The 72,089-nt window shown below is 40.3% G+C and overlaps 1 long non-coding RNA gene across 1 annotated transcript; it reads right to left on the bottom strand.

Moving 5' to 3' along the window:
• Positions 1-24,500: 24,500 nt before the first annotated feature.
• Positions 24,501-35,991, bottom strand: LOC139078168 (uncharacterized). Its single transcript, XR_011530981.1, has 3 exons — positions 35,580-35,991; positions 29,198-29,223; positions 24,501-25,001 (listed from the first exon to the last, which is right to left on the bottom strand). It is a non-coding gene; the product is annotated as an uncharacterized lncRNA (long non-coding RNA).
• Positions 35,992-72,089: the final 36,098 nt, after the last annotated feature.

The following is a 72,089-nucleotide window of genomic DNA, read 5'->3' as shown; positions in this document are numbered from 1 at the left end:
GGGTAAGAAACAGGAAGACCAGTTAGGAAGCTGTTGCAGTAGTCTAGGGACCAGATGGTGGCTACAGGCCTGTAAGCGTGGAGGTGGGGAGGAGTTGTGGAGATGGAGGGTGGTAGAATGAGCTCTGGGCTTGTTCCCTGGAGACCCAGAGTATCCTCCTGCACTGCTATGCACTAATCTTGGGTAAGACTCTCAATTTCTCTGGCATCTGCACTCTCCCTGCTCTAGGATTCTATGGAACCATGAAAAAAAATGATCTACATGTAGCTTTCAAACCACTTGACAAGGGATGCAGTGTTAATTAGTGGCAGACTGAGAACCAGAAGCCAGGTCTCTAGTGGGTGCTTCATCTCGCCACTGACAGAGGATGGTGTGAGAATGTCTATTTTAGCAGTCAAGTTTCTTTTCTTCCCAGAAGAAATCTCATAGAGGAAAACCAATATGTGTAACTAATCAAAGCAAGTTGCTTTGGTTGAAGGAGGGTAGAGTCTTGAGCCCTCTTGGCTCCCAAGACTACAAGGAGCAGGGCAAAATCTACTAGGATAGAGGAAGTGACAGCCCTGGTGATGGTACTTCGAACCTTCACTTGTTGTGCTCTGACCTGTCTTAATCGAGGAATTCTGGGATCCCTGACACCGGTTTTTCTTCAACTGCCTTGGGAACATTTTTCAGGGAGCAGAATATGATGGACATGTGGAGAAATTTTTGTGGGGTAGCAGAAGCTGTCTAGGTGTTGGTCATATTAGGGTGAGTGCTGTTGTACTCCAATTTAAAAACTTTTTATGGTTCTTAATTGCCAATAGGCTCAAGTTCCAACTTGTTAGTATAGATAAAGGAACTTCATAATCTCTCCACATTTAACCCCTCCATCCCTGGAGGGCATACTGTGCTCCTGGCATATTCTTTAAGAAGCCATGCCCCTCAACACTCCTACTCCTTCTAGAAAATATGGCTCTAAAACTTTCCTTAAGGAATATGTACCCCTGTCAAGCATTCCTAGCATTTTGTAGATAATTGTGTTATGGTCCATATCATAGTGTTTATCTTCCCACTAGCTTTCTCTCCATGTGGAAAATGGAGTTGAATCAGTAACAAAAAGAAAGGAAGAAAGAGGGAAGGAGGGAGAGAAGGAAGGAAGGAGGGAGGGAGGGAAGAAAGGAAGGAAAGGAGGGAAGGGAACCCTGTTTACAAGTAAGAACAAATTTAACAACCATCACTAACAATTTACAACTCTACCCCAAAATACATGGAGACTTATAATCTTCTTCCATTAAGTCTATAGAAGTTTAAAACACTACAAAGGATATGAAACATTAAAAAAAAGCCCTCAAAGTGTATGCACATGCATGCACATTCTCCAAGTACACACATGCCCATAACCACTGCTACCATTAAATATTACTCATTCAAAAACTACCCCAGGGGGCATGTGGGATTTATCACCCATCCCCTTTAAGTAATTTCCTTTTCTTCATATTTTTTTCTGGCTGTACATAACCTTGGTTCATGATCTATGTGTAAAATAGAATTGACCTTTTTAATTTTTTTTGCCAAGATACATAAAAATAACCTTTCTCGTCCCAAATGCATGTCAAGGCATCTCAAACCAACTACAAATAGTTTTCAATAATATTTAGCTGGCAACATTTGTACCCAGATCATTGGCATTCTCTAATTAGCACTTTTTCTGCTTATGTAAATCACCCTCACAGCCTTTGACTAAAGTTGGCACCAACCGTCTGATGAGAGCTGGACGGGCCTGCTTGGAGGAGGGATCCTGGAGAAGAGCTGATTGTGCCCTCAGCTCCCAAGCCCCATCGCTCATCTCAGCAAAGCAGAGCATGATTTACAAGGATCAAGGAAAATACTGTGCATAAATCGACACAGAGGTTAAAGGCATAGTTTCATAGATTGGTATTCCAGCTCCAGACAAGTTCATAAACTCTTTTTGAGCCCAGTTTTACCATGTGTAAAACTGGGGAAATAATAACTCCTCCCAAGGTACTAATGAAGATTAAATGAGCTAATGTACCTATGATCAGTTTTCAACAAAGGGCATAATCTCTACTGCTGAGAAAACCACGAGCAGCAGTGACACTCAGTGCATGAGCCAGAATTGTCTGGACAGTGCTGTGTTCCTTATCTGTGAAAAGACAGATAATTAAGGTGGAGAAAATGTTGCTATCTATAGATAAGCAACTTTCCACATAGATAAAGGCACAAAGAAGAGTAAAAATGTTTCTCATGAAGCCACTGCAAGCTAATGGTTATATAGTATCCATTGAGTCTTTTATGTACTTATTTGTCGTCACAAGTGCATCAATGCAAGTGGCCTAAAAGTGGCCACAATAGAGAGGCAGGCTGTCACACATGAGCTGTCTGTTCATTCAAGTCCCCAGTTCACACCTCTATGCTAATCAGGTCTGTTTCAAGCCCATTTTTTGCTCATTTGCTTGAATCTGTGCATTCACTTGAGCTGCTTTCCATTTTAGCATGCTCTCTTTCTCCCTCCACTTACCAGATTCCTTCCTGTTCTTCATGAGTCCACCTCCCACTCCAGCTCTCACAGGGAACCTCCAATTATTGCCCTGTGTGTTGATAGTCCCCTTCTCTGAACTGCTGCCCAGTTTGGCATTTGATCAGAGTTTGAATGATATAGGTATGAACCTTTCAGAGACCCACTGAGCTGAAAGGGGCATGACTGAGCATTGAGTCCAACCCCCTCAGTTCATAGATAAAGAAACTGTGCTCCAGAGAGTGAGGGCATCTCGCCAAAGATCACTCAGAGAGTGAATGGCCAGGTTAGGACTAGGATCCTGGCTTCTCGACTCCTAGTTTTAAATTCTTCCCACTTCGCCACTCAGATATTATGTTGTTGCCTGTGTTTCATAATTTTTGCTGATCTCTCATCTTGGTTGTAAAATCCTGTTTCTAATATTTTGATCCTGTACCTTTCATTGGAGAGTATGGCGAAATATAGCTGCTTCTTGTTTATTTGCATATAAATGTGCATCATATTCACCTTAATTATAGGAGTTAAATAAGACCAGTTTCTGGTCTTCCTCATTTTGTTGGTATTTAGGGGAAAATGTAGGGAATAGGCTGTCAAACTGCATTGTTTCCAAAATGGCAAATTTATTTCTCTTTCTCTTTTTCACATAATATTTTTCAAATGTATTCCCACTTTTACAAACTGTATACTATAATCAAAGTATGCATGAAGAATATACCTATATCTATAACCCTCATGCATATACACAAATACATGGAGCTCCATTAAGCATATGGATGTTTAAAATAATCTGTACCTCAAATGTCAATTGAGAGACATTCTAATAAAAACTAGCCTAGACTCTTCAGAAATGTCAACGTCATAATGAAAAGACTCCACGGTTTCAGACTAAAAGAGTATGAAAGGAGGTGACAGTGAAATGCAATGATCCTGGACTGGGTCCTGGAGCAGGAAAAATAAAGTATCTATAAAAAATGCTATTTGGACAGTTGACAAAACTTGATTATGAGCTGTGGTTTTAGATAATAGTATTGTATTAATGTTAAACTTCTTGATTTTATTAATTGTACTGTGGTTACGTAAGGGAATAAGAGAATGTCCTTTTTCTTAGGAGATATGTGATGAAGTATTTTAAGGTAAAGGGACATCATGTCTATAACCTACTCTTGAATAGTTTAGATAGATAAATGGATAGATAGATGATAGGATGTAAGAGAGAATAAATGACAATGCATCTGGCCAAATAAAGGGGTTTTAAAAGTTAAAATTCCTACTAATCTAAATTCAATTATGTTTTGCTATTTTGCTCGTCCTACGGTCTCAATATGGTTTCCAGCAGCTCTTGAAGCTCTACATGCTTCATCATTCACGTCCAGCGCAAAAGAGAAAGCATTTTGTTCCTGAATTCCACATCCCCCTCCCCTGTCCAAAAAAGTCTTGTGACTTGCTCTGATTGGTCTGTCCTAGCCTCAGGACTACCTCTGAACCAGTCACTGTGGCCAGGGTAGGGAAAGGACTGACTGCATTAGCTTTAGTTGTATGCTCTAATCCTGGAGCTCTGCATGAATAGGTGGGGTCTGCAGAACCCCCTGGATCCCCAAACCAGATTGATTGGCATGGGGGGGCATAAATTCTGCTCCAAATATGGCCACCTAGGTGCCTTTACCTCTCTTCTCTGCCCTATCTTACCATGGCAAAAACTGTTTAGATTTTTCTCAGAGCTTATTAACCAGTTGCAGTTAATGGCTCCAGGCCAATTGGTTACTTTTATCCTCAAGAAATTCCAGTTCTTTGAAAATGAGCTTCAGCTCTGACCATGATGCCAAACATCTTGCCTCCATCCATTTACGCCAGGTGATTGAATGGCAAGGGTAAGGGGGGATGGGAGAATGCAAAAGCTGGAGCTCTTGCCCTTGTCTGCACTATTGAGTCATCACCATAATGTGCCAAATTACTCAAATAAGTCTGGTCATGTTCACAGCAGTAAGGAGGATACTCTGTATGACTCGCATGAGGACATGAAATGCCAGCGGGATCCATATAATCAACGTCCTGGCTTGTGCCAAGAAGGGTGGGTGGAGTCGTGTGCCACATGCAAGGGATTCCTAAATGTTTACCCTAATTTGCTGCCTAGTTATATTTGACTTCTGTGGGTTGGCACAGCAACCATTCTATTTAATTCTGGCTCTTCTAATTGTTGGAGGAACAGTCAGGGGCTTTTAAACTAATGTTTAAAAAAACAGTTGTTTGGGGTCATTGTTCCTTCTCCTTTAGAGTAATTGTTGAACATAGTGTTGTGGTTAATAACACAGGTTCCAAAGAAAGATGGGTTTAGATTTCAGTTCTGGGTCATACTTCTCAGCTGTGCCTGACTTCTCCCTGCCTCTGCTTCCTTCATTTCCATAATGGGGATAATTAATAGCACCTGTTTCAGGGTGTTGTAGGGAAGATTAAATGTTAATATGTGTTGAGTACTTAGCATGATTCCTGGCACATAGTAAGCACTCAATAAGTGTGATTGGCTTAGAAGCGCCATAATTCGTTACTTTGAGTTGTGTAGTGTGGCTCCTCCTGGATGGCCCAGTTTCTCAAATGCTGTTATGGACAAATGACCTTCTCTACTCAACAGTCACCAGAAGCCACGACTCATGAAGTCCATTCTATGTTATTAACTGATGAAGCCTTTTGACCTTGGCAGTTACATTTCGGGCTCTGATCAGAAATTTTATCGAAAGTCTATGACTATATGCTGTTGTATACCCAAACTATACATACCTGCAAAAAATGATTTTACTTCTGTGCTCTGTAAAACTGTGCACTCCTAGGCTGGTGCCTCTCAAACTTTAAGGTGGATGTAATTCACCAGGGGATCTTGTTAAAATGCAGATTCTGATGCACTAGATCTGGGTGGAGCTCGAGACTCTGTATTTCTAACAAGCTACCATGGCATGCAAACTTTGTTCCATGGACTACACTTTGAATAGTGAGATTTTGGCTGCTAGGCTGAATCTGATGCAAAACCCTACCCCATTGTCCTAAGGGAGGCCAGAGGCACTGGCGCAGTGGTACTAGACCAATGCCTGTTTTAGAGGTAACTTTATGTGTGTGTGTTGGAGTTGGGGAAAGGATATGGAAAATCTAGGACAGGGATCATTTCAATCCCAGCTGCATATCAGAATCATTTGATGAGTTTTAAAAAAGGTACTCTAGAATCCACAGTAACTGAACCGAATAAAAAATTTGAGGGAAGATAGTTCAAGCAGTGTTAAAAACACCCCAGGTGATTGTTATGTGCAGATAATACTACTGCTCTAAAACAGTGGTTCTCCAAGTTTAGCATGCCTCAGAATCACCCAGAGACCTTGTTAAAATAAAGAATGCTGGATCCCACCCCAAAATTTCTGATTTAGCAGATTGGCAGAGGGGCCTGAGAATTTGCATTTCTAGCAAGTACCCAGGTGAAACTGATGCTGCTGGTCTGTGGACCATACTTTAAGAATCACTGCTTTAGTATATAGAAAGTTCTTCTCTCATTCATGCATCCATTCATTCAGCAGATGTTTTCAAACCTCTTACTATGTAACGTGTAGCATTCTAGATGCTGGGAATACAACAGTGAATAAGACATGATCCTTAGTAGCTTAAAAAGGGAATATACAGCTAGTAAGCAGGTAGCACTGGACACATTCAGAAATACATAGGAGAACCACTGATCCCAGGAAATGATGTCCAAGTGGATACCTTAATGATGAGTCAGAATTAACCACAGGGTAAGTCCATGCTGGGGGAGAGGGGTGGGACAGGAAAGACTTTGTCAGGCAGAAGAGCGTGCATGTATGTCGAGGGCAGTCCAGGGTGCATCTTGGCTTACCAGTGGAGAATTGGGTGCTGAGAAAGGAAGGGGGAAGGGTAAGAAGTGTTTGAGAGACAAGACTGGAGAGAGAACCAGAAGCCAGATCATGAAGAACTTTGTGTGCCATTCAGACTTTATTGCAGGGTCAGCAGGGTGCCAATGAAAGGTTTTAAGTAGGAGAGTGACACAATCAGCATTGTTTCTTGAAAATATTAATTTGGTTGCAGGGTGGAGGATGGAATGGAGTGGAGGTAAGGAGACTGGTTATGTGGAAGAAAGGCAAGGCTACTGTCATTTTAAGATGTTTACTTGCAAATCATCTTAGTGGCCTTTTCCTAGACAACCAGATGTCACCCTGGTCATCTCAGTGTACAAAGTCTGGGATGGGCATAGGAAAGTAGAGTGAGAAGAACGCAGCCTTCTGTAATGGTCCTGAAAAGCATCTATCTACACAAGGGCTTTGTGTCTGGGCCAGAGTCAGAAGTGAACAGAAAAGAGAAAATTTATTTTCAATTTAGTACTTATCTGGAACTTATTTGAGGAGTTTTTAACCTCTTCAACACATATTTGGCAACAAGCTCTTAGTTCACTTCTACAATCTCACGATCATCTGAGCTTGAAAATAATTGGTTGAGGTGGAAGTGCATTGCAGTTGCTTAGGAATGCAACCAAGTGAATATGGAAGGCGTCATCTGGATAGTTGGGCAGTGGCCCATCTTAATGCCAGCCTCACCCCGTGGTCAGAATTAGTGTTCTTTCTGAGCCTCTTCCAGATATAATCAAAGGGACATGGGGCTAAAAGTGGGTAGTGGAGATCAACTTGTCTTTCTTCCTCATTCCTCCTTCTACAAAGAAATAAGAGTAGTGTACACTTCTCCCTAAGCGTGGAAAACTGCGATGGCACCTGGTCTTTCTGACGTTTGTGTGGATTCACAAACTCCCAAAGCACCATATTATTTTGAATTTAGAAATTTCTGAACAGATGGAGGATTCAGAACTCTTACAGCTAAATGCTAAGGAAATATTTATTGATGTCAAGATACTTTAAATTATGGTTTTCTCTCTCCTAAAATATTTACCAGCTGTCAAATTAGCCACTCAAGGAAGTCCTTCAGCATTTCTAATGCTTGCTCTACTCCTAGTAGCAATGGACTGCAAATAGAATTTCAAGCTGCTCTGGAGACAAAGATATTTTGGTTTTTTCAGCAATTGGAAGGACAGGTGCATTCATTGGTTTACTTATTTATACTACACATGCTTAATCTATACATTAGCTTATTTAGGATTCACAGCAATGCTGTGGGGTAGGTTTTCATCATTCCAATTTTGCAGAAGAGAAAATGACATTTGTAGAAGGTAAGTATGATGTTCAAGATGACATGGCTGGTATGCCAGAGTACGGGGGCTAACATCAAACCTTCTTAGTGAATTTAAGGTGGAGGGGTCACTCTACTTGGAGAAAACTACAACTCAGTTCACCGGTCACCCCAGGCCCTTTCAATCGAGAGAGAAGCAAAACCTGGACTCTGGTGAGGAGCTGTAGCTTGCCACAAGCTCGGATCTGTTAAGGCAGGGCTTTCTTGTGCTTCACATCTCACCCTTGATCTTCGTTTTAGTCAATGGAATGGCACCTTACAAGGCTACACCCCAGTTGGGGGTTTTCCCTGAAATGGACCGGTAATGCCTCCTGTGCTTTAACTCACCCTGGAGCAGAGCTTAGCAAAGGGGAAAGGATCATTGTTCCTTTTTAAATTTTGAATTTGAGTACAGCTAACGTGAAAGTTATCTTCCTCTGTCTTCTCACCTTGGAGACATGCACCTTTCTTGCCTGGATTCCTCCTTCTCATTATGCCTGTCGATTTAAAACTATAGTGTTTTGTTCATCTCAGCACTGAGCAGTAGGTGTTTGAATAACCGCCCGCTTTGTAGTTTCTTGTGTATTTTTTCCCACTGCGCCCAACCCGATGTCACTGGGCAAGCACATACGATGCGTGGTTGGATAACTTTTGAGGCCAAAACTTGAATGAGTGGAAATACAGTTATCTTGACTTCTGTCAGATTCCCAAAGTCATTTTTAGCTCCGTGCTACTCAAAATTTGGCCCATGGACCAGAAGCATGAGCGTCATCTGGGAGTTTATGAGAAGCACAGAAATGCAGACTCTCAGGCTCTGCCACTCCATAGTCAGAATATGCATTTTAACAAGGTCCCCACATAACTTAGGTGCACAAAGTTTGAGAAGTTCAGAGAACTGTTAGGGAAGTGGGTCTCTCTTCCTCCCCAGGATGTACAGGCAACAAGGAGCGTTGGCGAGAACCTCTAAAGACGCAGTTCCTTTCCGAGCTTATTTCCTGTTTGATAACTCACCAAATCTTTATAACTGGAATGTGAAGTGAGGGTTCAGCCAAGGAACTGGGTGAGAGTTAATGGATCAATCTGCTCTCCCCCGTCAGTGCTTTTACTGCTGACTTCTGGAATGTGTTTGATGAAAAGAGAGCGACTTCTTCAGACAGAAGATACTGATGTAGCCTGCAGAGGTTAGGACCTACAGGAACAATACACCAATGTTATCAGGACTTCGCTCGCCTCCAACTCCATTCCAAAACTGACAACAGGAGGGAAAGCATTTTTTAAAGCCCTTGCTGTCAGTTGTCATTATTATAAATAGCCGTATGCCCTGCTTCTCTGCCCGAGGGGATGTAGGCATCATTGTTCGGTTCTTGTTTGGATTAAAAGTTTCTTTTCAATAGCATGTTAGAAGTGGATCTGAAAAATGGAATTAGTAGCAAAGTAACATTGCTTCCATTTATCTTTCCAAGAACTTGGATATGTTGAAAGTCAGAATCAGAGATGGAAGTTCCTGCTTTTTTCTTATCACCAGGTTTGATTGTCCTTTGTCCATGGATGATTAAGGAGTTAGCTGTATTTAATACTCTGTGTTCACTCCAAAATTTCAGGAAAATAAAAGTAAGGGGGGGAGTCAAAAGAATCCTAAATCACTGATGCCTCCATTAGCCCAACCACTGGTGACCTCTGACACCAGCTGGTTTTCCAAATAAACATTTTTCATCTTTCTCACTATGGTTAAGCAAAATTATTAATACAAATCAATTAACCTGAGTCCAGGTTTCAGAATGTGGCAATAAGGGGCAAGACTGACCCATGGTTTGTAGGTATATGAGGGTAAAATAAAATCTGCTGGCTCCATCTGAAAGGGGAATTTTCAGAGAAAAGAAGGTCTGGCATTTGTAGTGGCAGATGCAAGGAAGGTTTTAAGTTTAATAGCACGGCCTTTTGGTTATAGAGATACACCCATGGCCCATTTACAACTAGTATCTACTTTTCAAGTTATATTTCTGGGACCGGAAAAGTGTTTGGGTCAATTGACCTGTCTCTACCAGATTCCTCTTCTTTGTTAGGCTTGCAAGCATTACAAGGTGACTGGAGTCAGTCAGTTAGCAAACCCACCTGGGGATTAGAAAGATACCTTTTACTTCATTAGCACCAAGAAACTGAGCCAGCCAACAGCTAAGGTCAGTGAGTTTGTGCACCTGGCTTGGAAGGGTGAGCTGATCAGAATTAAGCAAAACTGAAGTGTAAATGACTGTCCTGAAGCGGCGAGACATCTAGTGTGAAATTGGCATGTCGAGGCCCAAAGCAAAAACCACCTGAAAGACTCTGGCTCACCAAGGGACCCTGCTGACTCTGAGAAGGAATTTCAAACTTTCCCACTAGCTAAGCCCATTAATGTCAAGAGCTTTATTAGATTAACTAGCCTCTGGTAGCGTTTTCAAGGCTCGGGTTCCACAGCCCTCACGGTCAACAAAAGTTCCCGTTGTGAAAATAGTCTGTTTTTGTGTTTCTTCAACTCAAAAGGTAAATGTGCTTCTCAGAAGGGTGAGGCTGTTGCGAAGGAATTGATGGACAGGACCCTGGGGTTGGGTCTTCCGTTGTGTGACTCTTCCTGAGTATGCTTGGAAACACGGGTATGCCTTGATTCAATGAAAGGGTTCCCCTAGAAGCACACGCGATCACACTCAACCTGGATTCAAAGAGTCCTGCGCCATGTCAAGGGAAAATGTTCTATCATAAATCTCCAGAAATGGAAAAGGTCAGAGTCACTCTTGGTAGTTAGGCTGCTGAAATACAGTGGCTCTGCTTTTCGTTTAACCTTTTAAGGAAAGGGCTCCACTCCCACAAGTCTCAACAAGCAGCCTTTTATTAGGCACATCCTCAACACTCTGGCCCCTCTTCTTAACCCCTTTCCACACCTGCAGCCCTGGTAGAACTTGTTTTTGGTTTGTTTCTTGAATTCCTTAACCTTGGGTGGATTAATGTTCCCTTCCCCGTACACTCTATGCAGTCTTAACTACTTAAAGTTCCTGGAGCTGTATCACTTTGCAGAGTAAAAGTAAGCTGTATACCGGCTATAAAGAAAAAGCATCATTTTAAAACATCCAGAAAAATCTTCAGACATGTACCAACAGTTTAAAAAAAATCTTGGCCAAGCAGGTTAGCAATACGTATGTTAATTTTGGTTATTGTATAGAAGTGCTCTGTCCAATACAATAGCCGTTAGCTCTGTGAGCACTTCAGGGCTAGTCTGAACTGAGAGCTGCGGTAAGTGTGAAAGACACACACTGGATTTTGAAGCTTTAATATGAAGAAAGTAATGTAAAGTGTCTCAGTAATTTGCATGTTATTACATGTTGAAATAATATTTTGGATATTTTGGGTTAAATAAAAGGTACGCTTAAATTTGATTTCTCTTGTTCTTTTTGCTTTTTATAAAGTGGCTGTTTGAGAATTTAAAATGACAAATGTGGCTCATGTTGTCTTTCTGTTGGACAGTGCTGGGGTAGCAGATGAAGTTTTCCACGTCCAGGTAGAGAAAAAGGAGAAGTGTGATAGCTTTGATTTGGGTATCACATGATTTGGCATATAATTTTGCCCTACCTGGGATTAGTATATGTTTTTTATTGTTTCTTGATTCATCTTCTAGTTATATTGGGAGCTTCTAGAAGACAAATAAAATGTTTTAAACTTATTCTGTTATGCATATTATATTTAAAAAAGTGCTGGACACATGATAGAGATTTAGTGGAGTACAACTCAGTGGTAGGAAATTTTCTAGATGGATAGACTTCTTTTTGGGCCAGTCTAAGGGTCAGAATGCAGATTTGGTACAGCTAGTAAATCTCCTGACTGAATATGACCGGCTATCTTTGAGACCAGTTCTGGCCAATGAGTTGTGAGTAAAGTCACATGTGTCATTTCTGAGCTGAGTACACGCATACCTCATTTTATTGTGCTTCACTTTATTGTGCTTTGCAGATATTGTGTTTTTTACAAATTGAAGGTTTATGGCAACCCTACATTGAGCAAGTCTGTCAGTGCCATTTTTCCAACAAAATTCACTCACTTCATGTCTTTCTGTCACATTTTGGTAATGCTGGCAATATTTCAGACTTTTTCATTGTTGTTATATTTGTTATGGTGATCTGTGATCAGTGATCCTTGATGTTACTATTGTAGTTGTTTTGGGCCACCACAAATCATGCTCATATAAGGTGGCAAACTTAACTGATAAATGTTGTGTGTGTTCTGACTACTCCACTAACAGGCCATTCCCCCATTTCTCTCTCTCTCCCCTCAGGCCTCCCTATCCCCTGAGACTCAACAATATTGAAATTAGGCCACTTAGTGACCCTATAATGACCTCTAAGTGTTCAAGTGAAAGGAAGAGTCGCACGTCTCTCACTTTAAATCAAAAGCTAGAAATGATTCAGCTTAGTGAGGAAGGCATGTCAAAAACTGATATAGGCTGAAAGCTAGTCCTCTTGCACCAAACAGTTAGCCAAATTGTGGATGCAAAGGAAAAGTTCTTGAAGGAAATTGAAAGTGCCACTGCAGTGAACACACTAATGGTAAGAAAGCAAAAAAGTCTTATTGCTGATATGGAGAAAGTTTTAGTGGTCTGGACAGAAGATCAAACCAGCCACAATATTCCCGTAAGGTGAAGCTTGATCCAGAGCAAGGACTAAATTCTCTTCAATTCTAGGAAGGCTGAGAGAGGTGAGGAAGCTGCAGAAGAAAAGTGTGAAGCTAGCAGAGGTTGGTTCATGAGGTTTAAGGAGAGAGGCTATCTCCATAACACAAAAGTGCAAGGGGAAGCAGCAAGTGCTGATGGAGAAGCTGCAGCAAGTTCTCCAGAAGATCCAGCTAAGATCATGAATGAAGGTGGCCACACTAACAACAGATTTTCAATCTAGATGCAACAGCCTTAAATTGGAAGAAGATGCCGTCTAGGACTTCCATTGCTAGAGAGGAGACTGCCTGATTTCAAAGTTTCAAAGGACCGGCAAACTCTCTTGTTAGGCGCTAGTGCAGCTGGTGACTTTAGGTTGAAGCCAGTGCTCATTTACCGTTCTGAACGTCCTCGGGCCCTTAAAAATTATGCTGTATCTACTCTGCCTCTGCTCTATGAAAGGAAAAACAAAGCCTGGATGACAGCACATCTGTTTACCACATGGTTTGCTGAGTATTTTAGGCCTACTGTTGAGACCTACTGCTCAGAAAAAGAGATTCCTTTCAAAATATTACTGCTTATTGACAATGCACCTGATCACCCAAGAACTCTAATGGAGATGTACAAGATTAATGTTGTTTGCATGCCTGCTAACACAGCATCCATTCTGCAGCCCACAGATCAAGGTGTAATTTTGAACTTTCAAGTCTTATTATTTAAGAAATACATTTTGTGAGGCTGTAGCTGCCATAGATAGTGACTTCTGTTGGATCTGGGAAAAGTCAATTGAAAACCTTCTGGAAAGGATTCACCATTCTACATGCCATTAAGAACAATTATAGGTCATAGGAAGAGGTCAAAATATCAACATTAACGGAATTTGGAAGAAGTTGATTCCCACCATCGTGGATGACTTTGAGGGGTTCAAGACTTCATCAGAGGGGCCGGCCTGGTGGCACAGTGGTTAAGTTTGCAGGTTCTGCTTTGGTGGCCTGGGATTCGCTGGTTTGGATCCCAGGTGTCGATCTATGCGCTGCCTGTCAAGCCATGCTGTGGCAGGGGTCCCAGATATAAAGCAGAGGAAGATGGGCACGGATGTTAGCTGAGGCCCACTCTTCCTCAGCAAAAAGAGGAGGATTGGCGGCAGATGTTAGCTCAGGGCTGGTCTTCCTCAAAAAAATAAAAAAATAATAAATAAATAGACAAAGCCTTAAAAAAAAAAAAAGACTTCACTGCAGGAAATCATTGCAGATTAGGTGGAAATAGCAAGAGAACTAGAATTAGAAGTGGAGCCTGGAGATGTGACTGAATTGCTGCAATCTCGTGATAAAACTTTAACGGATGAGGAGCTGCTTCTTATGAGCCAAGAAAGTGATTTCTTGAGAGGGAATCTACTGGTGAAGATGCTGTAAGATTGTTGAAGTGACAAGAAAGGATTTAGAATATGACATAAACTTAGTTGATAAAACAGCAGCAGGGTTTGAAAGGATTGACTTCAGTTTCGAAGGAATGTCTGCTGTGGTAAAATGCTATCAAACAGCATTGCGTGCTACGGAGAAATTGTTCACGAAACGAGGAGTCAGTGGATGCAGCAAACTTCATTGTTGTCTTATTATTTTAAGAAATTGCCACAGCTGCCCCAGCCTTCAGCAACCGCCACCCTGATCAGTCAGCAGTCATCACCATCAAGGCAAGACTCTCCACCAGCAAAAAGATTACAACTCGCTGAAGGCTCAGATGATTGGCATTTTTTAGCAATAAAGTGCTTTTTAATTAGGTATGTACATTTTTTTAGACATAGTGCTATTGGACACTTAATACACTATAGTATAGTAGAAACATTACCTTTATATGCACTGGAAAACCAAAAAATTCGTGTGACTTGCTTTATTGCAGTATTCACTTTATTGCAGTGATCTGGAACTAAACCTACAATATCTCCGAGGTGTGCCTGTAATTAATTTCCAGAGCAGTCTTTTATTCTCTACCGTAGTGATTAATTATCTTCCTTACAGAGACTGTTCCTGTTAGCTTTGTTCCCAGCTGACCTGCAATAGACGTGTAGACTGAGCAGTGAATAATCCGTTGGTTTTTTCAGCCAGAAGTTCAGGGGTTCTTTGTCATGGCAGCATAACATGCTGCTGACTCGCCTCTGACTTGCTGCGCATGTTTGCCCCTGGTGACAGATAGAGCATGGCTATTTGACTATAGGTTGGTTCTCATGATGTGGCTCTAGCTTTGTAAACTTTATATTTTACTAATGTTTATTCTTGGTAACACCACCCCCCCCCCCAAAAAAAGAGGATAATACTATTTTCATCTCTTGAATCAGTGGTGATCTTTGGTTACAATGTCTGCAGTCAGAGTGTCTGTTATTAGAACGTTAATTGAATCTTCAATAACAGTAATGAGTTAAGAATGCCAATCAAACTGCTCCAGGTAGCTTCCCCTTTGAGCAGAGGAGGCAACTGAACATGAAGCAGCACATTTTAAAGGACGCTGTGTAGTTCTCTCTGACTGGCACCGATGGATGTTTGTTGGATCGTGTGATTCCTTCAATCACTGCTTTTGAGAACTGATTGTGCTCCCTGCCTTACCCCGCTGAGCTGACTTAACAAGGATGTAGCACTGCCGCTGGGGTGTCCTGAGTGAAGATGTGTGAATGAGGGGCGCCTGAGGAGGGCAGAAGTGAGGAGGAAGACAGCAATCCCAGTAAGGTGTCCTCAGGCAACCAGTGAAAAGCTTTAAGCTAACTTGGTCACTTGGCAGGACTAGACACGTCCTGAGCTTGAGGATGACACCCCTCACTCAGAGACTCCATTCTGCAGTTCCCAAACATGGTCCTGTGATTGTTTTACTTCTAAATAAAATACTTATTGTCTCTAGGTATTTCAGTTCCTGTGTCTCATCTGAACCTGTTGACGAGTCTCCATTCAGGGCCCTAATCAATAAAGCAGAAGATGAATGAATCATTTTCCTCTGATGAGGCAGCGTGGCTAATGGGCTGTATGTTTAGTCTTGGAAGGTCCTGGGATGCCTCCCACGAGAGGCATCACCTAAATCCTTTTGTCCTGGAGACTCAGTGAATGGTCACTGTGTCACCCAACAGAAATGCAAACCCTTCTTTGGACTTAAGCACACACCCAGCTTATATATTAAGGGTTGAATTTCAGACTCTGTAGGTCTTTCCTGGCTGAAACACTGGAGAGAGGGAAGGAAAGAATAGGGAAATCTTTGGTTATTCTGGAAACAGTCTCTTTGAGGTCAGTTGTTAACAGGTCAGGAGCTTAGTTGCTCTCCTCCCTAGTGAGTGTCCTGCTCATCTTAGGTTGGCTTCCCTAGAAGCAGAGTCCAAAACAAAAATTCAGCTAGATTTGATTTATTGAGGGAGTGCTCTGAAGAGGAAGAAAGCAAGGGAAGCAGGGTGAACAGTCATAGGAGATGAGCAAAGATATGAGCCAGCTGTCATCCAGCTTCAGCCTGATCCATGGGGAGCACAGGCTTATGAATTACACCGTGGAAGTGGTCCCACCTTGATGTAAGGAAAACTTTCTTTTGTATTCTTGTCTCAGTCAGTCATTAGCTGTGGGCTACCCTAGGTAGGAGGCAGAATCTCCCAGGCAAGGTGGCTCCTTGGGCTTCATTATGACTCTCTGGAGAAGGTGGGGCGAGGGTAGAGGGTGAGCGATTACCAGCCAACACTCACAGCAGCTGGGAGATGCATGCACCTGCTCAGTAAAAGGGGCCAGGGCAGGGCACCCACAACACCCGCTACCCTGCTCCAGTTATTCCTCTACTCGTGCTCATTTTTTTTCAGGGCCTTATGGCCCATGCCTCTATGTCCCTTGCTTTAAATTCACAGTCCATTAATCTAAAAATCATGCACCAGCTGCTGTGCCTCTAAAATGAGAGAGTAGACTCCCTGCTCTCTGAAGCCCCTTCCAGCTTCGTGAAGCTATTGTGTTCTGATAGGTCAAATGCTGGCAAAAGTTTATCCTTTCCTGATAACAAATGGCCTTTTGTAGAGAGGATGTCAACTCAAATGAGTGATTCTCAAGGTGGAGGTTTCAGGGCATCCGACCGGTCAGGTCAGGGGAGAGCTAGGGTTTGAAACCTGGTCAGTGCTGCTCAGTCACACCTTATGAATTGCCACCTAAGCTGATTTTCTAGGGGCTCGCCTTGCCAGGCACCTGTGTACCATCTGTTCTCTTCTTGGTGCTGCTGTACTGAGTCCAGAAATGAAGGAAACCTGGTATCATTACGGAAGGTTGTGATGAGAAGAGGGGATGTCAGGGGATGAAGCCAGTTCTGTTCTGCTGCCCTTGGCATGTGTAGTAGCAAGAACCATATCTGCTTCCATCAGCCTGCATCAGCACCCTCTGCTTATTTTTTCTGCTTCCTTTTTTTTTAAAAAAGATTTTATTTTTCCTTTTTCTCCCCAAAGCCCCCCAGCATATAGTTGTGTATTTTTAGTTGTGGGTCCTTCCAGTTGTGGCATGTGGGATGCCGCCCCAGCATGGCTTGACAAGCAGTGCCATGTCCACGCCCAGGATCCGAACCGGTGAAACCCTGGGCCGCTGAAGCGGAGTGCATGAACTCAACCATTCAGCCACAGGGCCGGCCCCTCTGCTTCCTTTGATTTATTACTGTTGTCTTTCCATTTCTTTCCTTTACCTCCTTTCTCTTCTTCCGGAAGTCTGGCTTAGACAGGAGGTATACAGCACACTTCTTCATCAGGACAAAATGTACTGTAGTTACTGGGGGATTGGGTTCTGGAATCAGCTAGCCAGATTTAAACCCAGAGCCTGCCATTTATTAGCTATGTGATCTTGAGCAAGTTACTTAACTTCTGTGTGTCTTCAGTTTCCTGAAAGTTTCCGTAAGACTTGAAGAGACGTAATGGATACATGTTGTCCAAAACAAAAATGATATAATAATCAACACTAAGATAAATCCTAGTGAAGTTATTAAAACACAAATGTAAGAAAAGACTTTCATAGGTGTCTAGACAGAAAAAGCAATTACTAACTGGGGAGATGTCAGATTGTTCTAAAAAATCTACACAGAAAATACTCAATGCCAGAAGACAGTAGAACAAAATCCAAAGGATTCTGAGAAAAAATGTGAGCTGAGAATTATAGGTCCAGCCAACTTGTCCTTCAAGTATAAAGTCAACACATGAACATTTTCAAATAAGCAGTAATTCATATACTAACCCAAGAGCCCTTCTTGAAAAAAAAGACCAAACCAACTATTGGATTATTTGGTCCAGTGAATAAATCAATGAACCAATAAAAAAAAATTCAGAAATGGAGCAGCCATGATAAAAGGTTGGTGGTGATGTGCATTTGTGCTATTTAAATTATAGAAATAAAACCAAACAACTATTGAAATTACTGCTATGGAACAGAATGTAAGTGTCATAAAACTCAAATATAAAATATATATATAATAAAATTAGGAATGCTAGTTTCCACATTTTTCACAAAAGACAGTCAATAGATATTCTCTAACAATGTTTTTCACATTATTTCTTTAAAGAGAGAAAGTTTAGGAACTGATCCATTTTGTGAAGAAACATTCTTTTCTGAAGTTAAGTTGTTTCTTAGCTTTCTTTTTCTTCATTTTTAAATTCAAGAAGAATTATAGTTAAAGCTTTTGTTTCAAAATGCCATCATAACATGATCCCACTTTCCTGTCTATCAATTGATTTATCAATCTGTTGTCCATTCTTCCTCCCTCCCTCCCTGCCTCCCTCCCTCCTATCCACGCTTCTATTCATCCATCCATCTCTCCTTTTGTCTGTATGTATAGAAGGATGTCTGTGATGAAGATCTTCAAATGTTAATAACCATTGTTTCCAGGTGAAATGATTTTAAATAATTTAAAATTTTATTTGTAATCTTTTTTTAATTACTTGAATGATTTACTATGGATGTGGATCATTTTTACAAAAACTATAAAGATAACTTTCAAGGAGAATGATGAAGAAATCTATGTGCTAATATTATTAAGAAAAATTAGCATGATACAACCCTATTTGTATGAAACAATGGATATAAATATATATAGATGACTAGACGTTTTCTGGAAGGATTCACCAATAACAGAAACAGTGGTTGCTTAAGAAGAGGGCCCAGGGCAGTGGGACTGTGCTGAGAGGGAGACTTCTTTTCTTTCCCCAAACTTCTGTAACATATTTACATTGTAATAATGATGGAAAAGAAATATTACTATTAAAAACCAAACTGCTAAAGGCCATCTTTGGGCTGGCGTAGGAAGACTATTGACAAGTCTGTTAGTTTAGTTCCTTGCATAGTCCTCAAACCTTCACGATCAGTAGATTCTGCCCATCGCTAGTCCAGAGGATAACAAGAAAGCCAAGAGCCAAGCAGCAGCACTGTTTCCAGGACATTCCCTTTCTTTGTCTGCTTTGTAAAATCTCTTTAGTCTCAAAATGGCTTTGCCTCTCATTTCTTAAAATATGCCAGGCCAGTAGGATGTAGGAAAGGCATAAGATTAAAGAAGATCTGGAAATAGGGACCTGACAGAACAGATGCAATGATAAATAGCAGTGGACACTTTGATACTAGGGAGCAGTGGGGACTGTGATGGACCAGAGGCAAAGACTGTCTAGAGAGGGCAATCTCACTTGGCTGTGACCACTTGTTGCCATGTGGCACCGTGTGGCAAGATCCTCTGGAGAAGCTAGAAATGTAGATTTATAAGTGAAATTTCCCAGTTTTAAAATGTTGTTTCAACAAACTTAAATTTTAAAAAAGGTACTGTGAGGACCATCCAACACATCCATGCAGGCTGAATTTGGGCTGTGGGCTGCCATTTTTTGTCTTCTCCTAAAGCTTATGAAAGGTGTGTATTTGAGCTTCAGTGGGAATTGTTGCAGGGCACACCAGCTCATCATAGATCTGCCTAGTGGCTGGGCGGGCATTAAATTATGTGACCCCAGAGAAGGATGTTTCCACCCTTTTCCTCCTCCTAGCACATCAGAAACCTTTCCTCAAGAAATGCAGGGCAAGTCAGTGTCCAGAGGAGGTGACATCAGTTCTTAGCTGTGGGTCAGGATCACAGAATTTCTCAGGCTCCTTGGGTGGAAGCAGGGCTGAGCTTCAATTGCAGGAAACAAGCCCCAACGATGTCTAGCTTGGGGATCCAATAAAAAGAAACTCAGTCCATTCTTTTCTGGGGATTTGACATAGCCCGAGGGCAGATGAGGCAGTCTGAGCTGAATTCGGCTTTGAAATCTGGGCTTTCAGACTCAAAGCAGAAGAGGAATGATGAGATAGGTTGAGAGATGGAGATGGAAAAGCAATGACCCCTTTGAACTACACAAAATAAAAAGGCCCATTTCTCCTTGAGAACTTGCGAGTAAATCAGGCACTAATATCCTAACTGCAACCTTAGGTTGAACCAGTTAACTCAAAAGCAGCCATCAGAGAGAGAGTGGAGTGCAGGTACAACGAACGCCAAACCATCTCCTGAATGTCCATTGGTTTTGTGACTTCACGGTTCTGTTTTCTCCCTGATGCTATGCCACAAGCATGAATTGACAAGAACTTGGGCCATGGTTTCTTTCCTTCCTTTTCCAAATGCTCCCCCTTTGCTACATGCTAGGCCAGCCCTACACTGGGGAATCAGTTCCTCATCCTCTCCTTTTTAAGTCTCTTCAGAGAGAGAAGAATCCTAGCGTTAAAAATGTGATGGCATAGCTTTGAATATAGTGGCATTTTAGCTTCTCCTGGCCTGCTTGTAGCACCTAAGATGTAGCTTCTGCAGCTACTTTGAATTATTGTCTTAGACATAGCAAGCAAGGCATCAGCATGCGAGGCAACATGGTTTTGCCAAGATCTTATAAGCTTAGTACAAGATAAAGCCCAGGACGCCTTCTGCTTAAGGATGTTCTGTAAGATGGCCCAAAATGCCAGCAGCAACTTGATTAATAATCCCATCTGTTTCACTCCTTGAATTTGTTTCCAGGGAAAATGTGCCTTTGAGATCACTAGGTGCTGACTAGGGTATAACCTGGCCCGAGGTGTTTCCCTGGAGTGAAATATGCAGCACTTCTCAACTCCCAATTCCATTTAATTTATTGTTTGTTTTTGCTCAAGAAGAGGCTGTTTTTACAGCTGAACAGATTTGGAAGCTGGTTTTGGGTGTTTCATTTCCTTACATGAAGAGTTATAATGCAGGGGATAGTAACCAGCTGTTTCCACCTTCACTACAGAAGAAGCAAACGGGAGTGAGCCTCTCCTGCAGCAAAAGGGATTTAGGTTAGTTGTAAGAAGGAACTTCCCGAGAGAGTTACCAAGGGAGGCTGGGACTCTTCCCTGGAGGGCGCTTAAGAGTTCTGTTGTTCCTCTCTGGGGTGCGTTATATGAGACCAAGATTAATAGCGTTAGACTCAGCTACACAACTTATCCCTGTTCCTTTCAGTGCTGTATCTCTATAAATGATAACCATCGACCGGGGCTGTGCCTTTGTAGATAGGCGAGTGATTGGGAGTAAGAATATTTCTGAGGTTTTTCTTTGAGTCTAGGAAGAAGTTTTGTTCCTTTATACCTGATTTTCAGGTAAATGCTGCAGCAGTGATGGGCTGGAGTCAGCTTGCACGGCTCCTGAGAGAGTCAGTTGTTGAATGTTTCGATTTTTTTCAGCAAGTCAATTGTTAAACACAGCTGTTATTAAACTTTAAATTATGCAAATTTATACTTGAATACATTGTGTTAAAAACAAAGGTACAAAATACATATAACTCACCCCTTCCCAATTATTTTACTACATTTTACTTTTGTATATACTTTGAAGGTTATTTCCATCTATTGTGTCTGGATGGTGGAAGTAGAATCTAACGGCGCAGTCCTGCACATCTCTTCCCAGCTCCGCATCCACTGACGTTGCATTAGTAGTTTGAAATCTACCATGGTGGGAGTATTTACACCTTTGAAATTGGCAGATTCTATCAGTTTTTTCCCAGAGCCAAGTGTTAAACAATTACCAGCACACCTACAGGGAAGAAAGAAAAAGAGAGAGGCAGACAGAGGAGAGAGTAAGGGAAGGAAGCAGAGAAAGAAAGGAGGAAAGAAAAGAATAAAAGAAAATTATTGCCCTGGAGACTTTGATACTTTCTCAATATTTTATCACTTCTCAACATTGTTTCAAATCTGTTTAGAGGTAAATGTATTACAAATAAAGCCATTTTTGAAAAAGAAAATACTCAGAATTTCTTAAGTTCAGAAATACCCTTTATTTTACCTTGAACTAAATTAGCATAAGTAAAATCTGGGCTTGGCGGTAAAACTTACACATCAGACCCTCCTCTACGTCCCCATTCACCATCTAGGCCAGTACTGCCCAATAGAAATTTAATGTGGGCCACATATGCAGTTAAATTTTATGGTAAATAAATTAAAAATAAAGTCAAAGAAACACAAGAAATTAATTTTAGTAATATATTTTATTTAACTCAATTTATCAACAAATTATTTCAACATAATCAATATAAAAATATTAGTGGTTTTACATTTTTTTGGTAGTATGTCTGAAATCTGGTGGTAGTTTACACTTACCGCATATCTCAATCACACTAGCCACATTTCCAGTGCTCAGTTGCACATGTGGCTAGTGGCTGCCATGTTGGATAGTGCAGATCTGTATTTTCAAGATTGCCAAGTCTGGGCAGTGGCTATTGCCAGTGTAGATTCTCTCACTTTTAGTGAAGGTGGACAGTGTACATAGAGGTTTATCTTATGTTAGTGCTACATGGACCTTGGAGTTCCCACTCTCAATTTGTACATGTGTGAATGACTGAATTTCAGGAAGATTGTTGACTTGTCCTAGTTTACACATCAGTCTGCTCAGTGCTTTCCACTGGATCTCAGACCTTGGTTTCTGAATTGTGCAGTGCTTATAGACCTGATGCATGAATCAGACTCCTGGTTGTATCCCCGAGGTTCTAACATCTACCAGCTGAATGACTTTGGGCCAGTTACTCAACCTGTCCGTGCCTCAGTTCCCTCATTTATAAAATGAGAAAAATAATAGTTTCTACCTCACTGGGTCTTCATCTGTATATGTTCATTTAAAATACATTTTAGAGGGGGCTGGCTTGGTGATGGAGTGGTTGAGTTACGTGCTCATCTTTGGCTACCGGGGTTTGCCGCTTTGGATCTAGGCACGGACGTACATACCACTTGTCAAGCCATGCTGTGGTGGGCATCCCATGTATAAAGTGGAGGAAGATGGGCATAGATGTTAGCTCAGGGCCAATATTCCTCAGCAAAAAAGAGGAGGATTGGCAGTGGATGTTAGCTCAGGACTAATCTCCACCCCACCTCAAAATAAAATAAAATACATTATAGAATAGTTAGAATAAAGCTTGTTGCCTAATAAGTGTACAATGTTTGTTCATATTTTTATAATATAAAAATAACATTTAGTGGTTTGAATAAAGAGAATACTATTGGACAGTTCTTAATCTGGAAAGGCTAAATTGCTTTATAATTACATGTATAATCATTTGTATGAAATGTAAGTTATATATTAGATTGTTATTTCTTGAATATTTAGATAATAATTTTGTTTTTTGTTTAAGAGAGCAGTATTATCTTCTGCTTCTGAGTGTCGTTATTCTAATTAAAGTGGTAACTTTGTCTATTTTTAATGAGACTTAATGCTGATGCATAATGATGCCAGTTTATTCAATTTTCTTTTTGTAGTTTGAAATTCCAAAAGATTTCAGAAGTAGGCTGCCGCCGATACTGTCCATTCCACCTCCCAGGTTCCCTTGAGACACACTTACAAAAACAGAGAATTTCCACTCTACATTGAACACTTTATAGGGGAATTTGAAAAGGAAATTGATTGCAAATCGAAACGTACGTATACAACCTCATAACATCTGTTCACCTTCACCAAAAGTTTCTAGCATTTGGTAACTGACTTGTGTTTCTCAGTAGATTTTTCATGCTGCTTTGTCGTGTCCATGTGGGCCATTCTTTATTTGATCAACACAAGCTTTGTCATGCTTTAAAGGGGCAGCAGTTAATGCAGCTATGCTGGAATTACTTCCAAAGTGGGGATGGCATTTCCATTATCCAGAAAGGTGTTATAATTAGAACAAATGCCACTAGGATAAAAATTATGATGAGGCTAATACTTGAAGATGATATCAGTATTTTAATATCAATGTAATTTTTCTCCTAATGTATATTTCATGCTTGACCAGGGAATTATGGAAAACCTTATTTAATTCAATTGAAAAAAAATTTGAGTCCCCACAGTACATTCAGCACTGTTCATGTTACAATTAGGGGATACTTTAAAAAATGTGTATAATATAGTCTTTCCGTTAAGTACCTTTAAATGTCATTAGGTAAGGCTAGACCTGCAAGAATTGGGTAACAACATAAAGTAATGAGTGATTATCTCCTCAAACGAGTGTGTAGAAAATTAATTCTAGTGGGGCCTGAGGATGGGAAGTTAGAGAATACAGAGATCAGTTATATTTTATAAAGGGATTATACCTTGAAAGAAAAGTATGTTCATCTCTCATGTTGGTAATAATTAATTATAGCCAATTTGGCGAAAAATAATGCCATTTGAGAGTTGAGACCTTGGAGTTAAGGTCTATCAAAGCTTGTCTACTGTCTCCAACCCCCTCTGTCTAAACCAATGTGAGTGGATCCACGAAGCTCACTACGTAGTCAAAGTCCAGCTTGGCTTCCCCATTGTTGAATGACGTTTAGGGAATGTTGGATTTATCAATTGCAATGAAGTTAGAGTCATCAATTTGCTTCTTCCTTTAGTAACTGAGACTTTAAACATTGAATTAATCTCAGAAGCTGGTCAATTAAAAAATATGAGGACTTTAGATCTATAGGACAAATGAAAGATGTTGAAAGACAGGTGATTATATTTTATAGGGCGATAATGAAAAAGTAGATCTCACGTCAAATTCATTCATAGTTAATCAAATCTTATAATTGGCTTTTGTTCTTATTACATATGGTGGGTGTATCTTATCATATTTTTGTGTTTCCTTAGAGATCTGTTGTGAAATTTCTACCACAAGATAAACAAAAGCACCAAACAGAAGTGTCAAAGTTCTGTTTATTATTAAATAAGAAGCTTATAAGCAGTTCTTTTCAGAGAAAACAAAATCAGTTGCCTTTTGTTGCATTGACCTTAGTACACAATAAAGTTATATTCTTTCCCCTTATTTTCTCATAATGAGATTTATATTCTTTAGAAAACATTAGGTAACATCAATGTGTCTTTTTTTACCCTCGAAGGTCCTTTAAAACTTTAATAGTTATTAAATAGTCTTGGCACTGTTGATTTCCTGGGGTCACAGAGGGACCTTTGTACATGTCGTCATTATGCTTGAGGCATGTAACGTTTCCATGAATAGCAGATGCCTAAGGTACCATCTATCTCCAAGGGATAAGGGAGTCTTCTTCAGCCTTCCATTCTTCTTAATATAGGAAAGAACAAACCTGGAGCTCTAGGAATCTTCATGTTTCTAGTTCAGTTTACCCCAGAAGAAAAGTTTGAAGTGCAAATAATTTATTTGGAAGATGATCCTGGGAAACACTGGAAAAGGAAAAAAAAAAGACAATAAAGTAAACATTGTCAAGCAAGGTACACCGTGGGCAACTGGAGAGTAAAACCCTGGGGAATTCTGGGAGACAGTGTAGAACACTTAGCTCAGAGTTATTCTGTGAGGGAGGTCGGATATCTACCTGCCCACACTCATTCATCATTCGTAGAGGGATGGCTCTAGGGGGCTCTGGTTACCCAGCAGTTCTGGCCCCCTGTATGTGGGCAGAACAGCTTTTGGAGGCAAGACAGAGAGAGCTTAAGGCAAAGAATTGACGTACTCACAGCTGGAAGTTAGGCTGGTGTGCCCAGAAATATTAAATGCCAAGGAGATAAAAGGGAGGGGGTTGACTGACAGAAACTTCTACACAATGTAGAGGAAGAGACAAAATCCACACAGATTCCTGCATAAACATACATTCAATAAATACTTAGAGAGGATGTAAGTAATTATATCTCTCATATGCATTGCACTACACAAGCATCCAGTTCTTACCCTCATAGAAATGTCATTGTAGTTGACATGTGTTTATTGAATATTAATCCAATATTCTCAGAAGACCTAAGAGCTCTCAGGATTCACCTAAGGAGAAAAATCTCAAACATTTCTCACAGGCACATTTCTATATCTGTGTGAGCTTTTCTGTCCCCAGTTAGTTTTTGCTGCATAATAAATAACTCCAAAGTGGCTTCAAACAACAACTAGATTTTTAGCTCATGATTCTGCAGGTCACCAATTCGTGATGGGTTCAGCTGAGTGGTTCTGTTGATCTGGGTGAGGTTTGGCTGATCTTGGCAGAGCTCATTTATGCATCAAATGCCCTGTTGATTGTTGGCCGGGGTGCGTCAGTTCTCCCATGTGGCCGGTCATTCTCTAGCAGGCTACCCAAACCTTGTTCCCATGGTGATAGAGTTCCCAAGACAATCTAGAGAGCAACCTTCAATGCAGAAGTGCTTTTCAAGCCCCTGCTTGCATCTTGTTTGCCACTGCTTCATAGGCCAAAGAAAGTCACAAAGCCAACCCAGTGTTGGGGCTGCAGAAAGGCTCCAATTCTTGATGGCGGGAGCCACAAAGTTGCTTTGCAAAACATGTGGACGCAGAGCAGGGAGGAATTTGTGGCGATTTTTGCAATCTACCACAAACAAAACACACATAGCCCTTCATGTAGAAAAAACATCATATCAGGAAACTGTTTAAACAGAGAGCATGTGGTGCCATGAGCGCTTGCCCCAGAGAATTCACCCTTGCATAGCTATCATGATCTGTGTATCTGGCAACGTTTCACAGTTCTCCATTAGGAAACTCTGCTACTTGGATTTCTGTGATTTGTAAGTCCCGCATGTGGGAATCAAACGTGCATCAGCCCTTTACTAACAATGGCACGCAATTTCCACTGCCTTCCCAGGGGTCATCAAGACTACTACAACAGCGTGAGCCTGTGTGAGGTGGCAAATTACATTTCTCTTGCTTCATTGTAGGGGGAAGTGGTGTTAACTGATTAGCCATATACTCATGGAGTAGGGCTGGGAATAATGCCAGCATATCTTTATTCTTTGATTTCTCTGATAACCACCACTCCATTCTGTCACCTTCATGAACAGGAGTTCCCCACCCACTGATTTCCTTATCCTGGATGTGTATAAGAAATCTACATTTATGAGCAATAATTTACTGTTTTGAAAATCTTTGACACCCCATAAGATTCTTTCTAATGGAAAAAGATTGAATAGTCAATGTTTTCCTAGATTCTAAAGCTCTGATTTAAATAGCCTAGATATGCAGAACCATTGTCCAGATTTCAAATTTTATAAAGTAGTTGAAAATCCCAAGTTCCTGGAATTCTGGTTTCTGACTAAATCACCTAAAGCAAACTCTCCAAATTTTCTACTAAAATATTACCAAGTCACCAAAAAATCCAAAATCTTCACTTACCAAAGAAAATTTAAAAACTGACAAATAACTCCTCATCCTAATCTTGATGTGACTAATGACAAACGATGACTAACATCAGGCTGAAGCAGACCTCCAGACCTGAGCATTCTTTCTTTGTGCCCCCCCACCCCCAATACCTCGGTGACAGGTGTTTACAAGCACCTTGGAAAAGAGAGCACGGATACTGGTGGCAGGATCACCTGGTGGTGAGGTGGCAAACGAAGAGTGGTCCATCCCAGAGCTTCAGGCTCTTTTCTGAGATGCATCCCCCACTCTATTCCCTAAAATCACTAGGAAGAGCACAGCTAGGGCCTGCCTTTATCCCCTCTCCTAGGTACACATTGTTGATATTCCCCAGGGAAATAGATCACAGAAGAGGGGGTATACATATGTATGTTTATAAATGTATATTTATATTTAACTCTAAATATTTAAATATATGTATATGTATATAGGGAGGCTGTATGTATGAAAAAAGAAAAGCAGAATAACAAAACTCCTGAACACCTTATAGGAAACAAAATAGAATTAATGTATTAGACGGAACAAGAATTTAAAATAAGTAAAATGAATATATTCAAAACAATATGGCAGGGTTTGGTATCATGGAACAGAAATAGGCAGTTATAAGGGAAATCAAAGTGTAAATAGAAAGTATGAAAGATAGAAGAGTTGCAGTAAAGCAGTGGTTCGTAAAACTGCCATCCCCAGACCAACAGCATCAGCATCACCTGGAAACTTGTTAGAAATACAAATTCTTGTAGCCACCCAAGGTCTACTGAATCAGAAACTCTGGGAGTGGGGCCCAGGCATCTGTGTTTCAAGACGCACCCCTAGATGATTCTGAGGCATTCCAGTTTGAGAATCACTGCTGTAGAGAACCAAATTCATTGATAGATGAACTACAGAATGGTTAGAGCCAAAGAATGACTAATTGAGCCAGAAGATGAAGTCAAAAAACCCTATCAGAAAGTATCAGGAATGGATAAGGAAATGGAAATATGTATGTTAATGTTAACAGCCATGGTGGATAGAAGTAGAAGGGTCAACATCCATGTAATGGGATTTCCAAAGGAGAGGAAGACAATAATGGAGGGAAGGAAATAGTCAAAGACTTGACCAAGAATTTTTCAGAACTAGGTAAAGATCAGTCAGTTATGCATAAAAGTCAAGATTCACATCTTTTTCTTGGTAAATTGAAAGGACTGGCAACACTGGCCACCCAAACTGACTAGCAGCTGCTCCCTTTAAATGAGGCGTTCATAGAGGATGGGAATGTGGGCTGGGGTCACAGATGGGCTATTCCAGCTCTACCATTTAATAACGTTGTGACTTTAGCAACCATCTGAATCTCAACCTCCTCATCTAGACAGTGTGGGTAATAAAATACCCACCTCATAGTTGTTCTGAAGATTAAATGAGTTAATACATGCAAAGACTCAGCATAGTGCTTAGCGCTTAGTAAGTGCTTTAAAAATTCTAGCTGTTAATGTTGCTTGGCATAGCTCCCACCCACCGCCAGATGCTCAGGCTCAGATTTTTCTTACACTCAACATCGCTCATTTCAATTGGTTGAGTTACCTGCTTGGTCCCTTTTGGAAACTCAGTTTGTGATTTCTGCTCTATCCCTTCGTACCCCTGACTTTGGTTGGTTGATTAACATCTCTGGGCCTCAGTTTCCTCTTCAGTGAAATGAGGTAATGACCTACCCCATCCTCACATGTATATAGAAGTGAAGTACTGTTTGTGGACGTGACTTCCATAGAATGGGCACTCAGTAAATGCTGGAATATTCCTTTATTTAGTCATTTTTCTTCATATCCAGTACAATACTTAGCACAGGATGGTGTGCTGCAGCCAGCCCACAATGGCTCAAGAGAACCAATTGCTACATCTTCAGGAATTTTGAGAGTTGATTGTTAAACACAGCCATTACTAAAAACTAAATCATATAAACTTACAATTAAGTTAGTTATATTAAAAAAGTTAACAAATTCTAAAAAATCCTATCATTTAAATTTTTACTACATTTTACTGTAATTTATACTCTTGAGATGAATTAAGTCTATTCTATCTGTAGGGTAGAAAGACTGTATAATGGTGTTCTACTGTGCATTTCTTCCTAACTCTTGGTTCAGTCACATCACGTTGGTAGGTTGTAATTAGCCATGGTCAGAGTGTTTATCCCATGGAATTTGGCAAACAGTTCGAATCAGGGCTGTGTTTCCCTGTAAAGGGCCAGTTGTAAAATACTTACCAGAGCATCAGTAAGATCTTCAAAATCTGTTTGGAAAACAAAAGAAACATAAAATTATGTTTATTACCAGGGGACCTCAAAACATTGTGAAGTACTCACAGTGACCATAAAAATGATGATTCTATTATATTATAAATTTGCCCTGAAATTCACAGGTTAGGTATGGCATTAAACATTTAATATATTTATCCTTAAAAGGTTAAAGTTGTTTATGTCCTGGAACTCTATGAAATATTCTACTCAAACATGTTTCTTTTTTCTCTTGTAATTTACCCACTGCAAACAGTATTCCATTAATCATGCTTGGATAAAGGCTTTTTCTTTCTTTCTTTTTTTTTTGTGAGGAAGATTTGCCCTGAGCTAACATCTGTGCCAATCTTCCTCTATTTTGTATGTGGGATGCCACCACAGCATGGCTTGATGAGCAGTTTGTAGGTCTGCTCTGGGGATCCAAACCTTTGACCCCAGGCGATTGAAGTGGAGCATGTGAACTTAACCACTACACCACTGGGCTAGCCCCAAAGGTTTGTTTTATAGTAACAGTTATGAAGCAAAAATTATACTAAGTTTTTTACATATATTGACAATTCTCACAACAACATTATGAGACAAACGCTTTAACAGATAAAAAAACTGAGCCTCACAGAAGATAAAGCATCTTCTGTGATAATACTATGTGATATTATCACTTTCATTATGTTATGTGATAATATAATGAAAACCTTGAAAGTAGCAGAGCTGGGAGTAAAGCGAGGCCATCAGACTGCAGAGGCTGCGCTCTTCACTGCCCCTCCCACCACCTGCCTGGGTGCTGGCATTGATGCTGAAGGTCACAGTAAAGATGATTTTCTCCAAAGAGAGTGCTAAAAATCGAGCAGGTGCAGTTAATTTTCCTTTTACATTGTATTTTCTCTCCAGGTCATTCAAGTAAAAGTTTCCAGATTTAAGGGAATAATGTCTCCAGTAATTTTTGAAGTACTGTGAAATTTCTTGTTCCATTTTTTTTTCCTTTTCTTCTCTCTTGGATCTGTGGCCTCTTGTTTGACAGGTATCAAAACAACTTTTCCATTACTGCAAAATTCTCAGAACAACCACTGCACCTCTGTCATAAAGCTAGTTTGATCTGTCTGTCTAGAAAGAGAGGCTTTTGCCTCTCTTGATTTGATAACTAAATCTTTCTTGATTTAATAACTAAATTAGCATTTCAACTGAATAATTAATGCCTGTTATCAAAAAGGAGCGCTCATGAAAAATGGCCTATCTTAAAAATTTTTTTTTGAAAATACAGTAAAGTTAGAAGAAAATGCAAAAGTTAGACACACACACACACACGCAATACTCCTATCCGTATATAACCCTTATTGTATTTAACTGAATTTCCCTCCAGTTTTATTTCTACATATATGGTTTAAAAATACTGTCTATATACCTTAGATAGTATTTGTTTCTGGGAGATTTTTTCACTTACCTTTACATCATTACAATTATTTTTGATGTTGCAAATTCTTTGGCAATGTTACTTTCAACTACGTGATTAAATATGAAAGATTAATGAAGAAATGGGTATTAATTCTGTAGGCCCAGATGAATGGAACAGTGAAACTTGAAGTCATGAAAAATATGTCTTACTGAGTAGTGGTTTGACTAAAGATTTCACTTTTCAATAGAGTAGTTGATGTTTTTCGGAGAGAGCTTGGTACATTTCAATGGGAGCTTGTTAGCAAGATTTTTCGCAGACCCTATCTCAGACATACTGTATCAGAATCCGCTTTTTAACAAGATCCCCAGCAGATTTGTCTGCACATTCAAGTTTGAAAAGCAAGACTTTAGTTCGTATCGCTTGGGCATAATTGTCAAATAGGATCATGTGTTTAGCTGGCACTCACAGTTATGGAGAACCATCAGTTTCAGGGGCTCCATACCTATGGATTTAGAGGCACATGCTTTTCTTCAGAGCTTCATGCTCATGCCTTAAAGAAAGATGAATGAAATTGCTTTCCTGAATTAAATGGATTCATTTAACCAAAATTACATAAGCTGTTTGACAGTCATAATCCAATGTTATAATTTAGAGGGTCTGTTCTCAGCTCAAGCAGGAATAGTGAAAAATGATTTAATAACTAAATTAGCATTTCAACTGAATATGTTAGTGCCTGTTATCAAAAGGGAGCTGTTTTGCTAGGACTGTGGGTGCAATGAATTTTGTAAAAGAGTCTGGTTTATGCCTATGGTTCTTTTCTTTGTGACTTGGGACCCAGGATGGCACAAGGGAGAGACCATTCTAGAATTTTGTTTATTTTCCCACTTACCATTTGTTTCTTGTACATTTTCACCTTTAAGACACTCACTGTTAAAGTGAGCTTTGCCTCTTCCTTATGGAAGAGGAACTTCTAAGAGGTTATAAGTCACGTAATAAGTCAGTGATTTAGAGAGGAGCTGAGTTTGTGGGTAATCTTTTGCATTTTACAAAAGATTGTGTAACAAGTCCCTCAGTGTTAGGCTGCAGCCATTTTCACTACCGTAGAATCCCCTTGTCTATCACCTCTTTACAGGTAGTGCAAGAAAGTAGGGAGGTTGCTCTTTTGTTTATAAAGTCCAGAGAAAGATGGAATGGGTTGAAATTACGGCACTAAAGATTTGAGTTAAACTTGTCTGTGTATGTGCGTGCGTTTATGTGTGCCTGGGTTTGTACTGGGAGTTTGAATAAATGGGGATGGAGTGGAATAGTGTCTCCTTTAACACTTCTTTGTGTTACATGGAGAAATGATGGTGTCTCCTTCTCTGGAATTCTCCAAAGGGGAGACTGCTCTTGTTAAATGGTTTAGATTTTGATCTTCCTAATTGTAAAGATCATTGTTTATCCAGGGGTCTTCTAGTCCTCTGAATTGATAAGCCAGGTCTGTTGGCCATCTTTCATTCTGCAACTTTCTGTAAAGTGAGACAGAAACCTAAATAGCCTCTAAATTTGCATAAATTAATCTTTCTTGGTAAAACTTATCCTAAATTTACAAACCGTTACTGTTCATCATCAGGAATATGTCCCAAACATCAAAATGCTTTTTATTTTTTTATTTTTAAATTTTTTTAAAAAATTGGCACCTGAGCTAACAACTGTTGCTAATCTTCTTCTTTTTTTTCTGCTTTTTTCTCCCCAAATACCCCCAGCACAAAGTTGTATATTTTTAGTTGTGGGTCCTTCTAGTTGTGGCATGTGGGACACAGCCTCAATGTGGCCTGACGAGTGGTGCCCTGTCTGTGCCCAGGAGCCGAACCAGCAAAACCCTGGGCCACAAAGTGGAGCACGCGAACTTAACCACTCGGCCACAGGGCCAGCCCCTCAAAATGCTTTTTAGAAGGTTTGCGTATCCATCACACTGCCCAAGGACAGCATAAGGATATCTGTCACCTCATGCCCACCCAGAGGTGAAATAGGGCTATAGCAGGGAGGGGGCAGTGCATCATGGCTATTTCAGTTCAGTTAGTTTTTTTTAAATTTTCTTTTTATTTTTTTTCTTTTGAGGAAGATTAGCTCTGAGCTAACATCTGTGCCCATCTTCCTCTACTTTATATGTGGGACACCTGCCACAGCATGGTTTGATAAGTGGTGTATAGGTCCGTGCCTGGGATCTGAACTGGCAAACCACAGGCTGCTGAAGTGGAGTGTGCCAACTTAACTGCTGTGCCACCGGGCCAGCTCCTCAGCTGGTATTTTTGACACGAGTGAATGCCTCCTATGTGCAGACATGTTGCTGGTTGCTTTTGTCCAGGGCTGTGGTTGACTTGGATTCTTTTCCAAATAACATAGCTGAGCTCTTCTCAAATGCAAAGAGTCCCCAGAAATATATGCCTCTCAAAACACATAATTTCGTTTCTTTCTCTGAGGCTGAAAATGGGCACAAATCTAAAAGAATATGGCTGAGAGAAATCAAAGACGTTTTGACAAAAATTTTTAAATCTATGACTAATGTTCTCAGTGATATTAACCTTAAAAAGAACTACAGAAGACCTACATATATTAAAAAGTGATAGCACAGGTAAGTCCCCTATGAATATAGAAATACATGGGACATTTACAAGGTTGCTGCTATGGTCTGAAGGAGTCTACCCCCAAATTCATATGTTGAAATTTAACCCCCAAGATGATGGTTTTAGGAGGTGGGGCCTTTGGGAGGTGATTAGGTCATGAGGGTAGAGTCCTCATGAGTAGGATTAGTGCCCTTAGAAAAGAGGCCCCAGAGAGCTCCATTGCTCCCTTCTGCCATTTGCAAACACAATGAGGAATCTGCAACCCAGAAGAGGCCTCTCACCCGACCATCCTGGCACTCTGATCTCAGACTTCCAGCCTCCAGAATTGTGAGAAATACATATCTGTTGTTTATAAGCCACACAGTCTATGATATTTTGTTATAGCAGCTTGAAGACAGTTACCTATTACTATGTAAAAAAAAAAAAAAACACTCCAAAACTTACTAGCTTAAAAATCAACATTATTTCTCACAATTCAGGATGTTGGCTGGACTCATCTCTTTGTGCTTCTTGTGCTCCATATGGGTCACCTGGGCCCACTTAGCAAATAAATTCAAGTAGGAGTTTGGCTTGGACCAGAAAATACAAGATGGCTCCGCTCACACATCTGAAGGTGACTTCACTCAGCTTGAGTATCCAGAACAACTGAGGGCTGGCTGGACCTTTCTTTCTCCACAAGTTCTCTCCAAGCTTATTTACATGGCAGCTGTAACATAAAGCTGCCGAAAGGGTTAAAAAAAGGAAGCTTCCAGGATTCTTAAAAGTCACAGACTGTTACTTCATCGCATTCGGTTGGTCAACACACATCATAAGGCCAGGCCAGATTCAACAAGAGGGGAAATAAAGTCATTTCTTGATGAGAGAAGTAAAGATCACATACAGAGAGTTTTCTGTGGCGTATTTGTAGACATCTACCTGATTATCAACCATTGGTTTTCATAACTTTTCTCCCTAATAGCAGAACTCTGATTTTGCTTAGGTGTCTACCTTATTCCTTGTGGTCAAGGGCTTCAGGTGAGGTTGGCTGCATCTCTAACCCTGGAAAGGTAGGCTGCGATTGTTCTAAGCCACGTAAAGTAGTATCATTTTTAATGCAAATTTAGATATAGACAAGTGATAAAATTCTGACCAGTGAAATTTGAGAAGAAGCCTGCTGGGAAGTTTCTGGAAAAGGTTTTGTAGCTCTTAAAGGTGTTATAAGGAGAACTTAGTCTTTTTGGTCTCTGGATATTGCTGGGTCTGTTTGTTCATGAGTCCTGCTATCTCTGTCTTGTAACCATGAGGATAAAGCCAAAACAGAGAGGAGGACAGAGCCAAAAGACCCACAGGGATTGTCTGTCTCTGATAGCCTCCTAATTCTGGAGTTCCTTAATTTTTAAAGTTGAGTTTTCTGTTACCTTCAGCTGAAGCATTCTTAATGATGAAGACTGTGTGGAAAGATAGAACAGTAGAAATGCAAATAAGAAGAGTGCTCATTTCAGCTCTGTGTAATATATGCTTTACATAAGAAATGAGAGGAAAGACTGTCTGCTAAAGATCCCCATTGGGCGACATTTGCTTTCTTCATGAAAGTACCACAGTTTAGAATCTAGCACTCAACTTTGCAAACTAACAAACTTGAACTTGCTAAATCACCAGAAACAGTTGCCTTTCAGAAGCAGATTTCTGTGATCTAACCTCACAAGATGGATGCATAAAACTTTTATGCCTTCTTATGAGTTATCGAAATTTGTAAGATGGCATTAAAGTAAAATGCCAATTACAAATTATAATGAATCTTATAAATATCGAAGAGTGAGAACCTTTGAGATCATCATGACCTGCACATTCTGGAATCAGAACAAGAGGAACTGGATGAATTAAATATTTAATTAAATTATTATTATTTAATTATTAAATTATTAGTTAGCTAAGATAGCCTGATTCATCCACTCTACAGTGAGAATGTTTTTGTCAACAGGATCAGACCATCAAAAGAACAATGACAAGCCATCCCCTGCATTTATTTTCATGTTAAGGATGCTCTTGCTAATGGGATGGGATATAGCCAAAGATGACTGATTATGACCCTTTCTTCCCTGAGTGCTGCTGGTGGTGGACGTAACCAGTGATGGTCTCTTTTTAGTCTATGTTTCCATGACTGACAACACCTTTTTGACAGACCCATTTAGTCATCCTGGGGTGTTGATTTTCAAGTGGTCCTCTGAACAGAAATTGATTCCTGATAAAGTTTTTAACGGTCTGTGCCAAAATAAGAAAAATAAGGACACATACACACAAACTCCACCACATGTATCCCACTTGATTATTTATATATAGGCATATTATACATCAGCTTCTTGCCTTCAAGAATTACCTTTCTTGTGTGTCTGTGCTGAGACGTCCACCTGTCCGTTGCTCCTGTGCCTTGCCCAGCTCCCATATCCACGTGGATCATGATGCAGGTGGATCATGGATCCTTGGGCTACCTCTCTCTTTGCACAGATCACAGTTCCCTCTCCTCCTTCATTTGTTCTCTTATTCCCTATCCCATCATCACTAGGTTGTAGCTGTTTATCCATTTATTAGTTTGGATAGGTTAGCAGCCTAACAACCCATCTCAAATCTCCACAGCTTAACACAATAAGAAGTTATTTCTCACTCATGTAAAGTCCTGGGCAGCTCTATTGGTTGGATCCTTTCATGAAGTACCTCAGGGATGCAGGCTTCTTCCATCTTTTAGCTCTGCCATCTTCAGCACGTGGCCTCTGAGGGTGCTACCGAAGGGGAAAATGAGGAAGGATCATAAGTGGAAGATGTTTTATTAGCCTGTCCTGGGAAGGGCATACCTCACTTCACCCACATTCCAATGATATGAGCTCAATCATGTGGCCCTCACCTGACTACAAGGGAGTCTTTACTACAATGAGATTGTAATTTAGCCATGTGCCAAAACAGGAGAAAAATTGATATTGGTGAACTCCAACTGAGCTTTCTTAAGAAGTTGAGATTTCTAAAAGTAATAACAACAACAACAAAAAACCAACATAAAATTGCACACTAAGTATGATTATCTGTAGGCCTCAAGGGAAAAGCTGTTGTAAATTCAATTCTTTGTGTGATATCTTCTTAAAGACTTAATGAATCACGTAGCATCACTCTCGTGATTTGAAATTGAGGCCTTTTGTCAAAATACCAGTTTTTCTAAATTCTGTTTCTTATGAATTCTTCTCCATTATGATCTCCACCGAAAGTGTGGCACTTTCATGGGTCTGATTTATTCAGTTTAGAATACCACTCTGAGGTAAGGGCCATAGTCAAGTGTCCAAGGTGCCCTTTGACCCTCTCTCTCTTTTTTTTTTATTTTGAGGAAGATTAGCTCTGAGCTAACATCTGCCACCAATTCTCCTCTTTTTGCTGAGGAAGACTGGCCCGGAGCTAACATCCATGCCCATCTTCCTCTACTTTATATGTGGGACGCCTACCACAGAATGGCGTGCCAAGTGGTGCCATGTCCGCACCCAGAATCTGAACTGGTGAACCCCAGGCTGCCGAAACAGAACATGCGCACTTAACTGCTGCGTCACCGGGCCGGCCTCCCTTTGACTCTCTAAATCAGATACATCCATTTGTTCTTCCTGATTGACCAATCAGACTGATGTCACACATATTCCCATACATCTTCAAAGATAGATAACATCTCCTAAGATCAAATATTAAGTCTCAGAAGCACTATAGTCTAAACCAGGGATTTGGTGAACTATGGCCCTTGGGCCAAACCAGGCTCACTGCCTATTTTTGTAAATAAAGTTTTATCAGAACATAGCCACCCATTAATTGGCCTATTGCTATGGCTATTTTTGTGCTACAAAAGCAAAATATTTTCAACAGAGAACACATGGTCCACAAAGTCTAATATATTTATTATCTGGCCCATTCTGGACATAGTTTATTGATCCCTGGTGTAAACAAAGGGTAGAAGAGTCATATGCCTAAGGAGCCAAAAAGGCAATGTTGATGAATAAAGTGAAAAAGCTGTAATATACAAAGCAATATAAATTTTGTTGAGCTGAAAAGTACATACCTGTCTGAAAGCATTCAATTTTTAAAATAATATATAGGCCAACAAAATACATTTTCACACAAAGATTAGACCTGTAGACAACCAGTTTATAACTTATGAACTAAGTCCATAAGGACAAAGAAAAGCATTCCTCCGCCGCCCCATAATGAGCAACGCTGCCTCTTTACAAACAAGCTGGGTCACTAGATCTTCCCTTTATTATGTGGAGCAGGGTCATTTCCTTTATGTCACCTGCACCTCAGCCTTCTGCCCACACCCATCTTTAAATTGTGACTGCTCGAACCTCCTTAAATAAGAAAGTGGCCATGCTCAGCCATATCCCATTATTGCTTTTCCAGAAACACAAGAATAGGCAGAACTCTGACATAACAGCTTGTTAGGGTTTGATTAAACACTGTGCACAGGCCATTTTACTCCCTGGTCCCTGGCAGGAGGGATTTCATCCTTCATGATATTTTATTATTTGTAGTTCTAATGTCCTTTGCAAATTTATAATCTGGCAACCCTGGATTTTATTTCATTTTTAAATTTTACTTTTCTATGAAATCCCAAAGTATGGGAACCACTGACTCAAGTGACGTTATAGCAGTATGAGATGACTTTGCTGATCTCTGCTTTGATCCTGTATTAGTAAATTTTTATAGTATAGACTATGAATGGCGAGCTTATTCCTCTTATGTCCAAGTTCTTAGGAAACTCCTCACTGAAATCAGAACTCACAACTAAGAGCAAACACCAAGGAGATAACATATTTCTGGTCCAAGCTTAAACAAGGGAAACTTGAATCCCGGAATGTCTTATGTCTTGAAGGAAAAGCCAAATATAAGAGAAGGGCTTCCAGAACTATGTATGTAGCAAGGACAAAGGGGCAGAAATTTCTTGCAGGACAGGAGAATAGAAACTTACCTTTAGTGAATTTCTACTCTATGCAATATCTTTAGGAAGTTGTGAAAAGTAGAGTTCACTATCTCCAATTCATGGATTAACAACTTGAACCTTACCATGATTAAACCAACATGCTCAAGATTAAGCAACAAATAAGTGGTGAACTCACTGTGATTGAGGCAGAACTTTTATTTCAGATTGGAGCAACAGCTAAGCTTTCTACTCTTCTTTCTCCTCTTTTTCCTTTTTTTTCTTGACAAAAATAATAACCTCTGAAGTCAAAAGGGTTTAGAAAACTAACCTAAGTCAGTCGAAGTCAAGTTAGAGAAGAACCTAGGAAGAAATTATCAAATTTCTTTATACAAACTCAAATCTTTGAGTGAAATCCATCCAGGGGTATTAAAACCGTATGTGGTATGCAGAATCTCTCTCATCTGCCTTGGGGAAATCATGGATAATGAAAGAGGTTCCTACATGAAAGAGATTTTCTACAGGAAAGATCAAATGTCTACACATTTTTAAGGAGAGAAAAAGATAGGTTAGAGCAATCAGTCAAAGAAATTCCTGGAAAAATTTACAGATTTGATTATTAAACAGAAGATTGGTGAGCTCTTAGAAAAACAAGTCGTGATCATTTGTGTATTGGTTAGTTTGTAGGCAACAGAAGGTTGGAAGGCCCATTTTACAGAAGGGAAAGTCTGATCTGTGCTCCCTAATTCAAAAGAGCACACAACCATGCCTTCATCCTGGTGTAAACTAAGAATTCTAAGGATCGAGAGAGAAGCTTCAGTTGGCTAAGCTTAGTCAATGCCTGCCGCCTTGACCTATAAAGGCAGATAAAGAGAGGATCTGGACCCTTGGGCGATCATGGTCTGAGGCAGGAAGCTAGGTTTGCCTGTCTGCCAAGGCTACAGACACAGAGGGTTATAGTTCATTCTCTAAAAGGAAATCAGTGTGCTTTTTGGAAAGAAAACAAAATTCTTAACTATGAAAAATTGGCAATTGTCTTCTACAATTGAAAAACAGATTGGATTCATGACTTGCTTGCCTCTTTCATTTTTTAAAAGTATTTTTGGACTAGTAAATATCATGTAGGTGATTCTTTCATCAAGATGCTTTGGAGAGTCTCAAGGTATCCTTAGAACAAAACAGAAAAATAGAAGCTGACAGATAATATGTTCATGGGTGGTAGAATAATATCCAAACTATCACTGAACCTCAACAAAAATTGAGCTCTGGACAGAGAGTGCTGGACATTTTTCTAGTTCAACATGATAATAAGGCATTTGTGGGGGTGGGGAGAGTTGACTGTTTTAGTTGCAAGTGACAAACTCATCCAGAAAACTTCAGGAGTGAGGCTATAAGCAAGCTTGGATTATGAAACTTGACTAATGTGATAAAATATTGTCTTTTTCTCACCATCTCATGGCTCTGCTTACTCTCTGTTGGCTTCATGATATATAGTCTTTTCCATATGATGTTAAAGATGGCCACATGACTCCATTCTTACGTTCTGTCAGGTTAGCAACTTCAGAGGACAGTAATTCCCAGCAGAAGCCCTGAGAGGACTCTCATGGCCTGATTTAGTCACAGATCTAATCCTAAATCAGTAACAGTGCCAGGGTGATGGAATATTCTGATTAGCCAGGCCAAAATCACATACCCACCCATGGAGCCAGGATCTTTGCTCAGCTCCACCCTAACTACCTGGATAGAGAATAGAGAAGAATGGTTCTCAAAAAAAAAAAAAAAAGATTTTGTTATTAAAACAGGAGGAGATTCTGAGCAGACTAAAACAATGGACATCTTTTAAAACACCAATGTCTTTTAAAGCACAGAATTGAGAGAAATAGCTAATGTTAATAGAATGGAGGTTCAAAAGATTTCAGTGGGCTAGTGGAGTAGACTTAAATTAACAAAGTTAAATGAAATCAGAATAGATGGAAACTCCAACATTGGCACCAAAATCTCAGTTACCTAAGTAATGATGGGGTGATTTGCTTCAATAGTAAACCATGAAAGTTTTAGTTGTATACAAATTCAATTATTTCTTAACCATCTAAAAAGCTAATGTAATTCTAGTCTGCTTTATGAAAGCTAAATTGTCCCAGTGATTATGATCATATTGTATCATGCACTGCTTGAGTCATTTGTGGGTGTCTATGTTCAATTCTGGGCATTGACAATGACAGACTACACAACCAGAGGAGGGTGCCCATGAGGACAGACACTTTATTGCCGAGGAAATTTCTCACATAATATATTCCAAAGACCAATAGAAAACATTTTCTTCTTAATTCACATCCTCCTTATTACACATACAAGTCGGTTGACTATATCATGTCTAAAGAGTATATACATTATCCACTGGTTTATCTAGTTTCTTCTTAGACACTTGGTATAAGCAAAAGCAAAGTACACCTTGGCTAAGTCTTTATTGCCCAAAAGCAAAGTGATTCTTTAAATGTATACTCTAGTAAGCGCACATATCAAATAGAGAATCCTTCTGGCTTTGTTGCAAGAGAAACTAGTTATTAAATGACTTTTTAACACATACTTGCACATTATATGTATGTGGATGAATGTGGCTGTGAATACATTTACAAATATATACAAATACAAACACAAATACAAACCGATGTATACATTTGTGCATTCGTTTAGCAGGACTGTTAGGAAAGTATTTCTGCATAAGAATAACTAGCACAAAAGCACTGGGACTGTTCTAAACCATGGGGAAGGACTGTGTTATCTTAGATGTTCTTTCTGAACCTTCCTTCAGTGACACATTAACCTCCGTGCTGTTGACTACAGCACAAACCAGTTTTCCTCACTTCCTGTTATCTTGCTCCCATTTTAGAGTGAAGCTCAGAGGGTGTCTGAGGGGAGGGAGTGTTCTGATACCAAGACAATTGGCAAACAGGAAAAGCAACCAGCCTTCTGGTTACAGGTTAATAAGGACAGCAGAGGACTTCCTTAGACCGCCCTTGGGCTGGTCAGTTCCCTTGAGGTCAAAAAGTCCTAGGGCAGCTTTAATTGATTTTTGAAGACAAGGAAAAGCTGCTTCTCTTTTGCCATAAAATAAAAAGAGCTCCTGGTTGAATCAGGTGACAGCTGCAGAAATGCTTCTGGTCACCAGGGATTTTCTGGTCGCAGAGACCTGATGAGGCTGGTGTGTTTGAACGCACTTTGGGAGCCATAAAGCTCTATAGAAATAGTTTGTGATTATTAAACAAGGGAATTTCTAGGCAACTTCTGTATACAATGTCCCTTTAAAAGTGCCTAAACAGTTAAATTTTTATTGAACCGCTTTGGATGAAAATCCACCTAAAACGTATTGCTTACTTTCTTATCTTTTTAAATAAAATATATGGAGCAAAACAGGTTCATTCTTAAATAATCTAGTGTGATCATTATGAACATTAGGTTTTGAAATATAGTCCAATATACAAGAATTACCACTTGTTGAAAGTTTATTGTGGGCCAGGAATGGTGTTAAGTGCTATACAAAACTTAGATGATGTAATCTACAAAACAACCTTGCAAAGTCAGTGTTTTGCCCGTTTACCTATTTTACATGTAATTAAACTGAGGTCTAGAAAGTTTAAGTAACTTTCATGAAGTTAACCAGTAAATGGTACAGATAGAACACCTCGTATGCAGGTGTGTCAGAATGCAAAATCCGCAATTAAAGCCACCAGTGTGTACCTTACAGCGGTGCTCTCGGGGCGGTGCTGTGCTGGTAAAGGTTTAACAACCAGCAATTCAGAAAAAAACAAAAAAATATGTATACACACACACACATATTTATTATAAGGGATATGTAGCATACAAGTTAAAATAATTAAAATATATGATAACCTTTATTATAATTCCATATAACTAATTGACTATCACAGAGTGCTTTTGGTAATTTTTACTAAACTCTTATATCTTAGTCAACTATGAACTTTTAGAAGAAAACGTAGGAGAAAATCTTTGCAACCTGGAGCAAAGTAGACGGAGAATTTTTAAGCATGAAACCATAAGCACGGTTCATCAAAGAAAAAAATAAATTGGACTTTGTCAAAAACTTTTTTGCTTCAATAGACACCATTGCAAAAATGAAAAAAGCTATGGATTGGAAAAATAGATGCAAATCATATATTGGACGAAGAACTTGTTTCCAGAATCTAGAAAGAACTCTCAAAACTCACCAAACAAATACTGCATTAAAAAACAATAGACAAAACACTTGAACAGACACTTCAGAGGATATAGGGATGGCAAATAAACACATGAAAAGATGCTTAACACTATTAGCCATTAGGGAAATGCAAATTAAAGCTGTCCTGAGATACTACTACATACCTATTAGAATGGCCAAGATTTAAAAAAAAAATGCTGGCGATATCAGGTGCTGACGAAGATGTGGAGCAACCGCAACTGTCATGCATTGCTGGTGGGGATGCAAATGGTGCAGCAAGTGTAGAAGATAGTTTGGTATTTTCTTCTATAATTAAATGTACACTTATGACATGACCCAGCCCTCATACTCCTCGGTGTTTACCTGAGAGGAATGAAAATTTATGTTTACACAAATATCTGTATGTGAATACTTATCATGGCTTTATTCATAATTGCCTCAAACTATAAGCAACCCAACTATCCTTCAGCAAATGAATGGATAAACAAACTGTGGTACATCCTTAAAATAGAATACTATTCAGTAATAAAAAGGAACAAATTAGTGTATGTGCAACAAAGTGAGTGTATCTCAAAGGCATTTTGCTGAGTGACAGAAAGCAGTCTCTAAAGATCACATATTGTTATGATTCTATGTCTATGAAATTATCCAAAAGGGAAAACTATGGAGATGGAAGAACAGATCAGCGGCTGCCAGAAATTAGGGGTAGGTGGAGAGTGTAACTACAGAGGGGTAGCGTGACAGTTTTCTGGGCTGATGAAACTTTCCTGAATCCTGGTTGTGGTGATGGTTACATTAATCTATCTATGTGTTACAATTCATAGAACTGTATACCAAAAGAAAAAAAGTCAATTTTACTGCATATTAATTTTAAAAATTAAATTTTTAAAGCTTGAATTAATTAAAAATTCAAGTCAGTGCCTAATAATATTAAAATCTGACCTGGTGGGCCACATAGACTTACCGTTGCCTAAATGTTCTGAGCCTTGAAGTTCCACCATGCCCTTACTCATAAAATAGAAGATATAAAAGATTCATTTCAAGGCAACTGTTTGGGGTTCTCAGATGGGAAGAAAAAGCCCTCAAATGTGAAATATTTTAAGAACTTGTTTTGATGCTTTCTGGTTTGGAGGGCTGAAGGAGAATTAGCCATGCAGCTGACCTCAGGGAAAGTATATGAACCTGGCTTTTTGGATCTGGCATCAAGAGCTATGGTTGCCTAGTAACACTTTGCTTGTCTTAATTCTTTCTGGCCTGTGTAGTATCTGAATAGGGCTAGGGTATCAGTCAGCGTCTAACTAGGGATCAGAACCCAGTTGATTATTTAAAACATAAAGAATACAGTGCAAGAAATCAGTTATACAAGTGATGGAAGCTGGAAAAGCCAAACAAGGAGCAATGAGGCAACCTAGAAATTAGCAACAGTTGGAGTCTACCACCCCTAGGCTGGAAGGACAGAGGGAAGAGGTGGTTTTACTGGCACCCAAGGATTGGGATCACATAGTGGAAGACAGAACCACAGCAGGCTACGTAGAAAGAGCTGGGCCCACCAGGAAGATGCAGCCATTGGCAGGGATGCTGCCCAAGGCTGAGAAGGAGGGGGAGAAATGCGCTGATTTTTCTTTCTCTCTCCCTCTAATCTCCTAGTAATGGCTAAATCCATCTAGAAGCCAGCTGATGTAGGATACTGGAAAATTCAACTTGATAGCATCAACCCACTCCTTCCAAGATAAAGAGCAGATCAAGGAAAGAGTGAAGAAGGAATCTGTGGGAAAACAGGCGTAGGACCAGCCTGATCAGTCTGAGACTGACCCCAAAAAAAGGAGTTATTAGACCTGATCTTTGGCCTCTTCCTCCCTTTAGCAGAGGATTTGTAATCAGGTTGGGTAATCCTCTGTCATCTGCAACAGCTACAATGGCATCCATGAGAGTGACTCTACAGTTTGGGAGAGCTTCCCAAAAGTGCCTTCAAATTCTCAACCTTCCTCCCTGGGCCACTTTAAAGAAAAGGCCCTGTAAGCTATCTGTAATCCTCCTGTGTTCCCTCAGGTGAGACATTCTATTCTCACAACATCTGCCTAGTGTGTTCAGAGTCACAGTTCAGTTTATTTGGCCCTGTACCACTTGCTTTTACACCCCTTATGAAACCATACATCTTTGGTACCTGATGGTGTTCAGCAGAGGTTGCTTGTTACAGGGTGTCTGTCCTCTTCTCATTGTGGGCAGTGAGATCCAGAGTCCCTTGGTCCTCTCACCAGCTCTTCTGTCATTTTTCCCAATGATCTTTGATGTGTCTTCTGATACTGTCTAACTTTTAAAAAAAATATGAAAACAGTTATTATAGAATTCTAATCCATTCTCTGTGACCCCTTTCTCCGGTACCTCCTGATGGAAATTCCCGTGGGGAAATAGCCTGATAATCATACATTATATGGCAGAAGAAGGGCTCTCTGCTTATGTCAGACATGGTTCAGTCATGAGCACAGAGGCCATGCAAGACATTCCAGTAGAAGGAATTTACTATGGGGAACTAGTTAAAACTGTGTTGGAAGAACTGGAAAACCAAACAAAGGCCAGTGAAGCAACAGCTTGAAGCTGCTACTACTCTTAGTAGGACCAGGAGAATGAAGGGAAGAAGTGGAGTCATCAGAGCCCAAGAATCAGAGCCACACACAGGAGCTAGTTGATAACAGAGGCTTCACGGTAGGAGAGGAACCAAGGAGGAGACAGCCACTGTCAGAGACCCTGGCTGAAACTGAGAGAAAAGGGAAAATACACCCTGGCGTCCCCTTCCTCCTGCTCTCCAGTCTCCCCAGTGCCTTTCGTTGACTAAACCAAGCCAGAAGCTAGTTGACAAGAGAGTCCAGGAAATGAAGTTTGCAGAGGAAGGACAAGGAAAAGATTTAAGAGCAAACAAGCAAATGACCCAGCGTACTGGTTGTTACATTCATTCTTGAGCTTTACACTTTCTGGTTGCTCTGAGATTTCTGCTGTCTACCACAAAACCTTTATTGCTCCGAGTCCACTCTTTATTCCCCAGCCTCTTTCTGCTAATGGTTTAAAAGATGTTCAGGTGCGGAATGTTACAGGCATGGGTCTAGAGCATTGCTCTAGTTTCTTATCCAAGGTCAAGTCACAATTTAACAATCTGTTGTAAACCCTACCCTCCAACCCTTACCCCTGGCCTGCCATTCCCCACCCAAATATAGCTAGCTATTTATGGCCATAATATGTGGGAGGGCACATTGGTGCAAATGTTGACTGTTAACAGAGCGTGCGTGCAATTGATAGCAAAGATGGTGTAAATCATTGGTGTACCTTTCACTTTCAGTCACTGCCTGGTCCACCAAAGTACTTCCATAACTGGTAGACCCCTCTTGCCTCCCCACTCTCCCTTCCATGATCCCTTTATCTTTTCTATTGTTCACCTTCATGGAAACTTTTTTGCTTCCTTGCTGGTTCTAAGCCATGTGTGAAGAGCAGATGTGGCTATGTAAGTGATTTATATTTACCATGAAAACTTATTAAATATTCATGAATTATTAACATCCCTGCTAGATTCTTGATACATACTTGTCTATATCTCTCTCTGAGTGTGTGTCCTTCATTTCCTTCAATATGGTGTAACTTTCCCAGGTTGATTCTTTCTTAATCAGGAGGAGTTATTAATTATTTTGCTTCCATTGTGGTCTTTTTAGTGTTCTTTTGTCTCTAACTGGATTGTGAGTTTCTCTGAGGGTCCCCACTCCCTCAGTACAGAACACTGCATTTGGTGGGCTATGAGACAAAACAGCTTTTTCAGAGCTCATAACTTGATTGACAAACGAGAGGAAAGGGGCAGGGATGGCAGGAGTGGCAGGAGTTAGTGCTGATAAAAAGACTCTCCACCCCGGAGCAGCAGGCGCTACCTGGCACCACTCCCACTTCCTACTTTTGCTCAGGAAGGAAATGTGAAGGTGCAAGGAGCAGCTCTTGCAATGCCTTCCTGGCCCACGACCTGTTTTTTGAGAACTGTTAGAACGATCAACTTGTTTCCATCTCTGTTGCTCCCACTCTTGTCCAAGCCACTCGGACAACTGCAATGGCCTTCTCTGAGTTGTCACACTGTAGATTAGTTTTGCATTTTCATGTAAATGGGAGCCCAAAGTACAAACAGTTTTGTCTCTGGAATCTTTTGCTCAACATTACGCTTGTGGAATTCGCCTAGTAGTTATGTACAGCCATAGTTCGTTCATTCTCTTTGCTGGATGTTACTCCATTGCTTTGGCTGGTTTGAATGGATTTCTATTTCTTGCAATCAAGCGAGCCATGACTAAGAAAGATAATGAGGCATGAAACTGTCCTTCCCAGAGAAACCACAGGCATGGAATAAGAAGTCCCCGAGGAGGCCTTTCCTGTCCTTCCCTCATCAAGCTGGGACATCCCTTTCATAACCAATGAACTTCAGAACAACACCGAGTTTTGCTGAGTGGGTTCAGAGTTCCATATGGCAACTGTCTTAGATCCTGGCACCAGGCCAAAGGATGACAGGTCCTCTCTCCTTTCCTATGTCTTTACCCTGTGATTGCTCATATCTGAAAATCTTACACTCTGCAATCTTCCCTCAGCCCAGTGCCATGTGGTGTTAACACTTTGCATGCTGTAGTGCTGAGCTGCAGAATGGCCGTTTTCTTGCAGTACTCTAAAGTACTAATGCCATAAAGTCAGGAGAGAGACAATATTATCTTTTTATGTGTTTTCTTGTAATACCAACAAACCGTTCATTGCCTGTTCACCGTTTCCAGGCTTGTAGCCACTGTAGAATCAAGGTATCTTTTCTCTTTTTTCGTAATTAGTTGATAAATTTGAGTTGAGATAAGGGAGCAGGTGAAGCCACTATGATTTAGGCAAAATTCTTCCCAGTAGGCATGTGCTTTCAGATACACAATTCTGCTTGGTAAGAGTAGAATAGTGTGGGGGGTGCGCACTTATATTATGTAACTACATCCTGCTTTCCCACCCAAATAACGTCTTAAAGAGCACAGGAGAATTCAGGAGGGTACGTTTTATAGTTCAATAAAATGACACTAAGTAAATTATTCTTTAGAGTAAATCTGAAAGATGGGTTGATGTTACCAGAGATAGTAGAAACTGAGGCATGGTATTGCCACTATGTGTTTTTCTTAATATTCTATAGAACCATAGTTTTGAAGGCCTGTGTGTTAGTTTGCCAGCTTAATCTCCTTTGTCCTGCTGCAGCTCTCCTCATGGAATGCCTTGTAATCCTATTGACTCTTGCCTGGCAATGGGGACATTCTCTAACCTTGGGGTGTTTACCCCTGAGAAAATCAATCAAAGAAAATGCCTGCAGTAGAGTAACTGATGGACTATCCAGCCCATGGGCCAAAGAAAATGGATGTTATTCAATGTCTTCAAGTGTCCAGGCACAAATTGGCAAAACAAACTCGCAGCCAGAATTCTCTGCCTTTCCTTCTAGGGAAAATCAAATGTAAAGACGAGACAGGGAAAAAGTAAATGGTCGTTCGTCTTCTGGGGGATAAGAGACGTACTCAGAGGTTAAGGCACGTTTGAACTGGTTGATCCCATCAAAACTGACTCTCATCCTTGTGGGTTTTTTCCTTTCCTTCTGTCTCTGTCCTTCTTTGTCTGCCCCTCCTCCGTTTCCCTCCTGCTCTCTCTCTTTCTCTTTGCCCCCACCCAGTGTACAGATACAGATTTTGTGGAACTGAAGTTCATATACTGTCTTTTTCAGGGGCCGGGGGGTGGGAGGGAAGAAATGATTACAAAAAGAGTTATAAAGTAAATGTTTATTTAAAATAAAAACTGGATCCCAGAAATTACAAATTTTAGAAAGCTGAAAATACCTCAAACATCATACAGTCACAAAAAATAATACAATGGTTTTTAATTAACTGCTTTACACTTTTTTCCCCTACACATTTGGCTGCATTCTCTTTATTCCTTTTTCATATGGCAGTGGATTTGGTAATATTTTTTCCTATAGAGAACAGAAAGATAATTTAATCTTTAGGTTGATCAAAATTTATGTTTTGTTTTCGATGAAATCCGTAGAACGTGCCACTTCACCCACAGATAAATCCATGCTTTTTAGTACTGCACCAAGTTTGTGCCCTACAAACACAGGAATTCTGATAAATTCTGTTTCATTGTTTCCCATCAAAAAAGAAGAAAAAATTATATAGGTGCATTTGTCATTGTATATGCTGGAAAACATTGTGTTCTGATAGGAAAGAACTTGTCTTCCTGCACTTTTGGTGGATTCTCACGGAGAATGGTGTCCTCCACTTAGGACTTCACAAGTTACAGACTAGCTTCTGGCTCCCTCCATTCAAGCCCTATTTCTGCTCCACTGCCCATATCGCTCCTGTGCCAAGTACTATACACCATAGGATGCTATCATGTGACCTAGATCCTGTACTTTTTTGTCATGACACTGGACAAGTTTACATAGTGGGCAATGGGAGTATTTCAGGGGACCATTCCTATGCTGGGGTGGAAAACAGTAACATATTGTACATTATACAAGTAACTGTGAATCGCTTAACTATTTCTTGCTAAAATGAAAACTAAATATATCCCCATTCAACTTTCCCTTATGCAGATCATCAAAACACTCACACCCACTCAGCATCATCTAACACAAAGGGAAGTGTGATGGAGCGGAAGTTGGAGTAGAAAGAGATAGCAGTCTTAATTGATTATGATTAGTCTATTTTTTCTTTTGAAAAATTTGCGAAAGCAAAAGATAGTAGGAACCATTTTTGAGATCTACTCCAGAGGTTGAAGAGGCCTTAGGAGTGAGGGCCCTGACACTTAAACTTCCTGGCAAGTCTTCCTCCATTCATGCTGTCGGTGCCAGGCTTGGTGCCCTGTCCGCTGCTGTTCCAATCTCAGGAGTGTGAAGCTTCCAGTCACTGAAGTGGTCCCAGCCCTCAGGTGGGAATTGCCATGTATCCTGGAGCCCAGATGCTGCCAGGGCAGATAGGTCTGACCACACACAGAGGTGAGTATTGGTCCTGGGATAGAAGAGGTGACTGATGGCCAGTGAGGTTGGGGCTTTGGGTATTTGGTCCTTTCAGCCCATGTGTGAAGCCTGAGACATCGTGCCCAGTGTTTGAAGTTGAGAGACCCATTTAAATGGACTATTAAGAAGCCTTATACTGTGCAATTAACTCCTCAAAGTGTTTTCTTTTTTTCTCATTTGATTGTCTTGCTACAAGACAGAACTAAAAGCTTGGATCCTGGATTTTTGTTCTGGTCTACCTGTCCTAGCTGTGTGTCCTTGAGTGATCCTTTAACACCTCTGAGCCTCAGAGTCACCATCTATAAAGAAAGAGAAGTTGATAGTCTCTTTGTTCCCTTCCTTCACTAACATCTGATTTTTCTAGGTGTTAATATTATGCGAGTTTCATATGTGATCTTTCAGTCTGTGAGGTTATGTTCTAACCATTAAGGAATTTCCACTGAATCAATAAACAAAAGCTATTAAGTATGTACTATGAAGCTGGTACCATACTGAAGGCTTGACACATATAATCTCATATAATTCCCCAACAACCAGTGTCTTTGGGAAAACGTGTTGGTCACTTCAGATGTCTCAGTTACTGTGATAAGCTCGTTCTACAAAGTTCATCTCATGCCATTAGACATAAAATGTCATAAAACTGAACTATATATATAATTAAATCCTTACAACAACCTTAAGAGATGAGTGACATTATTGTCTTCCTTATTTTAGGGAAGAGGAAATTGAGGCACAGGAAGTTAAGTGATGATGTGTCCAAGTCATGTAGCTAGTAAGTAATGCGGTCATTGCCTCAGATTATCTCTGTGTCACAGATGAGAGCAATTAAATGATTTACCCAAGATTAGGCAGCCCCTAGATGGCAGAGATAGAAACAGGATCCCAGTACCTTTAGATAATGAGGCAATGTAAGAAAAACCCACCAACTTGATGTTATTTCTATTTGCCAAATTTGGTTGGCAATTATTATTCCAAGAGAAAAACTTTTTACCATTGCATTTGGATTTATCTGCTGTTAAAAGGGAGGACGAGAGTATCAACTTAATATAAAGAGCTAGGAAATAAAAACTTGATTTTTTGGAGTGATCACTTAATCTGTGAATCTGATTTTAGTTGATGATATTTCAAAGAACTGTTAGGCAAAAAATATGGATAAAACTGCTCTCTTGGCGTCAAATTTGGAAGAAATGGTAAATGCTGCTCGCTGCATCGTAGCTATCTGCCCCTTGCTTAGGCAGGACTTATTGCAATGCTCCACCAGGTGGTGCTCTAGTGAAGACATGGCGCTCTAAAGCTCTCCAACCCCAAGGCTTTATGCTTAGAAATATTTTGAGTAGGTTAAGTTGTTACTCCTGAGAAAGAGGCTGCCCAATCAAAGGGAAATGGTTGCCCATCTTGCCAGTTGAACACAGCCTGCAGACAGGAAAGTCCATGAACAGGAATCTGCAGATAAAGGACAGCGGTCTCAGAAAAAGTCAGTTCCAACACATTTTCTAAGGAAATGTCAGAACAGTGGTTTTGGGTAAGTCCTTTGGGACTAGAATCAGGATGTTGGAGCTTGTGTCTCTGCCACTAAATTGTGACTCCTTTGGGTAATCGCATGCTTCTCTGGGCCGCAGTGTCCTCATCTATAAAATGTGTGTGTTGGAGCTGGGGAGGGTTTAGAGTGTATGAGGTTCTTCAACAGGGGCTCCTGGGCCCAGTCCATGGAGTTTGTGATCCATCCTCCTGAAGTCTTATGAAAAGCTGTGTACACACATTTTTCTGGGAAGAAGGTCTGTTGATTTCAGCAGATTCTAATGAGAGGCTGTGAGTCCCAAAATGTAAACAGCGTCTGGATTAGGTAATTTCTAAGGTCTCCTCTAGGTTCAGTATTCTATGATACTATAATTTTTCTGGGGAGGAATCCATGGCTGTCAAGTTAATTGAATTAAGTCCCTGGCCAAGTTCCAGCTACATCCTTTCTTACTTGCTCTCTAATGGTTTTGTTGGGGCAGTCACACCTAGGTCTAAGGAGTCCTGCAACACCCTCTCTGGTAGATTAGGTGGCACATCATGTGACTGACGTGGTTCATTAGGGAGCAGTGGCCAAGACGGATCAGAGGAACTATGAGAGCAACATGCCAGATCCTACAGGAGTTCAGTGGTGGAAGCAGGTGCTAATTATCATCCTTTGCATGAACAGGATATGCATTTTTTGGGAGTGGGTAAGAATTTCTGGTTAGACAAGCTCCAAATTCTTTGGCCTACTTAGAAGGTACTGCCAGTTCCTTCAATGAAGATGAGATTTCGTTTCCTGATGAGTACCTGCTCAGCCAAGAAGGAAGGCCCAGCAAGGAGGTGGGAATATTATTTGCAGAGGCATTGTCATGCAAATAAAGGCTCCTTCCAAAACCAGGCTGTAACTGTGAGGGAGTGTCACGGTCCCACCTTTCTGGCTCAGAAAAAATATCTCTTAAGTCTTTTTTACAGGAGTAGGTTTGGTAGCTGAGTAATATAATTATATAGATTACCAACAGAAACTGAGATTTCATCTTGTCCTAGATGTGCATTATTTGTGAAGGGAGGGGCTTCTAGAGAAGAAGGGCAGGATTATTGATTGGGAATGCAGCCAGTGGAGAACCCCGTTATTAAACAGAGGACAACGTCCATGCATTGCATCCACACGAGAGCTTAGACTGGTTGAGATGATGAGAGTCAAGATTAGTGCTTGAGGAGAGGATTTTGGAGACAGAGCAATTCCCCCAAATTCTCAGTCAGAGTGTTTTGAGAAGGCAGGTTGAGTATAGGAAAGGAGGTCCTTCCGACTTTGGAAGATCTAGACTGATTACCTGTCAGAATGGTTTGAACTATTGCCTAGGTCAATGGCTCTCAGCCCTGGCTATACCTTAAAATAAGCTTTTAAAAAATTACTGCACTGCCAACCTCACAGAGAAGGAGCTCTGCTATGAATCTCAAGAAAACCAGGTTGATGTTATTGAGGCCACTTGGCCTGAAGAGGTGATAACATTTTCAGAGTGATGAGTACAGGGAATGGAAATAAAATTGGGCCATGAAAAAGGCTTTTTCTAGAAGCAGCCCTTTTTTGTTCCCCTGCCATGTTGTCAGTAACTGCGCTTGATTGTGGAAGGCCATGTTGGATTCAGGTAAAGGAAATATAGCCTGTGAAGGGGGCCAGGCTCACACCAGACTTTCAGGGGAGAAGGGCATTCCTCATGCCATGAGAGTGTTCTGTTTGGGGGGATCAAACCAATGTTTGAAGGGGAGAGAAGGAGTAAACTTCTTAGGTTACTTCCAGCTTAAGCCTTCAGTTAAGAGGACAAAAGACATCTTCAAGACTCACACAAGGGTCAGTTCAATTCTCCAGGGACCTAGAGACCTCCTAGAAATAGAATGTATATTTGTCCTTTGTCCCATAGATCCTTCAAGAAATTTTTCCTTCATGTACTGATCACATCTTGTAAGTATGTATTTAATTGTCTTCCTCTCCATTATACTTGTGGTTCCATGAGGATGTAACTATGAATATTTGTTCACCACTGAATTCCCAATGCCTTGCATACTGGCATGTGGTGGGCATTAAATTGTGTGTTGATTGAATACAAAGGTGAATGAATGAAATGAATCTAGCGTGGCAGTTAGCAGTTGGTAGGGGGTTCAGGGATTTTTATTTGGCCATGTTTAAATGGGAGACATGATTAACTATCTCCTTCTCTATACCATTTCCTTTATTATTTTATGTCATTGCATAAACGTTCTTACAGCCTTTATTGTCCAGAGAGGCAGAGCCTTAGTGGTAGTAGTTTGTGGTTATCCTAGTTTGTTTCATTTGTTTGTTTATGCTCTCATTTTTTTAAATCAATCCTTCGGCTTTTCTTTAAGGCAGTTTTCCTAATTTGATAGGGAATTTTTGAGCCACTCTGTATGGTGGGAGGAGAGACATAAAAGGCCCAATCTAAGTCCTGTGAACCCTCTAGGCACTCATAGTGTAGAAGGGAAGATCATTGATGAAGCAATTTTGAGAGCATCATGCAGATTTCAGGGTACTCTGGGGACACACAGAGAGTTACCTCACCTAGACAGGAGCAGCTTCAAAGAGGATGTTTGGGAGGAAAACTAGGGCAAACAGTGCTGTGAAAACCAAAGAAAGGGTCAACTCCAAGGAGGAGAAATGCCTCCACTTTGGGAATGGGTAGAGAATGGATCAGAAAGGAAGCTGAAGACAGGGAGGTGAGTTAGATCACGTGATAGAGGTGGAGGCCTAAAATAAGGCAGCGTGTGGGAATGGAGAGGAGGGGCAGGTAAAGTTTGAAGGGAAAGGCATTGAGGACAGAGACTGGTAATGACGTACACTTTAGGGATGATCAAGAAGTAGGAGGAGAGACTGAAAAGGAACCTCTGAAGTAGAGAGAAAACCAGGAAGAGAGGAGCTAGGAAAGTTGAGTGAGTAAACTGTAAACAGAGGGAGTGGTCAGTAGTGTCAGATGTTGGTGACTTTGGCAGAAACAACAGCATTGGTGAAATGAGGAAAGACAGCAGATTATAGGGGAGAGAGAAATGATGTTGAGATGACTTTTTCTAGAAGCTTCAATAAGAAAAAAAGGACAGAGGTATGATGGTAGCTAGAGGAGAGGCAGGACCAAGGTTTGACTTTTAAAATGGAAGAGATTTTTTTGTTTGTATAGGCTGAGAGGAAGTATCTAGTGAAAGGGAGAGGTGGAAGACAGAGGAGAGGGGGTATATGGTTTACCCATTTGCTGTAGGTTCTATCTTTAAACACTTCTTTATTATCTTCAGTGACTCTTATCTCTGAAGCATTTTTTGATTCTCCTGCTGAAACTAATCCTAAGTTAGACTGCAAGCATCAGATAGTGCCTAACCAAATCTGATCTGTCATTTCCACTTAGCAGGTTCTGATAGTTGGGTTACTTTGTCTCTTGGTTCAGGGATTCTTAATCTCGTGTTTACAGATCCCCAAAGTGTCCATAGATAGAATTATACTTTAATATAATTTATTTTCTTCATAATCATACGTATTTTGTTTTATGCTTTTAAAAACATTACTCTGAGAAGGGTACTATAGAAACTGCTGCCTTTCTTCTGCCTCCTTTTGATCACCCATTCCTGCCTCCTCTGCTTTAGATTGACTGATCAATCAGGGAAATTGATAGACCTAAAATGCCTTACGCATCAGTTCTCCAACAATATGAAAGAGGCAAAATGACAGATTTCAAAAGCCCATATTTTGAAGTTCTACCCTGTGTGAGCCTGATTTAGTACATTTAAGAAAAAGACCAAGAATCTGCATTTTGTATGTGTGTGTGTGTGTGTGTGAGAGGAAGATTAGCCCTGAGCTAACATCTGTTGCCAATCTTTCTCTTTTTGCTGGAGGAAGGTTGTTGCTGAGCTAATATCTGTGCCAGTCCTCCTCTATTTTATGTGGGATGCCACCACAGCATGGCTTGATGAGCGTGCTAGGTCTGTGCCTGGGATCTCAACCCTCAACCCTGGGCTGCTGAAGTGGAGCACACGAACTTAACCACTATGCCAGCAGCCCGGCCCCACTTCTGCTTTTTTGAAACAAACTCCTCAGTTAAGTTTGTTGCAGGTGGGCTTTGGACAACATGAGGAAACATATTGCATACCTTTCTCTTGCTTTTTTTTAGTGTGTCCTAAATACATTTCAATTCTATCAAACATTTTGAATGACTTAGGGAAATGTCAGATCTTTAATATTAAACCTTTTCCAAATTTCGCTAAAGGAATGCTGCCATCTCTAATATTTACACACATGAACAAACCAACCTCCATTGGTATTGATTTAAGTCTTCTGAGAGGCTTATCACATGACAGTCCTAGAGCAACATGCAAATCACTGCAAATGAGGGAGGGGCCATCTGTAGGGAGCCTTGCAGGATGGAGGGAAAAGGCAGGGGTATTCTTTCAGAGGTATGGTTTTAAACTTTTGAAAATAGCAAAATGTGTAAATACAAGAAATGGGTTTAAGAGAAGATGAAGTATAGTAGGTAATGATGTGGCCAGGAAAAAAGCCTAAATAACACAGCCAACAATTTTCTCCTGTGAAACAGCCACAGAATAGACCAGGAATTTCCTGTAATACCAAACCACTGGGCAGATTTTTCCAGGGGGTTGCTCCTCATACCTGCTCAAAATTTCAGGTGATCCCAACAGACACGGTTTGTAAAGATGTCCCGTGATGAGGAGAGCTCATAATTGCAGCTCTCTGACAATACTAGTTTGAGCTTCAACCAGTGAATGGATTTGCCAGATCTGATTAACGGTTCAGAGGAACGGTGGAGTCACCGATCTTCCAGATCTGGGAAAACCTTGAGTGGGGCTTTCGTGTTCCTATCTTTCTGAGTCGAAGAAGGAACTCATCCTTCATCTCCAAGTCAGTTGCACAGGCTGGCTTCTATTCCCAGCTATGTCAAATTCCTGCCAACAAAACTGAAAGGGGAATTTCGGTACTTTGTAGCTAATTGAGGAATTTTTAAACTAGGTTTAGAAGTGGACCTAATCAGGACAGCAGAAGTAAAAGATGGAAGATCTGTCTCTAGCATCTGCACTAAATAAAAGCCCATATTCCAGTAATAAAATGGGTTGAGTCTGCATCTTTTGACTTCTCAATAATCTTTGAGTACACTTGCAAAGACACGACAGATGCTGTACCTAACATCGAGCAGTATGTGATCCTTTTGGTTTCCCAAACAGCATCTATTTAATGGTGCTTGCTGAGTGTTTTGGTTGATCTGGTAGGTACTTGAAAGAAGCTTTTACATTTATTAGGAAAAAAAGAATTCACAAGGGCATGATGTACCACTTCTTTAGGTCCAACAAAACCATTTTGCTATAATGACAGCCATGAATGTACAGGAGCCGTCAGTTGAATCACATCAGCCAATGGATGGCAAGATGAAACAGGATACATTTCTGGTACATTTCTCTGATCTAATAGGAGTTCAGAATAATCTTCAAGGTCATCATGTTGACAAGGTTCTTTTCTTATCAGATGTTGGATGTAATTATTCATGAAGCATTTTTTGGATTCACCTGCTTATCTGCCTCTTTGGACCAAAGGAAGCTTTATGCAGGATATGTTCTTCCCATGTTCTTATGGCACAGCAGGACTCATACTTTAATTACGTATTTTAAAAAATAATGGTGAGTAAAGAATACAATCATAGGCTCCTCTGGCAGACTCTTGGTTGCTACCCAATAGCCACTTGCCCACCCTTTCTTCTTGCTCACAGAGCCCTCCCCCTATTATAGATATGGAAAATGCCAGACACTTATTTTCCTAGCCTTCCTTACAGGTAGGCTAAGGGCATATGACCATATCCTGGCCAATGGGAACTGAAGGAGAAATTTGCTCAGAAGATCTCTGAGGAAAGATTTTCTTCCTTAATAAGAGACTGATGTTTGACAAGTGATCTCTTCCCTGTATATTTACTGGCTATAAACCCAGCTGTGTGAGAATATGTGCTCATAATTGTAGGAGAAAACCCAGAGACTTAGAGTGAAATAAACTCAGTGCCCAGACCTAGTGGAGCTGCTCAGTTAACCCACTCTGGAAACATGTGCCTCTGGACATCTTACTAAGTTCCGTTGAGTATTCTGTTACTTGCAGTCAGAATCTTCCTAACAATGCAATTATGTTATCTAGAAATTAGGCGTAGCTTTCTTTCTTTCACTCATTCATTCAGCAAATGTTTCCTGAATATCTACTAAAGGTTGGGCACTGGGTCCGTCATGGTGAGCATAACAGACATTGTTTGTGCACTTCTGGGAATTCCAGTGTAAGGGAGAGACAGACACTGATTAGGGGCTGTAATACATAATAGTTAGGATATTTTGGGGGGTTTGTGGTCTGAGAAGGCTTCTTGGAGGAAGTGATGTTTGAGCTGCTATCTGAAGAATGAGTGGGAACCAACCAGGTGAAGAGAGTTGTTCTGATTGTACTTTTGAAAATTAGTTAATTAAAAAAATAATCCCATGAATGGATAAAGAAGATATGGTATAAATATATACAAAGGAATACTACTCAGCCATAAAAAAGACAAAAATCATGCCATTTGCGACAACATGGATAGACTTTGAGGGTATTATGCTAAGTTAAATAAGCCAAACAGAGAAAGGCAAACATCAGATGATTTCACTCATTTGTGGAAGATTAACTAACATATGGGTGAGGAGAACAGATTGGTGGTTACCAGTGGGGAAGAGGGTGAGACTAGGGTGAAAAGGGTAAAGGAGCACATATGTATGGTGACGGATAAAAACTAGACTATTGGTGGTGAACACAATGCAGTCTATACAGAAATTGATGGATAATAATGTACATCTGAAATTTACACAATGTTATAAACCAAAATGACCTCAATAGAATCATTTAAAAAAAATCCCCTAAGAACCAATGAAGTCAATGAACAGAATCACAGGAGAAAGAAAAGTCACCCACAGTTGTTACACTATGCAGCCAACTGTCCCCAGAATCGAGATGCTACTTGGTGCTGACCAGGTAAGATTTCTGTGGACCCTCAGCCTGATCTTCCTACCCACAGGCCCTCCGCAAACCTTATTGTGATCATTTTTATAAATAGAAAACATCAGAGTGTTTGTGGTAGCTGAGGTCAGGGACACCAGTTTTCATTTGCACGTTGTGCTCATTATAAATGATCTAATAAATTATCCCTTTCGGCTAAGAATTTCCATAATTGGTTTCAGCCTGAGGGCACTTTTTTGTTTGTTTTTAAACATTCAGCCATTTTGATTTATGTGAATGTGAAAATATCTACATTTTTTTTCTGCTTTTAATCCAATCTACAGAATATTATTTAGCACAAGGAAAACTCCAAAATAGCTGAACCTTTCCACTTATTTAGATTTCACCAAAGAGTCCCCAGGGTAGAATGAAAACATCTCCGAGCTAGGGTAATTTTACAAAAACTGCTTAGAGCTCAACAGCTATTTCTGTACTTTCGGAATTCTGTAAACATATGGGGGAAAATCTGTCCACAGTTATGCCGGAGCAGTGCCCAGCCCTGAATTCTCCTATCGTTTCATTGTCGGGAAGGTCTAGAGCCAGAGATGCAATGTCTGTGTTGGAAAGGCCCGGGAGATTTTGCACCTTTCTGCCTCTGCCCTGTTAGACAAGATCTCCTGTCCTTTCTTCCCTGCAAAATATGGTTGTTTTCTTCCTCCCTCCATCCCTTCCTCTCTCTCTTCTTCCTCCCTCCTCCCCTTCCTTTCGTCCTTCCTTCTTTTCTTCTTTCCTCTCTTCCTCATTTTTCTTCCCTCCCTCTTTTCCTTTCTGATTTTATTTCTGGCTGTCTGCCTAATTTCCACTAGCCCTGGTGTTACATTCTGCTCTGATTGGGAATCACCATTATGGGTCATAGGCCAAGTATGTTGTTTTTTAGGTGATAATAAAATATTTTATATTTACATCAAAAGGGGTTGTCGTGATTAATGGCAGGAAAGCTTTTGCTTTGTAGATGAGGAGAGGGAATGCAGAGAGGGAAGTTTGTCTTAACTTTCAGAGATGGGGAGTATTTCTGATACAATACTCCTCATGTATGCCAGGGTTTTGGGTGACAAAAACTCCAGAATGTCAGCCACTTTCCCCTTTTTGAGCAGGGTGTGTCTCTGGGCCCTTCACTGTGATCTCACACTTACACTTTCTGCATTCAAATGAGTTTATAAATAAGACTTTTGACATTTTCTCCAAGTGAGGTTGTATACCCAAGCGTACAGCTATAGAGGTCAAAGGTGAATCCAAGGATGTCCACTCTACTGCTTTTAACTTGTATGCTGTTGACTGAGCCATGCAATCTCTAATGAAGGAATATTATTTATGAATACATGTCCTAATTTTATGAATATCACAATTATAGTCATTGTATTTTAAAAATAAAAATGTTACCACGTTCAGGGTAAATATCTAAAATATTTTGCAATTTTTGTAATCAAATGATAACATTTCTTCATTTTTTAATATTATAGGAACTTAAAAAGAAGGATGTATCATAAGCTTTTCTTCACCTTTGGGAGACCTTAATCTTGTCTGTTTCATCCAGGAAGGTATTCTTTTGGTATTATGAACATAGGCCTCCTGATTATCTGAAATCTAAAAGGGTAACTGTTAGCAGGTAAGTGTAAAATCTCACTAAGTCAGGCTTTTTCTATTTGAAGTTCAAAAACTCTGGGCCTGTTGGGTATAATAGTTACTGAGACAAATAACATTTCTTCCTTGATGTATTTCTTTCAGTCTTGTTATTCCTGAAATCTCAATACATGGCACAATGCTTCGTATATAACAGGAGCTCAATAACAGTTATTAAAAGGAAAGTTTCAAGTAAGAGAAATGTATTCTAGAACTGACAGTTTTCTTGAACCAAGAAGGACTCAAGGGAAACACAAGGAATCCCAACTATGTACCTCAAATTTCTCAGTCCACAAGTTCATTTTTAGTGGCAGTATGAGTGTGGGACATTTTTGGTTAATATATATCTTTTACTTTATAGGCTCTCTGTGATTTTAAATGTCTTTATACTGCTTAATAGAAATTACTTATATCTGCTCTATGAAGTATACAAATGATCCCTGAAAGTACAGTCTTTCTGTCTGCTTTACAATATGCACTGGGTTTCAAGGAATAAAGCTGAATTTTTAGATAATGTAGTCTTTTCAGTAAGTCAGATACATTTATCAATACGCTTCCAAATACTTGGTCCAGGAAGAAAAATAAAAAAGAAAACACGTGAAGATATGTTGAATAACAGTCTTTCTCAAAAGAAAGGGGATATTGTTTACACAAATTCGAAAATTTGGCATAGCTTATCCATCCTTGATGTCTGTAAGACCTTCAGCCTTAAAACCAGCTCCAAGTTGCAGGATACAAAATCAACATACAAAAATCAGCAGTGTTTCTATATACAAACAATGAACACTCTGAAAAAGAAATTAAGAAAAAAAAAACCATTGACAATAGCAACAAAAAGAATAAAAACTTAGAAATAAACTTAACCAAAGAGGTAAAAGACTTATACACTGAAAATTATAAAGCATTGATGAAGGAAATTAAAAGAGACACATAAATGGAATGACATTCCATATTTATGGATTGAAAGGATTAGCATTGTTCAAAACGTTCATACAACCCAAAGCAATCTACAGATTCAGTGCAACTCTACCAACATCCCAATGGCATTCTTTACAGTAGTAGAAAAAGCAATTCTAAAATTCACATGGAACCACAAACGGCCCTAAATAACCAAAGCAATCCTGAGCAGGAAGAACAAAGCTGGAGACATCACACTTCCTACTTCCTATTTCAAATTATATTACAAAGCTATAGTAATCAAAATAGGATGATACTGGCATAAAAACAGACATATAGAACAATGAGACAGAATAAAGAGTCCAGAAATAAATCCATGCATCTTCAACAAGAACACACAATGGGGAAAGGATAGCTCTTCAATAAATGGTACTGGGAAAACTGGTTATCCATATGCAGAAGAATGCAGTTGAACCCTTATCTCACACTACATACAAAACTCACTTCAAAATGGATTAAAGACGTAAACATAAGACCTGAAATGGTAAAACTACTAGAAGAAAACATAGGGAAAAGTTTGCTTCTTGATATTGGTCGGGGCAGTGATTTTTTGGAAAAGACCCCAAAAGCACAGGCAACAAAAGCAAAAAAAGGCAAATGGGATTGCATCAAGCTAACAAGCTTCTGCACAGCAAAGGAAACAACCAGCGAAGTGAAAAGGAATGTCTGGAATGGGAGAAATATTTGCAAACCATATATCTGATAAGGGATTAATATTCAAAACATATAAGGAACTCAGACAACTCAATGGCAAAAAAACAACCTGATTTAAAAATGGTAAAGAACTGAATAGATATTTCACAAAGGAAGAAATACAGAAGTCCAACAGGTGTATGAAAAGATGCTCAACCTCACTAATCATTAAAGAACTACAAATCAAAACCGCAATTAGATATCACCTCACACCTGTTAGGATGGCTGTTATCCAAAAGGCAAAAGATAAGTGTTGGTGAGGATGTGGCAAGAAAGGAACCTTTGTACACTGTTGGTGGGAATGTAAATTGGTACAGACATTATAGAAAACAGTATTGAGGTTCCTCAAAAAATTAAAAATAGAACTACCGTATGATCCAGTGATCCATCTTTTGGGTATATATCTAAAGAAAATGGAATCGTAATCTCAGAGATATCTGCATTCCCATGTTCATTGCAGCATTATTCACAAAAGCCAAGATATGGAAACAACCCAAGTGTCAATTGAGCAATAATGGATAAAGGAAATGTGGTACATGCATTGAAATATTATTCAACCTTAAAAAGAAGAGAATCCTCCTATTTGTGACAAAATGGATGAACTTAGAGGATATTATGCCAAGTGAAATAAGCTGGGCACAGAAAGACAAATATTGCATATATTTGCTTATATATGGAATCTAAAGTAGTTAAACTCATAGAAGCACAGAGTAGAGTCGTGTTGCCAGGGGTTGAGGGGTGGGGGAAATGGGGTGATCTTGGGCAAACGATACAAAAGTTCAGTTATGCAAGATGAAGAAGTTCTGGAAATCTAGTGTACAGCATGGTGACTCCAGTTAACAATACTGTATTATATATATATATTAGACATATATATTATTATATTATATATATTTTAGGTACATATATATTCACACTTAAAGTTTGCTAAAAGGGTAGATTTTAAATGTTCTCGCACATTTAAAAAAAGCTATGTGAGGCGATAGATATGTTAATTAGCTTGATTGTGATGATCATTTTACAGTGTACATATATCAAAACATCAAGTTGTGCACCTTAAATATATACATTTTTATTTGTTGATTATACCTCAATAGAGCTACAAAAACAAAAACAAGGGGCTGGCCTTGTGGCTTAGTGGTTAGCTTTGGTGTGCTCTGCTTCAACATCTTGGGGTTGGTGGGTTTGATCCTGTGTGTGGGCCTATACACCACTCATCAAGCCATGCTGTGGCAGCGTCCCACATATAAAATGGAGAAAGATTGGCACAGATGTTAGCTCAGTGACAATCTTCCACAAGCAAAAAAGAGGAAGATTAGCAACAGATGTTAGCTCAGGGCCAGTCTTCCTCACCAAAATAACCCAAAAAATAGCCCCAAGGACACATTGACCAGCTGACTCTTGTGTTGAATCCCAGAATATCAAAAATCAACTAAATATTTACTAAAATTACTATTTTTGCCTTATCTTTATATCCATATCTATGTATCTCAACTTTTGTCTCTCTCTCTCTTTCTGTTTATCTACATAGATACATATCTGAAACCAATAACAACACCATATATGGAAATCTAAAACAAAAAGAAATCTTAAAACAGTTCTTCATATCAGAAAGGCTACAATCTAATATTGTTGCATTTTGTCATGATTTTCAAATGCATTTATTCTAGAAGGACCTCCTGTGCAGCAGATGCTGAGATGTGAGCAATGAGAGTGATAAATGCTATTGAGGCAGAGGTGTCAGTATGGTGCACAGAAGAAGTAGATTTTGAATCAGGTATTTAATAGGAGTCTCCCTGGAAGGTAGGTAGGGGAAAACATTTTAGGTTGAGCAAAGTTGATGAAAGTATGCAAGAGCACAACATTTTCCAAGAACACTGAGAACTTTGGGTGACCTGAATGGAAGATGATTTTAATGGAGACGGAGAGATCATGCTGCAGAAATAGGTTCACATCAGATTTTGAAGGTCCTATGGGCTATGCTAAGGGATTTGTGGTTTATTTTGGGGGGCCACTGCAATTATAAGCTGCGTATGTAACTGTTGAATCCACAGTGATTATCATGGGGCATTGCACATCATAGGTGCTCAATAAATGTTTGTTGATTATATGAACAGGTAGGTACTTTTAGAAGGAGAAATGACAGGATCAGATCTGTGTTTTATTTAGTTAGACAAGAAAAGAAAATTTTGGAGAGCATTTATGTAGCAAGTGGGAGCAGCTGTCAAGGAATAATAGTGGGAGGTGGGAGATAAATACCCCAGCTTCCTTGTGCTCCTCAGCAGTGGTGAACCTCCGTTGCTCGCAGTGGTAACATATTCACTAAAATACCCTGTATTGGTTTCCTTCCTTTTCTGTTTCACTTCCTTGCTTCCTCATGAGTGTTTCCTGGGCTTTTCTTGCAAATAGACTGCCCTCACTTGCATCATTATCTCGTTCTGCTTTTGGGAGAATCCAATTCAAGACAGAGTCAGATGGTCATTGTAGTGGTCTGTACAGAGATGGTTAGAGTCTCAAGTAAAATAGTGACCATGGCATTCCGCCCGTAATCCCTCCAGCACTCGCCCTGATGTACACATGCCTTCTCCCAGTTGTTTCATCAAGTGTTTATTGTGGTACTTCTGTGAAGGGATTTTGCAGAAATAATGAAGGCCTCAAATTAGTTGAATTTAAGAAAGGGAGACTATCTTGAGTGAACTGACCTACTCAAATGATTCCTAAAAAGGGACTGGGGACTTCCTGGTGAGAGAGATTCAAAGTGAGAGGAGTTTGATATGAGGGAGATTCTCCATGGCTAGCTTTGAAGACGGAGGGGCGACGTGGCATGGAGTGTGGGCCTCTGAGAGTGGAGAGCAGCCCCAGCTGACCGCCAGCAGGGAAATGGGATCTCACTCCTACAACTGTGAGGAACTGGATTCTGTCCAGAACATGAAAGAGCTTGGAAGCAGGTGCTTTCCCAGAGCCTTCAGAGGAGAACACAGCCAGTGAGACCCTGATCAGAGGACACAGCTAACCCATTCCCAGACTTCTTACCAAGGAAATTGTGAGAGAATAAATTGTGTTATTTTAAACTTCTAAATTTTTTGGTAGTTTTTTGTGCAACTGTAGAAAACTAATACTGGGGCCGGCCCCATGGCTGAGTGGTTAAGTTTGCACACTCCACTTCGGCGGCCCAGGGTTTCTCGCCTGTTCAGATCCTGGGTGCGGACATGGCACCGCTCATCAGGCCATGCTGAGGTGGCGTCCCACACAGCACAACCAGAGGCACTCACAACTAGAATCTACAACTATGTACTTGGGGGCTTTGGGAGAAAAAGAAAAAAAAAAAGAACGATTGGCAACAGGTGTTAGCTCAGGTACCAATCTTAAAAGTAAATAGATTGTGTTATTTTAAACTGCTAAATTTTTTTGCAATTTGTTATGCAGCTGTAGAAAACTAATACCAAAAGAAAGGTATTAGTTTAATATACAGATAGAAGTCAAGTGTTAAACTTGCTAGGATTTGGTGGCTAATTGTGTGGAGTGGTTGAAAGAAAAGGAGAAATGACTTTAAGGTTCTAGTCTGGGTTCATAATGATGCCATTAATGGAATAGAAAATATGCAAAAAGGAATCTTTTTAGAGTAAGAAGGTTTTTCTTGAGTTTGCTATGTTTGAGATGAAGATGTCTAATAAACAGTTGAACTATAATCCAAAGCTCAGGGAAGATTCTGAATCTGAAGAATAAACATTAGGAAGTCATTGGCATATATGGAATGTCAAAGCCATGGGGGAGGGGCTGAGAGCTTAGGTCAAGACGTTCTTCGCTGGTCAGCCTCTGATTTTTGGTAATAGAGCTTTCTTGAGTGAGGAAGGTGCTACAGAGTACTTATGGCATTGGGAATATATTAGATAATGCATTATCTCAATATTGTGTTCTGTCTTACTTACAATAAAATAATTTTAATATTCTGGTTTAGCAAGTGGGATGTGGATGGCAAATAGATGGCACTAAGACCACTATCCCCAAATTGTGAGTCTATGGCAGATATTACTAATCAAGCTGATCATTTCTCCTCAGAACCAGTATCTTTTTCAATTCAATGCTCCAGGCAGCAACTAATTGATTGTAGTATACACACATTTGCTATCCAGGGTTAGTTTGAAAAGCATATCCCTTTAGTAACAATTACATTGAATTGAAAAAGAGCTTTTGGTTTTTTAAAAAAGATTTTGTTTGTTTCTATTTTTCTTACAAATAGTGTTTTCTTGTCTGTCTTTATTATACTGAATGATTTTGGTTGGCCTCTGGAAGAACTTATTAAGACAGCAAAAAGTGGTTCTTGTAGCCTATAGACTCTCTGGGTAACAAATTTTGCAAAGCTAAATTTAAGTGTTAGGAAAAAGGTATAAATAGGGATTTCATTCAGTTCTTCAAATGAGGCTGAATGGTATTATGTTCACAAGTCATAAAGGTCAAATATTATGAATTCCAGATCCTATTCTGGAAACTAGGGGAAGTTCTTGCAGTTCCAAGAATGGTGGCATAGGTTGAGAGCCAACATAAACGCACAGGAATTGGTCTCTTTCCAACAAAAAATGGTTAAGAGTTGCACAAAGTCATGCATATTAATCCTCCATTTGTTGTCCCATTCTGCCACATCATCTTGGATGACACTGAAAACTCTAGAACACTGCCTGAGACACAATTTATATGACCCAGCCTAAAAAAAGCTTAGGCAACTTCATTTCTGGATCACAGGGTGTTAACATATTAGTCAACCCGTAAAAGCTCCCTCTGATTTATATGGAGTTGTATCATTGCATCACAGGTGGAGGGGCCTAAATTGTTTTTGGAGAAGTATAAGGCTCTGTCTTTAGGATCATGACCCATGAGTCACACCCAGGATTCCCAAAGCCAAGGCCAGTGGGGACATGGAAGAACTTGGCTTAGACATAGGGATATGACTCATTTGAAAGGATGAACTGGTTTTGAAAAATAACAAGAACCACCTTCTATTCTCTGCATATCTACCTTCTTTCCATAACCTCCCCACACACAAAAGCAACTTAGGATATTGGGAAGCGTTTATGAAATATATGAACATTATTATCATTATCTACTTTTAGAGATCTTGGTCCATTTTGCTGTTTGAAGTGGTGGTCAGAGTTATCCTTTGAACAAAAGATTGACAAAATGATGCTTTCTCTTAATTTAAAAAAATCACTTGCCAAATTTATACACTAAATTTAATAAAGTTGTGACACATTCATCTGATGTGATATCCAGGCCCAACTTCCTAATCATTTAAGGGACTCTGATTAGTAGTTTATGAAACTCATTAACAAGAAGTCCAAGGTAATTGTTGACTTACTGCTATAAATGCAGTGATGGGTGACTCGCAAGGCAGAGTGACACCTCTAGTGTGGGCAGTGGTGGCTGTCACATCATATTCCCATGTGCGTACAAGGGAATTACAATCTCTGAAAAGGTAAGGCGTATGTGGTTTGGGCCACAAGGAACAGCACTACGATTTCAAGCTGCCAATGCTCTTTTGTGATTTTCAAAAGTTAAGTTGAAAATAATTATAATATTTTAATATTATTTTTTAAATTTAATATTTTAACGTCAATCCATTTCCATGACTGCTGAATTTCATTCTAAATATATCTGAGAAACCGTAATCCTAAATATCAAAGACTTGCCATTTCTTTCTTCCATTTTTGGATGTCAGGCCTAGAAATGTCACTTTGCAGAAAGAACGGAAAAATCTAGCCTACCAGATAGATGAGAATTGAGAATGAGTGGAGACGTATCTGACATTCTGGAAACTAGTTCAATTCAAATCTTCTCCTCCCATAGCTGAGCTAGATGAGGAGCTGCTCTCTGAACAGCCACCTCGTGTGCCTGCCAGACTTGGAGCCTGCCCTCTGCCGCATTCCCATCGGACCCCTGCAGTACCCACCACACCTCCATTAACTATGCAGGGGAAGCATTTTCTTCCTTTCCCATTCCTTTGCTCCCCAGGAAGAGGTTCTGACTCTCTCCTCCAGTGCTTTTTCCTTTTTATAACTTTTAAGCCCACCTCTCATTCTTTCCATCTCTACCTGAAAGGTCCTAATTTGTGTGCCACCAGCATCTTGCCTGAGTGATTGCCCCAATGGTCTCTCTGCTTCCACTACTTGCCACTGCGGGCCATTCTACTCCCAAAAGCCAGAGTCATAGTTTAAAAAGCAAACATGATAGTGTCTTCCCTGTTTTAAGCCGTACATGGCTTTACATTGCCTTCAGCATAGCCTGCAGGGCCTAGATGACCAGCCTCTCCGGCCACACCAGACTCAGACATTTCCTCAGAAGTCAGTTCCTACCATGAGGCCTTGGTACTGGCTGCTTCCTCCCTGAGCCTGCAGGCCAGCCATGTGCTCTGCCATCAGCTCTCACAAAGCCTGCAGCGCTTACCACAATGTGGGGACGTTGTTTCATGTCTGCCTTCGCCGCTGGACTGGGAGTGCTGTGAGCAGAGGAAGAGCTTGTCTGTGTTCCCGGGGTCTAGTACAGAGTCGGCCACATAGTAGGTGCTCAATAATTACTTGCTGAGTGCTTTCTAGAAATGTGTCAGTTGTTGTTTTCTGATTGTTAGATGTCCTTATTTGATCATTTCTAGCAAAGTGGTGGTTTATATATTTACTTAGAATTTCGCTTGGTTCGTAAAGTATCCCTTTTCATCTTCTCAACCTTTGCATGCTGTGTCTTCTCCTCTAGGACCAACACTGCTCTACCTCTTCAGGCGAAGCCGTGAAGATGAGTTTCAGTTCAGGAATTGTATTTCCCCAGGGCTTCTGTAGACTTTTGCATGTGCATAGCTGGGTGTCCTTTGGGCTCCGAATAAATAGTTGTTGGATGGATGGATGGAGGATGGATGGAAGGATGGATGGGTGGAAGGCAGATATACTAATGGATGGTGCTCTGCCGTTGTGGATACTTTCCTCAGCCTGTTTATCTCTAAACTGATTTCCCCTGTCTGTGAATGGATAGTTAAATCCCTATTCTCCAGGGCAACTGTCAGCCAACACATTCACTAATGCCTGCAAAGTAACTAAAACAAGAAGAAATATCCGCAGAAGACTTTATCCTCAAGGCACTTTTTAGGAGGATGAATTACTTTGTGTTTCTCAATCCTTAAAGGTTCCTCAAGGGAAAGCTCTGTGAATAAAACTCGGTGACAAGATCATCATCCCAGACTCCTGGTTATTGCTGTGTATAGTCCTTTAACTGTAAGTACCCTTTTAATTGGTGTATTTTGAGCAAGACTAGAAACAAATCTCTCTCCCTCTCTTCTAATTGTATGTATCTTCTCCAACAGACACCAGAGTGATGCTGAGAACCTCAGTCTCTTCTACCTGGGCGTCCCTCTGCTATTTAGGATGAAATCTTCCTTGCAAGTGAGTCTCGGGGCCTCCTCCCTTTCTCTCCTCTCTCCTTTGGTTTCCAAAGTAGCAGACCCTTGGCTCCCTTCAGACCCGGACTCCCCCAGTTTCGTCTCACTTGGCATTTCCCTGTTTCTAAGTGAGGTTACGGATACACTTTGAGCCCAGAACTCATTGCTTTTTTGGAAAGGGCAAAATAAGAGAGGGGATTTTCCATATTCACATTTTTCCACAGAAATGTATTCATAAGCTTTAAACTTGCCCGAGCTATGTTAATGTATGTGGTTGGCTTCTGTGCCAATTTTCATTGTGAATAAGATGCTAAATAAAAGGGTTCTTGTCTTTCCCTACCCTCCTCCCCTCCCGTAATTTTGAGTTCATAAGACCATTTTGTAAGTGAATCAGGTCTTAGGAGAGAATCAGAAACGATGTTGTTCTTTTAGCTGCTCACAGTGTTTGCTTTAAACCCTTGATAGGAACATGGGGCTGTGACAGCAGCGGCTGAGGTAAACAGATGACTTTATATATAATGCTTTTTACAAGGTGGTTCAGTTCATTTCTAACCTTGGTCTTGGCGTCATGGAATGAGCCAGGGAAATTCCACCCCTTAACCCTACCCGGCATCTCCTCTCTTCAAGGGCAAGAAAAGGTCCATTTGCCTGGGTTTCACAGCCTTTCCCTGCAGTTGAGCTGCCATAGTGCTGTACCCGCAAATCCCAGAGAACCCTCATAGTGTCAGCAGGTAGTGTTATTATTAGTATTATTTTAACCAGTGACTGTGAACATTCACAATAAAAGTTGCAACCTTTATGAGCCATGAGCTGGCGTGTCCTAGCATGTCCTGGTTGTCAAGTTTCAGTGCGTTTTGGTTCAAATGTTCCCTGCCTGTGTTTATTCCTGGTCACACCACACCTCCTGGAACTGTTTTTGTGGCTTTTGCTCAGCTGCTGATTCAAGTTACAGAAGACATAGGGGATCGTGGGGAGAGGGCTACAAGATGCCGGCCTGAGGAAACAGCCCTACTGGCTTCGCACTTCTGAGACATTCAAACCCCTGCCCCACCCTTTGCCTGGAAGCTTCCATGATGCCTACTAGCCAAGAACATGTAGGTTGAGTGGGGTATTAACATAAGTGGTACAGTGAGGACCAGAAGCCCTGGATGTAAGGGAGAGAACGTGGACCTTCTGTTGGAGAAGCCTGGGTTCAAATTCCAGTTCTCCAGGAAATAGTTCCCTGCTCTGGGCCCTTGGGCAAGTTCTTCAGCCCCTTATTTCTTCATCTACAAAACAGCAATAATAATAGTATCCATCTTAGAGAGTTGTAGAAAGATTATATGAGGAAATGAAAAAACAGTGCACAGCCTATGGGCTGGTACACAGCGAGGTGCAATATTATTATTATTACTGTCAGCTATTATGAATGTTATTTGTAATTAATTATAATTAATTGATCAACATTATATTAAGTAGTATTGATGTAAAATCAGAATACAGAGTAAAACATAATCCATAATTAATTATTATTAATAACAATGGCTATTAATCATAATAATAGACATTAGTATTATACAGTGGTTAATCTTGCAGAGCCTCTTTTTCTTCATCTAGAAAGCAGAGATATTAACATGGACATTGGGAAAAAACCTGACTTTGTAGGTCTTTTGTGAAGACGAATAAATGGCTTCGCACAGTGCTGGTACATCAGCTTGTAACAAAGGATCGCTTTTTTTAATGTGAGGTTCATATGTCCTTCTCAGGCTCTCTATGGAGGAATACATCCTTTGCTTGTCAGCAGTGTGGCTGTCTCATTCCAGCCTGTGGAAATGTGGCACTTTCAATGCTGCCTAAAAAGGATGGCTGGTTAAGTGACATCAGAGGTGGGTCTTGGGCCTGAAGACATGCAGGCGTGAGGCTGGATGGTCAGTCCAGTATCCAGGAGAAGATGAACCTTCAGCCTTTCATGTCCCAATTCAGGCCCAGCACCATGGATTCTGCCTGGCAGACCAGTGGATCCAAGGGTAGAAGCTGCAGTATATGCCACTAGGTACCTAGGAGGAGTGGCCTGGATGCTGAGTGCACCTGGGGGCCCTCCTCTCCCTGTCACCTTCCTTAGCTCTCTCCTGCCTTGGGGAGAGGCACAGGTGGAAGGTGGTAGCCTGGATCTTTCTAGTAGACTTGTAAGGACTGGGCTGGCTTCTCCTTAGTTTCCCTGTTCCTTTAATCCAGGGCTTCAGGTGCATGAATCTTTGGCAGTCTGGTGAATCCTGTGAACTCCTTCCTGAGGAACGTTTTAAATCCATAAAATACAATATTTGGGTTCCAAAGGAAACCATATATCAAAAATTTTTTGAATTGCCATATATAATAGATGTGTTTCAGTAATAGTCCGTTAAATAGCAAGATCTAGCAGGGAGCTAAAAACAGTCATAATTTTGAAGAAGAGCTGAGTGAAAATGATATCATAAGGTATCTCTGTGATATAAAATCACCTGTGATTTCTATTAGGACAAAGTCATCGGTCCTACTAATGCTACTTTGAGTTGTTGCCTACATTCAGAATCAAAGGAAGTATGCTACATTTCATTTAGGGATTAGTACAAACAAGGTGGAATTTTCTTCCTGTCCAGGTTCACAGACCCCATGACATGGAACCCTGCTTGAGCCCACCTTGCTCAGCTGATCTCCTAGCCTCTGTGCTATTGGAGGACCATGCCCTAATTTCACATTGTCCTGCCACCTCATTTTCACCATGGTCTCCAGTACAACCTCTGCGTGCTCTCCAACCTTCACTTAATACCCCCGGGCCATTCACCCTGGTCACATCAGATTTGTCTTCGGAATCCCCCCATTTGATGGCAGAACCTATCTTCCATTTTAGCCATTTGAGGCTGGACTGATTTCTGAAGCTTCAGTGTGCACCAAAATCATGTGAAGCACTTGCTGAGGTCCATATTTCTGTCTCGGCACTCTCAGTCTGAGTTACTGAAGGCAAGGAGGGGCCTTGGTTTCTATGTTTTAAAGAACTCCCTAAATGATTCTGAGGCAGGTGTTCCTTGAACTAAATGGTACTTCTGCTAAGGAACAAGCCTTTTCCAGCTAGAAAACTATTATTTAATTATTCTGTATTCTGAGTGAGAGGTGAATGGACAGCCAGTGTGCAGTGGTATGATATACAGACAAGGCTGTAGCTGCAAAAGTGAAGAAGGAAGGAAGAATGTAAGGAAAGAAGGACAGGCGGAAGGAGAGAGAGGAAAAGAGAGGGAGGGGGAAGGAAGAGAAAAAGATGTCTTAAGTGCCATTAAAGCTAATGGAAAAGAAATTTTTATCAGCAGGATCCAGAGATAAATGTAAAATCAGCAAGAAGGATGGATTGATTTAGAAATTCAACAAATATTTATTGTGTGCTTACTATGTTCCAGGGCAGGGGTTGTAAACTCAAAGAACATACA

This window comes from Equus przewalskii, chromosome 21 (assembly GCF_037783145.1).
Source record: "Equus przewalskii isolate Varuska chromosome 21, EquPr2, whole genome shotgun sequence".
NCBI classification, from domain to species: Eukaryota; Metazoa; Chordata; class Mammalia; order Perissodactyla; family Equidae; genus Equus; species Equus przewalskii.
The sequence above is the reverse complement of the archived record's forward strand: the minus strand, read 5'-3'. Positions and strand labels throughout refer to the sequence as shown.